Source organism: Culex quinquefasciatus, chromosome 1 (assembly GCF_015732765.1).
Source record: "Culex quinquefasciatus strain JHB chromosome 1, VPISU_Cqui_1.0_pri_paternal, whole genome shotgun sequence".
Classification (NCBI taxonomy): Eukaryota; Metazoa; Arthropoda; class Insecta; order Diptera; family Culicidae; genus Culex; species Culex quinquefasciatus.
In genome coordinates this window covers 108,880,379-108,952,467 of record NC_051861.1, presented here as the reverse complement: position 1 = coordinate 108,952,467, position 72,089 = coordinate 108,880,379, and the positions used below count along the sequence as shown (strand labels likewise).

The 72,089-nt window shown below is 35.8% G+C and overlaps 3 protein-coding genes and 1 long non-coding RNA gene across 4 annotated transcripts; 3 read left to right on the top strand and 1 right to left on the bottom strand.

Moving 5' to 3' along the window:
- Positions 1 to 29,133: 29,133 nt before the first annotated feature.
- On the bottom strand, positions 29,134 to 29,852 carry LOC6052396 (B9 domain-containing protein 2). Its single transcript, XM_001868642.2, has one exon. The coding sequence runs from the start codon at positions 29,762 to 29,764 to the stop codon at positions 29,327 to 29,329; it is 438 nt and encodes a 145-aa protein (XP_001868677.2). The 5' UTR covers positions 29,765 to 29,852; the 3' UTR covers positions 29,134 to 29,326.
- A 4,310-nt stretch (positions 29,853 to 34,162) lies between these two features.
- Positions 34,163 to 52,796, top strand: LOC119765101. Its single transcript, XR_005276501.1, has 3 exons — positions 34,163 to 34,376; positions 47,767 to 47,808; positions 52,550 to 52,796. It is a non-coding gene; the product is annotated as an uncharacterized LOC119765101 (long non-coding RNA).
- Positions 52,797 to 55,744: 2,948 nt separating this feature from the next.
- LOC119771266 lies at positions 55,745 to 56,389 on the top strand. Its single transcript, XM_038267101.1, has 2 exons — positions 55,745 to 56,023; positions 56,159 to 56,389. The coding sequence occupies exons 1-2, from the start codon at positions 55,886 to 55,888 to the stop codon at positions 56,378 to 56,380; spliced, it is 360 nt and encodes a 119-aa protein (XP_038123029.1). The 5' UTR covers positions 55,745 to 55,885; the 3' UTR covers positions 56,381 to 56,389.
- LOC6052395 (transcription factor btd) lies at positions 56,131 to 64,522 on the top strand. The gene is given in 4 exon segments (XM_038267099.1): positions 56,131 to 56,770; positions 60,740 to 61,080; positions 61,508 to 62,181; positions 62,184 to 64,522. Coding segments are annotated over 4 exon segments (1,887 nt in total). The 5' UTR covers positions 56,131 to 56,692; the 3' UTR covers positions 62,978 to 64,522.
- Positions 64,523 to 72,089: the final 7,567 nt, after the last annotated feature.

The following is a 72,089-nucleotide window of genomic DNA, read 5'->3' as shown; positions in this document are numbered from 1 at the left end:
TAACAGAATCGAATAGCAACACTTTTCAAAATAAATGCTGAAAAGTTCTACTTTTCAGCACTCAAATGGGTGCTGAAAAGTTGAACTTTTCAGCACTTGTTTTGAAAAGTAACACTTTTCAACATTTTTTTGATTTAAATGATTTATTGACATAATACATGAAAATTTGACATAAAATTTCACTCAGTTTGTGTTTTTTTGGAATTGCAAAAAATGTTGTATGGAACTCGTTGCAAAACTTGATTTTTTCAGCACTCTTCGTATTTATCCAACTCGGTGAACCTCGTTGGATAAATGTACGACTCGTGCTGAAAAAATCCCCTTTTTGCAACTTGTTGCATAAACTACTATTTTACAATGCTTAATTTTCAGCACACGTTGTACACTTCTTTTATTTGTACTATTTTTAATATTTAAATAGTTTATGACAAAGTTTTTTAAACCATTTTTTGCAATATGGGTGTCAAACAAAAGAAAATTTCGCAAGTTTTATGTAATTTTAGTAAAATTCCGGTTTCAATTCAATTCAATTAGTGTTTTATTAAAATTTAACAGTTGCAATTCAGAGATTTGGAAAACCATTCAACTTAGATCAATCCATAAGCCTTTGCAGGTAGGGTACATATTTCTAAGTTTAGAGTTTTATTGAACCATGTACCCTCCCTGCAAAGGCTTATGAATTGATATCAGTGAATTGCATTTGGAGAACCTGAGAACTGAGAACCTGGGGAACCGAGATCAATAATTGACATTTTATGGATTATTCATAAAATGTCGGATTAATTGTAAAAAAATGTATTTTTATATCGAACTTTACTATTGCTAAAATCCAAAACCACAAATAAGATAAAATTTGCCTTTAATTTTTGGCATTTGAGCTATACTTTAGCATCCCTTAAACAAATATTTTCTCAAGATTGGATCAATAATGTTCAAAAAAGACAAATTGTAGATAATTTTCAAAATAATTAGAGTAGTACATGGCAAAGGTCTTTTGGAAACTCATTTTTTACCTAAAAAGCTCATATTCGGGGTTTCGACTTGTAAATAAAGTGAAAAAATTAAGTTTGTGTAAGTTATTGAGAAAAGTCATGTTTTTGGCAAATTTGATATAATATAACAAAAAATGAAACACATTGGATAACTTTACTGAATTGATTCAGAATCACAGAAAAATAGTATTTCTACCAAAATCGGCCCAAAAAATAAAACTTATGAGCAACCTCTACCAATTATTTGTATTTTTTTATTTGGCTCAAACTTTGTGAGGGCCTTCCCTATGACCAAAGAAACTATTTTGTGTGATTGGTTCATCCATAGAAGTCTCCAAAAATGGTATGTAAATATTCAAACAACTGTTGCTTTTGAGTGAATTTTCTGATCAATTTGGTGTCTTCGGCAAAGTTGTAGGTAATGTTGAGGACTTTTGAGAAAAAAATAGGTACACGGAAAAAAATTGCAGATTTTTTAATTAACTTTTTTTTTTCACAAAAACTCAATTTTCCAGTTTTTTTATTTTCGAGATTTTTCGATATGTTTTAGGGGATAAAAATCCGCAACTTTTGAGCCATAGAGAAACATGGTCAAAAAATCTGCCGCCGAGTTATGAATTTTTGAAAAAATAGTGATTTTTGGAAAAAAAAATCGAAGTTTCATGCAAAAACAAGTTTGACATTATCTTTTAATGCAAAATTGAATTTACAATCGAAAACTACTTTACATATTTTTTGATAAAGGGCTCCGTTTTCTAGATATAGCCACCGAAAGTTTGATTTTAGCGAAATATTTGCAGTTTTCCAATTTTTAAAAATAGTGACCATGAGTGACCGTTTCTAAATTTTTTTTTTAAATTTTCAGAAAATTTGCTATAAAATTGTCCAAGAGACATTGAAGATTGGACCTCGGGTTGCTGAGATAGAGCCAATTTTAATACATGAAAAATTCGTGAAATTTCCCGATCTTTTCGAAAAAAATATTTTGAATTTTTTTAAATCAAGACTAGCATTTTAAATGGGCGTAATATTCAATGTTTGGCCCTTTTAAAAAGTTAGTCTTGATCTTGAAGCAAATTTCAAAATATTTTTTTCGAAAAGATCGGAAAATTTCACGAATTTTTCATGTATTAAAATTGGCTCTATCTCAGCAACCCGAGGTCCAATCTTCAATGTATCTTGGAAAATTTTATAGCAAATTTTCTGAACATCTAAAAAAATAAAAAAAAAATTAGAAATGGTCACTTATGGTCACTTTTTTTAAAAAAATTGAAAGACTGCAAATATTTCGCTAAAATCAAACTTTCGGTGGCTATATCTTGAAAACGGAGCCCTTTATCAAAAAATCCGTAATGTACTTTTCGATTGCAAATTAATTTTTGCATTAAAAAATAATTTCAAACTTGTTTTTGCATGAAACTTCGATTTTTTTCTAAAAATCGCTGTTTTTTTTTTAAAATTCATAACTCGGCGGCAGATTTTTTGACCATGTTTCTCTATGGCTCAAAAGTTGCGGTTTTTTGTCCCCTAAAACATATCAAAAAATCTCGAAAATCAAAAAATATGTGTTTTGGGACATTGAGTTTTAGTGAAAAAAAGTTGCTAAAAAAAATCGGCAATTTTTTTTCCGTGTACCTATTTTTTGTCAAAAGTCCTCAACAATACCTACAACTTTGCCGAAGACACCAAATTGATCAGGAAATTCACTCAAAAGTTACAGCTGTTTGAATATTTACATACCATTTTTGTATGGACAGCAGCCAAAATTGTATGGAGAATCAATGACGCAAAATAGCTTATTTGGTCATTGGGAAGGCCCCCACAATGTTTAAGTCAAATAAAAAAATACAAAAAATAAAAATAGTCGAAATCGGCCGATTTCGTAGAGAGTTGCTCTTATGCAAAAATAAAATGGGTTTTAACCCTAAAAATATAACTTTAGTTATATGAGTACTACTTTGCTTAAGTGTAACTGAATGTACCATAAAATTATCTCAATTTGAGGTACAAAACTACCTTTATTGATAACTAGATGCAAAATTACTTTTTACACATAAAGCCAATGCAATTTTTTTTCCAAATTTTCAAAAATTCAGAAGATTTTTGAATCAACCTAAACATGCTAAAAATTATTCTAAACACAGGGGAATGCATTTTAAATTGGTTTCAGGTAATTGCACATAAATTTCCATTGAAATTTGAAAGTTTTTTGAAAAAATATTTTTTTGCCCCTCGATTTATCGAGCCATTTTTGAAGGGGGGAGGGGGAATTTAGAGTAGTTTCGACAGCAATTTTAATATTTGAATCAAAATGTACATTTTTCCGATAGCTTCCAAAAACACAACTTAAAATTATGTAATTATGTAGTTTTGGTTTGATCTAGTTTTTCTCATCACACTTTATGGGATTTAAAAATTAAATATTCCAAAGTATTTTTCAAGAGAAACAAAGACTTCAATTAGAATGAAAGGTTTCAAATTATTATTTTTGATGTTAGTTAGCACTTATTACAAAAACGTTGATAAATGGATCTGCAAGTGTCCTGATTTTCTTGATCAAAACTATTTTTGAATCGGAAAACGGAATGCATTTTCAGATTATTTGAACAGTTTTCCACACCTAGCTATAAAATTGTAATTGTTTTTTTAAAAAGAATTTTAAAAATCTTCTAATTAGTCCGCATTTTCCTAAGAACAAATTTCTTAGATTTATTTTTGACTCATGCTTCAAAATTGTTTTTTAGACAATAACATTATTTGTTTTATAAAAAATATGTTTGATGAGTTTTCAGCAAAATAGTATTTTGGAAATGGAACATAACATTAAATTTAATATTTTTTTGAAACAAAGTGAGTTTTAATGTCACTCCAAATTTCAAATTATAATTTTTGAACATTTTTTCTAAATTTCAAGTTCCTTAAAAAAATATTCCTAAATATGGAATGAAGAAAACATATTTTATCGAAAATTTCGAAAATTCTGGGGCGAATCGGGACTACAGTCTGAATTGGGACAGCAATTTTTCGTGCACTTAAATGCAACAAATTTGTAAACAAAAGACACATTTTGTAGCTCAGAATCTGGTCTTAAAACCATTTAAAAATATCCCAATTTACCCCATGTGTCCAGAAACAAAATAAATGCATTAAAAATATTAAAAATTAATGAAGAAAATATTGAACAGAAGAAGTTAAGATTTTCTAAAACAAAAATTGTTCAAAATGACCACCTGATCATGAAAAATTAGAGCTGTAGAAGAGGGTTAGTAGTATTCATACCTTTGAAGTTAAAAAAAAGAATTTGGTTTGTTTAAATAAGTTTGTATTGTCTTGAGCAAAAAATAAATTAAATTTTACAAAACATTGTCAAATTCGAATAATAATTTATTTCGCTGTGCCAACTTAACGGTACCTCTGATGCCCTTTTCCACTGTTTAGTATTAAAATTTTTATCCCACGATAGAAAGTGAATCCACCTGTTCCGGTTCAAAAACACAAAATTCCCACTCGCATGAAAAAATCCCGAAACGAACTCTTTAATCTCAAATCGCGTGTGACAGTTATCTTGCCCTGCCCACACGTCCTAAAAGGACCCGCCCGAAAAAAAACCGTGACAACTGTTGTTTTTGCACTCCAAAAAATGTACGGTTATCTTAAAAAAAAACTCAGTTTCCCATGTGAAACTTCAAACGATCAAGGCGCCACCACCAAAGTTTCCAATTTTTGTCCCCGAATGTCACCTGGCGAATCCGGAGATCCCGTAACGCCAGCAACTTTTGCGGTCGGTAACGCCCTCCAAAAAGGCCCGCGCGATACCTGACGGATTTTCCGAGAATCCTGCGGTTGTCCCTTGCATCTTAAGGACCGGACCTTATCTCGGAACGGACACACCTTTCGAGGTTCGACCTGTAAAATTTATCGATAGCGGGATCCTTTGAGAGTCGAAACGGTGAAGGGACGAATCGGCTCCTAAATTATTGTGTTAAACAAGAGTTTTGGTAGGTTTTTTGTGTTTGGTCCTTTTTTGTAGCGCCAGGACATTAAGGTTTGTAGGTCGAAAAAGGCTAGCGCAAATTCTTTGTGCCGCTTATCTGATGCAATTTAGTTGATTTATCTCGCAATATAAACTATAAAGCGGCTTCTTTTTCGAGGTACAGAAAAACAAATCTTTGTAGAATTTGAGAAAAGCCGGAGAAAGAGCTAGAAAAGCTATAAATTTAGTCCTTTGCTAGATCCTCTGAAAAATCTTGAAATGATTAGCTACATTTGAGAGATTCTGTTTTGGTGTGATTGCAATAAGCTGAATCTTAGGAATTTTTACTAAATATCGGGTCCATCAAAACTTTCACTTCTTTGGATCAATTACCACCTACATCGATGTTTTCAATCTGATAAACATGGACGTGTCAATAATGACACCACTGATAAGATCTAAACCCAATGACAATTAACAGAGCGAATCAAACAACAAAATACAACCAAAATCTTCCGAAAACCAAAATGAATAATGATGATTCTAGAGGGCCACACAATAAAACCACTTTACACAATACCCGCAAGTGGAGTGTGCTGTTTGTGTGTGTACACAATCCATTAATTAATTCGAGTCAACAAATCATTAATCAACCGAAAATCACTCGTTTTTTTTATCTCAACTCGATTCTCAAGTGGTCACGTTGCCACGAAGAAATCCCATAAAACCCGCCAAGCAGAAAAAAAAAATCGAAAAAAAGACGAGCAACAATCTTCCTCAACATGAAAATAGAAAACTCATTGTGCTCGGTGCTGTGGCACACGCGCTAACTTTTATTCGTTTTTATTCCATCAACAATCAATTTTTCACTCATGATTCCTCTTTTTCTTTCCATCGGCGAAGAGGCCGTTTCTAATTGAACAATAGCTTCCCGCGCGAGCCTTTTAAGACGATCCCGCGGCTTTTTTTCTTCTCTCTTTTCTTGTAAGCATTTATTTATTTGGGGTGGTAAATTCAATTTTGAGAATTCCCGCCGCGCGAATCGACGACTTTTATGACTTTTCTTTAACCGCTCTCAGCTGGTGTGATAGCAGCATGAATGAATTTTTGTGCTGAGGAAGTTTGGTTTGCACAGTGGAGCAATTTCATATTTGAAGAAAATTAATTTATACTGGTCTTTAAGAAAGTGTACTCTAACGTTTTCCCATAACCGAAAACATTTTGTTTTGCTTTTCTGATGTTTTTGAATACCCCTGGCTCTAGGCGATTCAAAAAACACCCAACAAGCGAAATTATGTTTATTCGACCTTTTCAAAAACTTTTCTAGATTTCATCATTTGAGTAATTAGTTTTTTTAAAGGTCCAATAAGAAAAAAAATCAATTCAAAAACACCCAAAAAACAAAAAAAAACTCCAAGTACAGTTATCCCACATATTCGGAACGGTTTCCAGATCGGCCAATGTTCAAAACATCATAGCAAATCGATAATTGAACTTAATGATTCGCTTTTACCTTCATTTGAAAGCTTTTCTTGCGATCTTTTGAATGCTGTATCGAACATCTGAAAATTTTAACTGTTATATGAAGTTTTTGAAGAATTACTTTGTCCCTTGAAATCCACAAATTCGGAACACTTTTTTCTTACGAATGTAAAAAAACTTTGGATCTCTCCAGGAGTACATATTTATTACCAAATAATGACTTCACACACTGAAACCAATAAAATTCAAGCTTAGTGATGTTTTATACATGGTTTGATAACTTTTTTTTGTGAAAATATCAGTTAAATTCAGGTGTTCCACAATTGTGGGAGGCACAATAACATCCCACAATTATGAAACAGGCCATTTGGAGTAGAGCTGGGACTTCGGATCGGATATTTTCGGACTCCGGATATCTGGATTTCCAAATCCGGATAATTATCCGCATAGTATCCGGAGCTCCGAAAAAACGGATACTATCCGAAATTTACGGATATCCGGATATTTTTCCATGTAATGCAGCAAGAAGGAAGCATTATTTTCCCCATTTTTTGGTACAAGTGATGATGTTTGGAGCATTATCAATAGGGACAGAATAGTTCAGAAATTGGAGGGGGCAGGGGAGATTTGAATCAAATGGATTATTTTACTTCTGATAGCTTCATAAATCACGTATAATGCTACATTAGTGAACTGTTTGATTATTCTGATAATTATTTGTAAAATAGACGAGGGCCTCGTGGCGCGGTAGTTAGAGGCTTCGGCTGCCGATCCCTAAGTTGCTATGGAGCGCGGGTTCGATTCCCGCCTTATCCTCCTGGCTATCTATTGGATGGGGAAGTAAAACGTCGGTCCATTTGCGTAAAAAAGGTTTTGGGTGACTCACCATTAGGGTGCCCAGAAAAAATAACCCCCTGCTCCACAAGCGGAAATCGGTTTTCAGGGTTATTTTAAGCATCTGTGTAAATTTTGAGCATTATATTGGCAGCAGGTGAAGTGTCGTGCTCCGATCGGTCCGTCGAATTTTTCGCGAAAATCGTAGTACACCGGTACATCGCGGCGTGAAATTCCGTCGAGATACTCCGGAACCTGCAGTGAATCGGTGGCCACTAAAAACCGTGCGCGACGATCGTGAGATTGGCCAAAATCGTTGCAAATTTATTGGTCGACCCGCAGATCAAATCGGGCCATAACAAAGAACCAAAAAAGTCCCCGCGTGGCAAGTACAATACCGTCGTCGTCGTCGTCTTCGTTCTTTTGCACGGCGTTTGTGTTGTGTGCGGGTATCGTCGTCGTCGTCAACGTGCTGGATGTAGTGCTGCTTGGGAGTGTATACAGAAGAAATTCTCGATAGTGCACAGTGGGTCGGAGTGGAAGATTTAGTGCGAGGAAAAACAACAAAAAGTTTTGAAAATTAAAAGAAAAATAATTTCAAACGAGAGTGCATTCAAAAACCCAAATCGTGCGTGCGCCCCCCCCCACACCTCCCTCCATCACCCGTTTTTGGGCGGCTGTACCCCAGGTTAGGGGCGGCCCAAAACAACCTGGTGTTCGATTCCTTCTACTTGTGAGCGGCTGTTCCCCACGTTAGGGGCGGCTCCAAAGAAGAGGTTGACCCCCCCCCCTCTTTGAGCGTCTGTTCTCCAGGTTAGGGGCGGCTCAAAGAAACCGGTGTCCTGCTCCATCGTCGAGGTAAGCGTCTGTTCTCCATGTTAGGGGCGGCTTACTGCAGGTAGAGTTAGGACCCCCGAGCGTCTGTTCCCCAGGTTAGGGGCGGCTCGAATCAGCGTCTGTACCCCAGGTTAGGGGCGGCTGACTAACAGTCCCAGTGCCAGGGTGGGACTCTAAACAGTCCTGGTACGACGGTCCTCCGGCGAGACAGGGGGTTGGTGATGGCTACACGCACCCGCCGTAAAACTCAAGTGCAGAGAGCTCCAAATGCGAGCCGATCCAATCGCCGACCCGATTTTCGGGGATCCAGGGATTGGAAACTCGGGACGTGGAACTGCAGGTCTCTCAACTTCGATGGGAGCGACCGCATTCTTCACAATGAATTGCGGGTCCGCGGTCTCGAAGTCGTGGCGCTGCAGGAGGTGTGCTGGACGGGAAGGACCACCGAGAATTCGGTGGGTATACTATGTATTGGAGCGGCGGCGATACACACGAGCTGGGGACAGCTTTTATCGTGCTGGGTGAAATGGCGAAGCGCGTGATTGGGTGGTGGCCAGTCAACGACAGAATGTGCCGGTTGAGAATCAAGGGCCGATTCTTCAACCTGAGCATCATCAACGTGCACAGCCCGCACATGGGAAGCGACGCCGATGACAAGGACGCTTTCTACGAGCTTCTTGACCGCGAGTACAGGAAGTGTCCAAAACACGATGTCAAGATTGTCATCGGCGACTTGAACGCTCAAGTTGGCCAGGAGGAGGAGTTTAGACCGGTTATTGGGAGGTTCAGCGCTCACCAGCAGACGAACGAGAACGGCCTACGACTCATCGATTTCGCTACCTCCCGAAACATGGCCATACGTAGTACCTTCTTCCAGCACACCTCCTATACAAGTACACCTGGAGATCACCAAACGACACGGAGACGCAAATCGACCATGTTCTCATCGATGGTCGGCACTTCTCGGACATAATCGACGTCAGAACCTACCGTGGCGCGGACATCGACTCGGACCACTACCTGGTGGTGGCCAAGCTGCGCCAACGCCTGTCTGAGGTCAACAAGATCCGGTACCGTCGCCCGCAGCGGTATAATCTGGAGCGGCTCAAGGATCCTGAGGTCGCTACCCAGTACGCGCGGGAACTCGAAGCTGCGTTGCCTGACGAGGGTGAGCTTGCCGAAGCCCCTCTGGAGGCCTGCTGGAGCCATATGGAAGCAGCCATCAACGCAGCGGCATCGAGCGCCATCGGGTACGTGGACCGAGTTCGACGGAACGGCTGGTTTGACGAGGAATGTCAGGCGATTTGGGACGAGAAGAAAGCAGCGCGGGACAAGTGGCTGCTGCGCAACACCCGTGGGAACAAGGAGTCGTACAAACAGTTGCGAAGACAGCAAACCCATCTCTTTCGGGACAAGAAGCGCCGCCTGGAAGAGTTGGAGTTCCAGGATATGGAGCAGCTGTATCGCTCCAACGAAACGCGTAAGTTCTACAAGAAACTCAGTCAATCCCGGACTGGCTTCATGCCGCGAGCCGAAATGTGCCGGGATAAGGACGGAGGAATCTTGACGGACGAGCGTGAGGTGATCGAAAGGTGGAAGCAGCACTTCGACGAGCACCTGAACGGCCCAGAGGCGGAGTACCAGGGCGACGGGAGAAACGACGTCAGCGGTATGGTGGACGGCGAGGACGAGCCAGCACCCACGATGAGGGAAGTTAAGGATGCCATCAAGAAGCTGAAGAACAACAAAGCAGCGGGTAAGGATGGTATCGGTGCTGAACTCATCAAGATGGGCCCGGACAAGCTGGCGGCCTGTCTACACCGGCTGATTGTCAAGGTCTGGGACACAGAACAGCTACCGGAGGAGTGGAAAGAGGGAGTAATATGCCCGATCTACAAGAAGGGGGACAAGTTGGAATGTGAGAACTATCGAGCCATCACTATTCTCAACGCGGCCTACAAAGTGCTGTCTCAGATCATCTTCTGTCGTCTGTCGGAGCGAGCAAAGGATTTCGTTGGGCCGTACCAAGCCGGTTTTGTGGAGGAAATCGACGACGGACCAAATCTTTTGCTACGCCAAATCCTCCAAAATGTCGCGAGTACCAGATCCCGACGCACCACCTGTTCATCGATTTCAAAGCCGCGTACGACTCGGTCGATCGCGAAGAGCTATGGAAGATCATGTACGAGAACGGCTTTCCCGGGAAGCTGATCAGACTGGTGAAATCAACGATGGACGGGGCACGGTGCAGCGTGAAGATTTCGGGGGCGATGTCCGACCCGATCGAATCGCGCAAGGGACTGCGACAAGGCGACGGTATCTCCGGCCTCTGTTTCAACATTGGGCTTGAAGGTGTAATGAGGCGGGCGGGCTTCAACATGCGGGGCACGATTATCAACCGATCCAGCCAGTTCATCTGCTACGCCGACGACATGGACATTGTCGGCAGGACGTTCGAGGAGGTGGCCAGGCGGTACACCGAATCGAAGCGGGAAGCAGAGAAGGTTGGATTGAAGGTGAATGTGGCGAAGACGAAATATCTGCTGGCAGGAGGAACCGAGTCCCTTAGGGCTCGCATAGGACCGAACGTGACGATCGACGGCGACGAGTTCGAGGTCGTGGAGGAGTTTGTGTACCTCGGATCGTTGGTTACGTCGGACAACAACTGCAGCAGAGAAATTCGGAGGCGCATCATCACCGGTAGTCGTGCCTACTATGGACTCCACAAGACCCTACGGTCTGGTCATCTTTCCCGGCGTACAAAGTGCACCATGTACGAAACGCTGATAAGACCGGTCGTTCTCTACGGGCACGAGACGTGGACGATGCTCGAGGAGGACCTGCAAGCGCTTGAAGTTTTCGAACGGCGAGTGCTTAGGACGATCTTTGGCGGCGTGCGTGAGAACACGGTATGGAGGAGAAGGATGAACCACGAGCTGGCGCAACTCTACGGCAAGCCAAACATTCGGAAAGTCGCCAAAGCTGGCCGAATCAGGTGGGCCGGACACGTCGCGAGAATGCCGGACGCGCTGGATGCGCGCCAACCGAACCAGACTATCAATCCGGTGAAGTTGGTGTTTAATTCGGAGCCGTCTGGAACGCGGCGGAGGGGCGCAACGTGCAAGGTGGTTAGACCAAGTGGAGGAAGATCTTCGAAGTGTGGGAGTCCCGAGTCGGAATTGGAGAGTAGCAGCCCAAGACCGAGTTCAGTGGCAGCGCATCTGGAGACAGCTCATGACCCGGGGGTTGTCTGAGCAGTAAAAGTAAAGTAAAGTAAGTAAGTAAATTTTGAGCGAAATTGGTTGAGATTAACCCATTGATACCCGAGCCTAAAGTTGGTGAAAAAATGATTTTCATACAAAAATGACTTTTTTAACTCGTTGATAACTTTTCAGGATCGAGTTTTATAGCGTTGGTATGTTCTACAAAGTTGTAGAGCATTAAATTTCCAATGAGAATCTCACTTTTGGGAATATTTGAAAAGAAGTAGCCCGCCGTGCAGACCAAGCCGTGAGAAAATTGGGTTTTCCATACATTTTTTTCGATTTTTTCCATACAAACTTCACCTGCGAGTATCAATGGGTAAATGATGACCGATTTGGCTCATATTTGGCCTAGAGTCCTAAAATAGCTCAAGGAACAATATTCAGCTTGTGGAGCGAGGTTTTGAGAAAAAGTCCCATATTCTGGGCACCCTACTCACCATACATAACTTTCGGACGCCTAGAAATGAGCAAAGACCACAAAAGACCCGGGGGTCGTTAAAGTGGATTGCTTTTTTTTTTGTAAAAAAAGTCTTATTTCAACATAAAGCAATTCCATTAAAAAAAAAGAATTAACCGATAAAGAAGTTCCCCAAACGGGCTCAAAATTTTCTGGAGGTTCCTTGGCCAAAATACCTTTATTTTTTTGTTTGGCCATTAGGGTGACCTGCACCGTGCTAGGGTGGTCTGAAAAATTGCAAATTTCGTAAATTCCGCAAAAACCCATAATTTTCAAAAAATCGTTACTCTACGCCATTTTAACCGATCTTATACGCAAATGAAAGTGATGAGTTGACCTTTCAAGGAAAAATAATTTGAGGACTGAAAAAACAGCCAAACATTTGACAAAGTCGTTGAAAACTGTTATATCCGAGAGTGGCGGAGGCAAGGCGGGATGGATGTGAAACTAGGCGTAGTAATTAACTATACTAAAAGTACTTGTATTTAACGAATAAGTACACTGCAATAACGAGCACGATCTTTCTCTGTGTACTGTTGTGAGTAGACAAACAGTAATTGACTAATGGGTTGGTGTCAAATGGACTTTTGTGTAACATTTGATGCTCGATTTGATGATGTACTCAAAATCCCAAAAAACGTATTTTTCAACAAAAAAGTAAAACAAAAAAAATGCGCTTCCATTTTATGGGGAATTTAATGTAGGTACTTCTCGAATCTTCAATAACCCATGTAGAAAAAAAATCATTTTCAAATTATGTGTTTTATAAATTAATCAAGGTTATTTTTTAGAGTGTACCAATTTTCTACATAGTCACTAGCTTGCACCGCCCCACCGTCACGAAATATCGAAATATGGACCTCGGATTCGTGAGAAGGGTCCAAAGTTACCCCATAGAGTAAAATTTCGTAAAGTTAGGAAATCAAAAAGGGTCGGGCCCACTTTTCTAATGATTTTAATAGGGGTTTTGAGAAAAAATATCCGGATACCAACGGATATCGGATAATTATCCGTCTATCCGGAGCTCCGGATTTTGGATATCCGTTCGGATATCCGAACGGATATCCGGATATCTGGATACATTCAAAGTCCCAGCTCAAATTTGGAGGCAGTGTTTTGCTGCTCTGGACAAAATAGTCTTGAAATGAAGTTTTTTGTTCAAAAAGTATTACTTTTACTAGTGAAATAGCAAGATAATGTCCAAATGAAGGTTCTAAAAATAGTAGGGTCGACAGAAAAGCTACTTTTGGCATGCTATTGACAAATTATCATAAATTTGTTCCGAATTTGTGGGGGTTCCGAATATGTGGGATGACTGTAACATTTTTTTTGAATTAGACCGTTGCAAATATTTTTCAAAGTTTGTGTCGCCCCCCCCCCCCTCCCTTCAAAATTGGTCTGAAAAATCAGGGGGCAAAAAAACTTTTTTTTCAAAAAACTTCAAAATTTCCATGAAAATAGAAGTCTAAATGCATTTTTCTGCATTGATAATCATATTTAGCATGTTTGGGCTTGTCTAAAAATGTTTTGCATTTTTATGAAATTCCAATGTACAACACCGCAAAAAAATATTTTTCGCAAAATATACAATTTTCGCTAATAATTAGATATTTTGGAAACTAATGATGGCAAAACAACTGGACAAGTGTATAATGCATTTTATAACACTTTTTTCCATTAAAATGTTGAAACCATGGCTAGTAATTTCAATTTTTACCCTTTTTTTATTTTTTTGCCTTCGACTTTGGTCAGAGTCGAGGGACATTAACTTCGAAAAATATTTGCAACGGCCTTATCGAAAAAAAAACAATTTTGTCTCAATTTTAGACCAAAGTGAAGAGAATTGGTCGAAAAGCTTAAGAGTACAAATTAAATACGTATGGAATGCTATGGTAGAGGAGATTTCAAAGTACCTATAGAAGAAGTTTTCATAAAATTTTGAAACGTTTAAATAGTTAGATAACTATAATTAAGAAAATTTTGATGAATAGCATTATTTTAATCTCAATGTGTCATGATTTTCTCAATGAACATAATTTCAAAATGAAAAACGGAACGCATTTTTGGATTCTTTAGATAATAAATATTATGTGTTTTTGAAACACAATTAAAAAAACTCGAAATATATGGGCCTTTTCAGTAGACTTAATTTCCTATAAAGTTTTCAAAGAAAACTTTCCTATGAAAACTTTGATTCACAATATGAACTATTTTTTTTATAAACAAAACAAGTTTTAACTAATTTCAGGAAAAATTCTGAACTTTTAGCAATTTTACCTAAAATCCTTATGTATTTTTTTAACAAAGCTTATAAACTTAGTTAACTAAACATAAACTTTTAAATTTTAATTTTTTTTCTTAAAACCTATACCAGCAACCTTATTGATGGTACATCTGATGTAGAAATAAAATTTGAAAGTCTTAAATCTGATTTTAACAAGTAAAAAACAACAGAATAAGAATTGAAAAAACTTTTTTCAAAAAAAGAGCATGAAGTTTGTGTGGTACAGTACAGTACATGTTTTAAAATTGATAGTCTTGAGAAAAACCTTACAAGTTGGAAAATATTTTAAAAATTAAATTGAAATCCTATTGATGTCACCCCGGTTTACGGTATATAATTTACAAATATTGAAATCATACATTTTTCCCAGTAAAATTTTGAACTAAAATTTTTGAGTAGTTGACGTCCTCCTCAAACAAAATTTCTTAAGGAACTTATGGTTATGATTCCTTATACTTAAAATTAAAAAAAAAACGTTTAGACAGGGCTAAATGGGTTTACCAAACTTTGTGTGGAAAATTAGTGTGGTTCGCTCCTTGTACATATTGCATGCAATTTTTGGATTGTATGCAAGAGTGACGAACCACCCTAATTCTTCATACAAACATTGAAAAACCCCATTTTTTCCAGTCTATGTATTTTAAATTTAAAATTTCATTCAATTTTTTTTTATTTCATCCTAAGCAAATTTTTTTGGAGCAGTTTAATTAAACTTAAAGAAGCAGATCTTTAAGGCTGGTACAAATTTCATTTAATGTTTGTAAAGTGCAATCAACATAAAATGCATTTCCCTACGTTTAGAATTATTTTAGCATGTTTGGGTTAGTTCAAAAATATTTGTTTTTATAAATTTAGTGAATTTATGTTGTACTAAAACGCAACAAGTTTTTTGTATCAAATTCGATTTTAATCCCGAGATATTCCATAAAAACCAAAAAAAAAAAAACTCCGTGCATTTATGTCACTTTTCATATGCAAGAAGTTTTAAATTTGTCGTGCTTTCTTGACACAGCCTGAAAATTGATGTAAGTGCGACAATTGGTCAAAGGGATTTTAGGTCGGAACGCGTTTGACACAGATATACGACAAACTTCAAATGCGTTTTTCTCAGTTTGCTGTTTTTGCATATGGGACATTTATGCGAACATGGGCAGTGTAGTGATGTATAAACCATTTTGTGATAAATAAATTATTTATTTTTTTAAATCAGCCTTGAAATATAGTTTTATTTATTTTATATAAACGTTCTGAAAATTTACGAAAAAATATTTTCTATTTGATTACAATTTCTCAACAGAACTTTTTTGCCGTACAAAAATTCAAAATATTTTAAAACGAGCCCAATCGTTCCAAATATGATTATAAATTTAGGAAATGCTTTGAGGGGGGAGGGTGCCACATAAATTTTAAAAATTATATGCAACGTTACAGAAAATTTTCTGAACTGTTCGGAAAAAAATACTTTTAGATTTGGGTATGATGGAAACCAATGAATAACAAATTTAAAATTGCAATATTTTAGCAAAACCAATCATAAGGCTAAATTTCCTGTGAAGTTCTTTTTGATATAAAATTCAATTTGGATCTACATCTGATGTTAATTTATCAGTCGATCAGCTTTTTTAAATTTTCTTAAAATATGTTCTTTTTTCTATAAAAAATGGCAACACTGCCAAATATTCTTTGCCCTTGCTGGGTGTCGTGGCTGGAGCGGGATTTTTCTCAGATTTTCCGAATATTTGGGATTATTTTCGGAGACACAGAAACACGCGTTGTTCAGGCCCAAAACATAACACAAGACTGTTTATTCTTTTCTCTCTCTCGCGTCAGCCAAGCACACGCACACACTCAACATCAATGTATATCCGAAGCAAGGTGTGGCATTTCCAATTACTAGCTTGTATGAGTATCTTATTTATTCTTCGCCTACCAATCTCATCCACTACATCCTCCTCCTCTTCTACTCTTTAATTAATGAAATTACAACAAATACATCAATGATAACCTAATCTATACAATATTTAAATTTCGTTCAATGGCCTTTATTTTTTTTTCTTTTTTTTTTTTTTGCCAGGAAAAGCCTTATAACATCCGGCGTAAAAACCTGAATCTTTTCAAAACTTTTTACAATATATATCTAATCTCGTATACAATAGTTTCTTTGAAGATAGATAACAGCGAACGATGTCGTCTAATCGATGCCCGAGCTAGATAACAGTGAGTGATGTCCTCTATCCGAAACCCTTCAACGTTCTTGGCAGTTTGCTGCTACCGGTTGTTCCGTCTCTAAGGCCCAATGTGGTCCACAAATTTATCCTGTAAATAAACCTAAAAAAAAGAAAACAAAAAAAAACAAAAATCTAACCGAAAGAGGCTAGATGCAATGATTAAATAAGCATGATATTGCGTATTTCAGCCAATCTTCCAAAATCATGATCTTAGCCTAATTCGTGTTGATCAAAAGTCTATAGCTCTTCTTAAGTCCAGCCTGGAAAACATAAATCCCGTCCCGTTATTTTAAATCAACAATTTACTTATCTCTTACAATTTCATTAATCATATCCAGTTTCAGAAGTTCAATCATTACCTCAATTTTAAGTCATCGAAGTAATAAGCTTATCGATCCTTAAACCCATCACTTTTAATTCTTGCATTTAACCCATTTTCAGACGATCAATCAGAAGCTTAAATTTAAGTCGTCAAGGTTATGAGCCTTTCGATTTTTAAACCATCACTTCAAAAAGACTGAAATTCTTTTAAAAATATCTATTTTTTTGTTACAATCACTTTTACATTCTAACATTTTATCCATTTTCAGAAGTTCAATCAGAAGCTCAAATTTAAGTCTTTAAGGTTAAAAGCCTATTGATCCTTAAACCATCACTTCAAAAAGATTGAAATTCTTTTAAAAATATCTATTTTATTTTACCAATCACTTTTAATTTCTTACACTTTATCCATTTTCAGAAGTTCAATCAGGAGCTCAAATTTAAGTCGTCAAGGTTACAAGCCTTTCGATCCTTAAACCATCACTTCAAAAAGACTGAAATTCTTTTAAAAATTATCTATTTTATTTTACCAATCTCTTTAACTTTCTTACATTTTATCCATTTTCAGAAGTTCAATCAGGAGCTCAAATTTAAGTCGTCAAGGTTACAAGCCTTTCGATCCTTAAACCATCACTTCAAAAAGACTGAAATTCTTTTAAAAATCATCTATTTTATTTTACTAATCTCTTTCAATTTTTTTTTACATTTTATCCATTTTCAGAAGTTCGATCAGGAGCTCAAATTTAAGTCGTCAAGGTTACAAGCCTATCGATCCTCAAACCATCACTTCAAAAAGACTGAAATTCTTTTAAAAATATCTATTTTATTTTACCAATCTCTTTAACATTCTTACATTTTATCCATTTTCAGAAGTTCAATCAGGAGCTCAAATTTAAGTCGTCAAGGTTACAAGCCTTTCGATCCTTAAACCATCACTTCAAAAAGACTGAAATTCTTTTAAAAATCATCTATTTTATTTTACTAATCTCTTTCAATTTTTTTTTACATTTTATCCATTTTCAGAAGTAATCAGGAGCTCAAATTTAAGTCGTCAAGGTTACAAGCCTTCGATCCTTAAACCATCACTTCAAAAAGACTGAAATTCTTTTTAAAATATCTATTTTATTTTACCAATCTCTTAAACTTTCTTACATTTTATCCATTTTCAGAAGTTCAATCAGAAGCTCAAATTTAAGTCTTTAAGGTTAAAAGCCTATTGATCCTTAAACCATCACTTCAAAAAGATTGAAATTCTTTTAAAAATATCTATTTTATTTTACCAATCACTTTTAATTTCTTACACTTTATCCATTTTCAGAAGTTCAATCAGGAGCTCAAATTTAAGTCGTCAAGGTTACAAGCCTTTCGATCCTTAAACCATCACTTCAAAAAGACTGAAATTCTTTTAAAAGTTATCTATTTTATTTTACCAATCTCTTTAACTTTCTTACATTTTTATCCATTTTAAGAAGTTCGATCAGGAGCTCAAATTTAAGTCGTCAAGGTTACAAGCCTTTCGATTCTTAAACCATCACTTCAGAAAGACTGAAATTCTTTTAAAATTATCTATTTTATTTTACCAATCTCTTTAACTTTCTTACATTTTATCCATTTTCAGAAGTTCAATCAGGAGCTCAAATTTAAGTCGTCAAGGTTACAAGCCTTTCGATCCTTAAACCATCACTTCAAAAAGACTGAAATTCTTTTAAAAATATCTATTTTATTTTACCAATCTCTTTAACATTCTTACATTTTATCCATTTTCAGAAGTTCAATCAGGAGCTCAAATTTAAGTCGTCAAGGTTACAAGCCTTTCGATCCTTAAACCATCACTTCAAAAAGACTGAAATTCTTTTAAAAATATCTATTTTATTTTACCAATCTCTTAAACTTTCTTACATTTTATCCATTTTCAGAAGTTCAATCAGAAGCTCAAATTTAAGTCTTTAAGGTTAAAAGCCTATTGATCCTTAAACCATCACTTCAAAAGATTGAAATTCTTTTAAAAATATCTATTTTATTTTACCAATCACTTTTAATTTCTTACACTTTATCCATTTTCAGAAGTTCAATCAGGAGCTCAAATTTAAGTCGTCAAGGTTACAAGCCTTTCGATCCTTAAACCATCACTTCAAAAAGACTGAAATTCTTTTAAAAATTATCTATTTTATTTTACCAATCTCTTTAACATTCTTACATTTTATCCATTTTCAGAAGTTCAATCAGGAGCTCAAATTTAAGTCGTCAAGGTTACAAGCCTTTCGATCCTTAAACCATCACTTCAAAAAGACTGAAATTGTTTTAAAAATATCTATTTTTTGTTACAATCACTTTTACATTCTTACATTTTATCCATTTTCAGAAGTTCAATCAGAAGCTCAAATTTAAGTCTTCAAGGTTACAAGCCTTTCGATCCTTAAACCATCACTTCAAAAAGATTGAAATTCTTTTAAAAATATCTATTTTATTTTACCAATCACTTTTAATTTCTTACACTTTATCCATTTTCAGAAGTTCAATCAGGAGCTCAAATTTAAGTCGTCAAGGTTACAAGCCTTTCGATCCTTAAACCATCACTTCAAAAAGACTGAAATTCTTTTAAAAATTATCTATTTTATTTTACCAATCTCTTTAACTTTCTTACATTTTATCCATTTTCAGAAGTTCAATCAGGAGCTCAAATTTAAGTCGTCAAGGTTACAAGCCTTTCGATCCTTAAACCATCACTTCAAAAGACTGAAATTCTTTTAAAAATATCTATTTTATTTTACCAATCTCTTTAACATTCTTACATTTTATCCATTTTCAGAAGTTCAATCAGGAGCTCAAATTTAAGTCGTCAAGGTTACAAGCCTTTCGATCCTTAAACCATCACTTCAAAAGACTGAAATTCTTTTAAAAATATCTATTTTATTTTACCAATCTCTTAAACTTTCTTACATTTTATCCATTTTCAGAAGTTCAATCAGAAGCTCAAATTTAAGTCTTTAAGGTTAAAAGCCTATTGATCCTTAAACCATCACTTCAAAAAGATTGAAATTCTTTTAAAAATATCTATTTTATTTTACCAATCACTTTTAATTTCTTACACTTTATCCATTTTCAGAAGTTCAATCAGGAGCTCAAATTTAAGTCGTCAAGGTTACAAGCCTTTCGATCCTTAAACCATCACTTCAAAAAGACTGAAATTCTTTTAAAAATTATCTATTTTATTTTACCAATCTCTTAAACTTTCTTACATTTTATCCATTTTCAGAAGTTCAATCAGGAGCTCAAATTTAAGTCGTCAAGGTTACAAGCCTTTCGATCCTTAAACCATCACTTCAAAAAGACTGAAATTCTTTTAAAAATATCTATTTTATTTTACCAATCTCTTTAACATTCTTACATTTTATCCATTTTCAGAAGTTCAATCAGGAGCTCAAATTTAAGTCGTCAAGGTTACAAGCCTTTCGATCCTTAAACCATCACTTCAAAAAGACTGAAATTGTTTTAAAAATATCTATTTTATTTTACCAATCTCTTTAACATTCTTACATTTTATCCATTTTCAGAAGTTCAATCAGGAGCTCAAATTTAAGTCGTCAAGGTTACAAGCCTTTCGATCCTTAAACCATCACTTCAAAAAGACTGAAATTCTTTTAAAAATATCTATTTTATTTTACCAATCTCTTTAACATTCTTACATTTTATCCATTTTCAGAAGTTCAATCAGGAGCTCAAATTTAAGTCGTCAAGGTTACAAGCCTTTCGATCCTTAAACCATCACTTCAAAAAGACTGAAATTCTTTTAAAAATATCTATTTTATTTTACCAATCTCTTAAACTTTCTTACATTTTATCCATTTTCAGAAGTTCAATCAGAAGCTCAAATTTAAGTCTTTAAGGTTAAAAGCCTATTGATCCTTAAACCATCACTTCAAAAAGATTGAAATTCTTTTAAAAATATCTATTTTATTTTACCAATCACTTTTAATTTCTTACACTTTATCCATTTTCAGAAGTTCAATCAGGAGCTCAAATTTAAGTCGTCAAGGTTACAAGCCTTTCGATCCTTAAACCATCACTTCAAAAAGACTGAAATTCTTTTAAAAATTATCTATTTTATTTTACCAATCTCTTTAACTTTCTTACATTTTATCCATTTTCAGAAGTTCAATCAGGAGCTCAAATTTAAGTCGTCAAGGTTACAAGCCTTTCGATCCTTAAACCATCACTTCAAAAAGACTGAAATTGTTTTAAAAATATCTATTTTATTTTACCAATCTCTTTAACATTCTTACATTTTATCCATTTTCAGAAGTTCAATCAGGAGCTCAAATTTAAGTCGTCAAGGTTACAAGCCTTTCGATCCTTAAACCATCACTTCAAAAAGACTGAAATTCTTTTAAAAATATCTATTTTATTTTACCAATCTCTTTAACATTCTTACATTTTATCCATTTTCAGAAGTTCAATCAGGAGCTCAAATTTAAGTCGTCAAGGTTACAAGCCTTTCGATCCTTAAACCATCACTTCAAAAGACTGAAATTCTTTTAAAAATATCTATTTTATTTTACCAATCTCTTAAACTTTCTTACATTTTATCCATTTTCAGAAGTTCAATCAGAAGCTCAAATTTAAGTCTTTAAGGTTAAAAGCCTATTGATCCTTAAACCATCACTTCAAAAAGATTGAAATTCTTTTAAAAATATCTATTTTATTTTACCAATCACTTTTAATTTCTTACACTTTATCCATTTTCAGAAGTTCAATCAGGAGCTCAAATTTAAGTCGTCAAGGTTACAAGCCTTTCGATCCTTAAACCATCACTTCAAAAAGACTGAAATTCTTTTAAAAATTATCTATTTTATTTTACCAATCTCTTTAACTTTCTTACATTTTATCCATTTTCAGAAGTTCAATCAGGAGCTCAAATTTAAGTCGTCAAGGTTACAAGCCTTTCGATCCTTAAACCATCACTTCAAAAAGACTGAAATTCTTTTAAAAATTATCTATTTTATTTTACCAATCTCTTTAACTTTCTTACATTTTATCCATTTTCAGAAGTTCAATCAGGAGCTCAAATTTAAGTCGTCAAGGTTACAAGCCTTTCGATCCTTAAACCATCACTTCAAAAGACTGAAATTGTTTTAAAAATATCTATTTTATTTTACCAATCTCTTTAACATTCTTACATTTTATCCATTTTCAGAAGTTCAATCAGGAGCTCAAATTTAAGTCGTCAAGGTTACAAGCCTTTCGATCCTTAAACCATCACTTCAAAAAGACTGAAATTCTTTTAAAAATATCTATTTTATTTTACCAATCTCTTTAACATTCTTACATTTTATCCATTTTCAGAAGTTCAATCAGGAGCTCAAATTTAAGTCGTCAAGGTTACAAGCCTTTCGATCCTTAAACCATCACTTCAAAAAGACTGAAATTCTTTTAAAAATATCTATTTTATTTTACCAATCTCTTAAACTTTCTTACATTTTATCCATTTTCAGAAGTTCAATCAGAAGCTCAAATTTAAGTCTTTAAGGTTAAAAGCCTATTGATCCTTAAACCATCACTTCAAAAGATTGAAATTCTTTTAAAAATATCTATTTTATTTTACCAATCACTTTTAATTTCTTACACTTTATCCATTTTCAGAAGTTCAATCAGGAGCTCAAATTTAAGTCGTCAAGGTTACAAGCCTTTCGATCCTTAAACCATCACTTCAAAAAGACTGAAATTCTTTTAAAAATTATCTATTTTATTTTACCAATCTCTTTAACTTTCTTACATTTTATCCATTTTCAGAAGTTCAATCAGGAGCTCAAATTTAAGTCGTCAAGGTTACAAGCCTTTCGATCCTTAAACCATCACTTCAAAAAGACTGAAATTCTTTTAAAAATTATCTATTTTATTTTACCAATCTCTTTAACTTTCTTACATTTTATCCATTTTCAGAAGTTCAATCAGGAGCTCAAATTTAAGTCGTCAAGGTTACAAGCCTTTCGATCCTTAAACCATCACTTCAAAAAGACTGAAATTCTTTTAAAAATATCTATTTTATTTTACCAATCTCTTAAACTTTCTTACATTTTATCCATTTTCAGAAGTTCAATCAGAAGCTCAAATTTAAGTCTTTAAGGTTAAAAGCCTATTGATCCTTAAACCATCACTTCAAAAAGATTGAAATTCTTTTAAAAATATCTATTTTATTTTACCAATCACTTTTAATTTCTTACACTTTATCCATTTTCAGAAGTTCAATCAGGAGCTCAAATTTAAGTCGTCAAGGTTACAAGCCTTTCGATCCTTAAACCATCACTTCAAAAAGACTGAAATTCTTTTAAAAATTATCTATTTTATTTTACCAATCTCTTTAACTTTCTTACATTTTATCCATTTTAAGAAGTTCAATCAGGAGCTCAAATTTAAGTCGTCAAGGTTACAAGCCTTTCGATCCTTAAACCATCACTTCAAAAAGACTGAAATTGTTTTAAAAATATCTATTTTTTGTTACAATCACTTTTACATTCTTACATTTTATCCATTTTCAGAAGTTCAATCAGAAGCTCAAATTTAAGTCGTCAAGGTTACAAGCCTTTCGATCCTTAAACCATCACTTCAAAAAGACTGAAATTCTTTTAAAAATATCTATTTTATTTTACCAATCTCTTAAACTTTCTTACATTTTATCCATTTTCAGAAGTTCAATCAGAAGCTCAAATTTAAGTCTTTAAGGTTAAAAGCCTATTGATCCTTAAACCATCACTTCAAAAGATTGAAATTCTTTTAAAAATATCTATTTTATTTTACCAATCACTTTTAATTTCTTACACTTTATCCATTTTCAGAAGTTCAATCAGGAGCTCAAATTTAAGTCGTCAAGGTTACAAGCCTTTCGATCCTTAAACCATCACTTCAAAAAGACTGAAATTCTTTTAAAAGTTATCTATTTTATTTTACCAATCTCTTTAACTTTCTTACATTTTTATCCATTTTAAGAAGTTCGATCAGGAGCTCAAATTTAAGTCGTCAAGGTTACAAGCCTTTCGATTCTTAAACCATCACTTCAGAAAGACTGAAATTCTTTTAAAAATTATCTATTTTATTTTACCAATCTCTTTAACTTTCTTACATTTTATCCATTTTCAGAAGTTCAATCAGGAGCTCAAATTTAAGTCGTCAAGGTTACAAGCCTTTCGATCCTTAAACCATCACTTCAAAAAGACTGAAATTCTTTTAAAAATATCTATTTTATTTTACCAATCTCTTTAACATTCTTACATTTTATCCATTTTCAGAAGTTCAATCAGGAGCTCAAATTTAAGTCGTCAAGGTTACAAGCCTTTCGATCCTTAAACCATCACTTCAAAAAGACTGAAATTCTTTTAAAAATTATCTATTTTATTTTACCAATCTCTTTAACATTCTTACATTTTATCCATTTTCAGAAGTTCAATCAGGAGCTCAAATTTAAGTCGTCAAGGTTACAAGCCTTTCGATCCTTAAACCATCACTTCAAAAGACTGAAATTGTTTTAAAAATATCTATTTTTGTTACAATCACTTTTACATTCTTACATTTTATCCATTTTCAGAAGTTCAATCAGAAGCTCAAATTTAAGTCTTCAAGGTTACAAGCCTTTCGATCCTTAAACCATCACTTCAAAAGATTGAAATTCTTTTAAAAATATCTATTTTATTTTACCAATCACTTTTAATTTCTTACACTTTATCCATTTTCAGAAGTTCAATCAGGAGCTCAAATTTAAGTCGTCAAGGTTACAAGCCTTTCGATCCTTAAACCATCACTTCAAAAAGACTGAAATTCTTTTAAAAATTATCTATTTTATTTTACCAATCTCTTTAACTTTCTTACATTTTATCCATTTTCAGAAGTTCAATCAGGAGCTCAAATTTAAGTCGTCAAGGTTACAAGCCTTTCGATCCTTAAACCATCACTTCAAAAAGACTGAAATTCTTTTAAAAATATCTATTTTATTTTACCAATCTCTTTAACATTCTTACATTTTATCCATTTTCAGAAGTTCAATCAGGAGCTCAAATTTAAGTCGTCAAGGTTACAAGCCTTTCGATCCTTAAACCATCACTTCAAAAAGACTGAAATTCTTTTAAAAATATCTATTTTATTTTACCAATCTCTTAAACTTTCTTACATTTTATCCATTTTCAGAAGTTCAATCAGAAGCTCAAATTTAAGTCTTTAAGGTTAAAAGCCTATTGATCCTTAAACCATCACTTCAAAAAGATTGAAATTCTTTTAAAAATATCTATTTTATTTTACCAATCACTTTTAATTTCTTACACTTTATCCATTTTCAGAAGTTCAATCAGGAGCTCAAATTTAAGTCGTCAAGGTTACAAGCCTTTCGATCCTTAAACCATCACTTCAAAAAGACTGAAATTCTTTTAAAAATTATCTATTTTATTTTACCAATCTCTTTAACATTCTTACATTTTATCCATTTTCAGAAGTTCAATCAGGAGCTCAAATTTAAGTCGTCAAGGTTACAAGCCTTTCGATCCTTAAACCATCACTTCAAAAAGACTGAAATTGTTTTAAAAATATCTATTTTTTGTTACAATCACTTTTAATTTCTTACACTTTATCCATTTTCAGAAGTTCAATCAGGAGCTCAAATTTAAGTCGTCAAGGTTACAAGCCTTTCGATCCTTAAACCATCACTTCAAAAAGACTGAAATTCTTTTAAAAATTATCTATTTTATTTTACCAATCTCTTTAACTTTCTTACATTTTATCCATTTTCAGAAGTTCAATCAGGAGCTCAAATTTAAGTCGTCAAGGTTACAAGCCTTTCGATTCTTAAACCATCACTTCAGAAAGACTGAAATTCTTAAAAAAATATCTATTTTATTTTACCAATCACTTTTAATCTTCTTACATCACTTCAAAAAGACTGAAATTCTTTCAAAAATTATCTTTTTTGTTTTACCAATCACTTTTAAATTATTACATTTTACCCATTTTCAGAAGCTCAATCGGAGCTCATATTTAAGTCGTCAAGGTTATCAGTTTTTTTGATACTTTAAACATAACATCGAAAGGACTGAAATTCTTTGTTTTTAATATCAATCTTTCTAGAATTTCAATCATTAGTGCAAATTAATATCGTCAAGGTTGTGAGCCTAATGATCTTTAATCAAGTCTTGTAGTTGCTCAATAATCAATAAGATTTTTAAGTTCATATAAAATTAATTATAAGTTCGCTTTATTTAAAGATGGTTTCAAGCCTATAGTTATTACAATCTTCTCTTCTTCTCGACTAGTACAATAAGTATTGAAGATTCTTTGAGTGTAAGTCTAGAGCATTTTTCTCGATCATTTGCGTTCTACCCTCACGGGGGACTCAAACTCCAATTCATTCCCGTTCATGCTCTACCCCTCCCAGGGGACTCAAGCTCAAATTTTCAACAATCACGCTCTACCCTCTCAGGGGACTCAAGCTCAAAAAATTCAACATTTGCGTTCTACTCTCACGGGGGACTCAAACTGCAATTTATCCATGTCCATGCTCTACCCTCCCAGGGGACTCAAGCTCAAATTTTCAACAATCACGCTCTACCCTCTCAGGGGACTCAAGCTCAAAAAATCCAACATTTGCGTTCTACCCTCACGGGGGACTCAAACTCTAATTCATTCACGTTCATGCTCTACCCTCCCAGGGGACTCAAGCTCAAATTTTCAACAATCACGATCTACTTCCGCTCTACCCTCTCAGGGGACTCAAGCTCAAAAACTCCAACATTTGCGTTCTACCCTCACGGGGGACTCAAACTCTAATTTATCCATGTCCATGCTCTACCCTCCCAGGGGACTCAAGCTCAAATTTCCAACAATCACGCTCTACCCTCTCAGGGGACTCAAGCTCGAAAACTCCAACATTTGCGTTCTACCCTCACGGGGGACTCAAACTCTAATTCATTCACGTTCATGCTCTACCCTCCCAGGGGACTCAAGCTCAATTTTTTAACAATCACGCTCTACTTCCGCTCTACCCTCTCAGGGGACTCAAGCAATGCTACCATGCTCTACTCTCCCAGGGGACTCAAGCTCAATTTTTAGCAATCACGCTCTACCCTCTCAGGGGACATAAGCATACATTTTACAAACGTTCTTCAATACCATCAAGAATTCATTATAATTTCTAAATTATAAAACATCTGCATTTATTTTCGTTCCATGGTAATTAAGTGTTCAGCGCCAAGAAAATCATTTTTTTTTAACGTTTAGACAACCAATGGTTTAACACAGTTTTTCAACGTTGTCCCACAAAAACTAGAATTTTGATCAAACATCAACTATTTATCGGACCGACAGTAGATCATCCACCATATGCTAATTTTTAAAGATTCGGTCCTAAATCGTGGTAATGTTTAGACGCTTTCTCTTACAGGGTAAACACTTGTCAGGTATTTCGTCTCTGTTCATGCATTTTTTTTGCCGCAAAAACTTACCGAACCTGGTTTTTTAATCGCAATCTTCATGTAATTTCGTTTCCATCGTCCAAGACCTCCTCCTGCAATAACTTGGTCACGATTTACTTGGCAAAATTAACGGCGCAGTTCAAAAAAAAAATTAGGAAGTAAAACCCGTAATATATTTCGGACATTCACCGAATTTTGTTTATGTTGCAATTGCAGTTCACTAAAACCACTATTTGAATATAACAACACTGTTACTCACGTTTTTATTAGTGATAAACAACTGTTCCGTCGTTCGGAACAAAACATTTCAGCTCAATCATGCAGTCGTTAAACGCCCGACGTTTGTCGAGCCATGTCAGTCGCTTGGCCTAATATCCAACCTTGTATGTTTTTTACCGGGCAGCTCCATCATGGCTTCCCAAGCGTCACAGAACAGCACCCGAACCAGGCGGAAAAATGCACTAAACTTTTCACATTTTCACTGTAAAAACAAGTTTCTTCACTATTAAACAATCGCGGGAGCGCTGTTTGCGCCATTGTCGTGGCTGGAGCGGGATTTTTCTCAGATTTTCCGAATATTTGGGATTATTTTCGGAGACACAGAAACACGCGTTGTTCAGGCCCAAAACATAACACAAGACTGTTTATTCTTTTCTCTCTCTCGCGTCAGCCAAGCACACGCACACACTCAACATCAATGTATATCCGAAGCAAGGTGTGGCATTTCCAATTACTAGCTTGTATGAGTATCTTATTTATTCTTCGCCTACCAATCTCATCCACTACACTGGGTTAATGCTTAAATGTTGTCTTTTTTAATTTTCTATGGAAACTTGTATGGCCGAACCAATGACGTGAAATGGCTTTTTTTGGCATAAGGAAGGGCCCTACAAAGTCTAAGGCAAATGAAAAAACACAAAAAGTCGATTGTCGAAATTTAGGAGATCAATTAAATTATTTGTTTATCACCTGTATTATTTGTTTAAATATTCGGAAGTTTGATTTACAATAAGGTGCATAACGTTTTTGAATTTGAAAAGTTTTTCCAAGCAAATCGTGCATTTAAATGAAATATTTTGATAAAAATGGTGCTTTTAACGCTTACACAAATAAAGCAAAATATCTCTTAAAGATTCTTTGGAGCACAACATATCTTTTAAGAACATAGCATATTTTTTACTCATAATGATCCATCTTTTGCAAATTTCCATACTGTTCAGTCCATACTGTAACACGAAAAAGTTACTTATTTAAATTTATTTATTTAGCAAATCGAACAACAGTATAAATTCAACGTTTTCCACGCTTGCCGTGGGCTTTCTTCTTAGCTCTCGGCTTAGACTGACGAGTCTTCACACGTCCCACAAAGACCAGCCCCGGCGTTGCATGATCTTCATCGGTAGTGGTGTTGATCTCCGAACCCTTGACCTCGAAAAGATCGTTGTTGTTGTGACCTTCAGCAGCCTCGTTACAATACATATATATTCAATGGAAAAAACTGATCGAAAATTAACAGCCTGATTATAAAATGTTGAAGCTAAATTTGTGAAAAAAAAAAATGTTTTTAAAGCAAAAAAGAAAGCATAAGCTAAAACAATAATGAAAACCCTCAAATTGATTGTAAAAACACCTCTCCTTAAACAACAAAAACTTGTTATTAACTATTAAAATTAAATAATTTTTTCTCCCTCTTTAACCCACTGTGCGCGTATCAAACTCGTCAAACACGAGTCAAATGCAAGATTGCGCTTTCCGATCGACCTTTCTGACACACAATCAAAGATCCATCACCTCACAATCCATCGTCATCGTCGTACTCTTTCGTCATCATCGGAATCCCCGCGTCGAGGACAACTCAAATCGTCGAGAAGGAATAAAAAAAATGTTCAAAATCACCAGCAGCTTTCTTTGCACAACCCTTTCACAAGCACACCATTTATTATGCCTCTACACGCAAAACGGACATTAGGTATAAATTCCTAATTTTTAGTATTTTTTGAACTTATGTTCTAGCTTGTCAAATTATACCTAAAAATTAGTAATTTTTTCTTCCTAAAATTTAGGATTTTTTTAGAACATTGAAGTACTTCTTAAAAATTCCTAAATTTTAGTATTTTTTTAGTTCAAGAATTGTGATTCACGTTTTGACATGTCAATGTCAAAATAATTTCGCGGCTGTGAGTTTGTGTTCCGGGGTGCTGCTGTTAATTTTTAAATTGTGGGAAGTGGCAAGGTAAGTTTTGTGCCGGGAACCGATCGGAAATTGATTTCGAGTTGGCCGACGAAACTTTCCACGTGGCCATCCGGATCCAGTGCAGCCCCGGTTGGGTCGGCAGAAACGCAAAGCCGTACCCGACTGGCCAAAAGTTGTCGAACGAGTTCAGCGCAATCAGTTCCACGTGCAGCTTTGGCCAAACCTGGATTCCGCGGCAGGCCAGGTGCAAATCGAGCGGAGTTCCAAAGTTGGACCGCCGAGGATCGACGCGGGCCGTGTTGGCGACACTCTGTCCCTCGCAGTGACCCTCAATCACTTTCCAACTGGACCCGAACTGGACGCTCAATTTGCAGAACAGGTTCGGCTCTTCAAAATCCGACGCGTGGCACAGTTCTCCCAGGATGGGACAGAGGTTCCGCCGGGGCATCGCTGGATTTAGTTACGTAGCCTTATTTTTTTTAAGGGAACCGCTTTTTGAGTGCCAAGGAGGAGGACGGAACCTTCAACTCCCGGCGGGATTAAAAGCCGCGTCTTCCTCTCGTGCCCTTGAGGACGGATGTTTGCGGAAGAGCTGGAAAGGGGAGTATAAAGGAACCCCAACCGGGGGATTGTGCGATCCACTGAGAAAGGTGCTGGAGGCGAATGAAAGGTTTGAGGTTGGTGAACCAAAGTTTATCTTGTTGTGATTTGGTTGGGAGTTGCGGGTGTGTGTATGTGTGTGTGTATGTATGCGTGTGTGAAAGTGCGTTTGTGCTCGTGTGTGTATGAGAGACTGAGAGTGAGAGGGCGAGGGTAGAGGAAGAGAAAGTGGGAGAGAGAAGAGGAGAGGGAGAGAAAAAGGAGGTAAAGAGAGAGAAAGTGGGAAAGGGAGAGAGGGAGAGAGAAAGTGGGAGGGAAGAGGGACAGAAAATGTGGGAGAGAGAGAGAGCGCTAGGATGAGGGTAGATGAAAGAGAGAAACTAAGAGAGAAGGAGAGAGAGAAAGAGAGAGAGAGACAGAGAGAGAGAGAGAGAGTGAGAGAGAGAGAATGAAGGGGGGGGGGGGGTAAAATGTGTGTATAAGAGAGAAAGATAAAAATAGTGCTAGATAGAGTAAGAGAAAGAGAGGACAGAGAAAGAGTGAGAAGGAGAGACAAGAGAGGGGGAGAAATAGAGAAATAGTGGTAGATAGAGTAACAGGTAGGAGAGAGCAAGTGGGAGTAAAGGGGCAAAGTGGGAGGAAGAAAGAGAGAGATGAGAGAGAAAGTGGGAGAGAAAGTAGGAGAGGGAGAGAAAGTGTGAAAGAGAGAAGGGGAGAAAATGTGGTAGAGGGGGAGAGGAAGAGAGAAGGTGGGAAAAATAGAGCGGATGGGAGAGCGAGAAAAAGTAGGATAGAGAAGAGAAGAGAAAGCAAGCTCGAAATAGAGAGAAAGAGAGAGAGAGAGAAAAATTTAAAACCCTAAATTTCAAACATCCTCAAACTCCAAAAATCAAATATTCTAAAATTCAAAATATTAAAAGATTTTTATATTGAAGTTGTAAAAATATTCAAATATTACAATAATAAAATATCACAAATAAATAATTATTAAAATATTAAAAAACTAAAGCAGTAAATTATTCCAACAATAAAATATTAAAATACTTAAATTTAAAATAACAAAATATTAAAATATTAAAAAATTTAAAATATTAAAAAATTTAAAATATAAAAAAAATTAAAATATTAAAAAATATTAAAATATTTAAAAAATTAAAATATTAAAATATTAAAATATTAAAATATTAAAATATTAAAATATTAAAATAATAAAATATTAAAATATAAAAGTATTAAAATATTAAAAATTTAAAATATTAAAATATCAAAACATCAAAATATTAAAATAATAAAACATCAAAATATTAAAATATTTAACTGTTAAAATATTCAAATCATCATTAATGTATTTTAAAATATTAAAATATTAAAATATAAAAATATTAAAATATTACAATATTAAAATATTAAACTATTAAAATATGAAATATCAAAATATTAAAACATTAAAATATAAAAATATAAAAATATTAAAATATTAAAGTATTAAAATATTAAAATATTAAAAATTCAAAATATTTAAACATCAAAATATTAAAATAATAAAATATCAAAATATTAAAATATTAAAATATTAAAATATTCAAATATTCAAATATTAAAATATTAAAATATTAAAATATTAAAATATTAAAATATTAAAGTATTAAAATATTAAAAATTTAAAATATTAAAATATTAAAACATCAAAATATTAAAATAATAAAATATCAAAATATTAAAATATTAAAATATTCAAATATTCAAATCATCATAAATGTATTTTAAAATATTAAAATATTAAAATATGAAATATTAAAATATTAAAATATTAAAATATTATAATATTATAATATTAAAATATTAATATATTAATATATTAAAATTTTAAAATATTAAAATAATAAAATATTAAAGTATTAAAATATTAAAAATTTAAAATATTAAAATATAAAAATATTAAAACATCAAAATATTAAAATAATAAAATATTCAAATCATCATAAATGTATTTTTAGGTAAAAACATTTATAAAAAAGTTGTTTTTTATGTAAATAAAAATATAAATATCATTTAGACCATTGTTTTCTTCTGCCTGCATATCTCTTGGATAATACCTAATTTTATCTTTGATTATTCCTAAATATAAGTTAATTTGGTTACCTTACTTTTCTAGAAAATACCCAAAATTTAGATATTTATGCCTAGAAATTAGGAATAATCGTGGTCCGACATCTTGAATTATACCTTGAGCGCTTACTTTTCCAGAAAATATCTCAAATTCAGGCATTTATGCCTAGAATTTAGTAATAATCATGGTCCGCCATCTTGAATTATACCTGAATATCAGTTATTTTGGATCCCTTACTTTTCCAGAAAATATCTCAAATTTAGGTTTTTACAATTAAAATAAAGAATAATCGTGGTCCGCCATCATGGATTATACCTAAATAAAAGTTATTTTGGATCCCTGACTCTTCCAGAAAATACCAAAATTTTAGGTTTTTATGCCTAGAATTTAGTAATAATCATGGTCTGCCATCTTAGATTATACCTAAATATTATTAATTTTGGTTCTCTCACATTTCCAGAAAATACCTAAATTTTAGGTCTTTATGCCTAGAATTCAGTCATAATCATGGTCCGCCATCTTGGATTATTCCTAAATATAAGTTATTTTGGATCCCTGACTTTTCAAGAAAATACCAAAATTTTAGGTTTTTATGCCTAGAATTTAGTAATAATCATGGTCCGCCATCTTGGATTATACCTAAATATTAGTAATTTTGGTTCCCTCGCTTTTCCAGAAAATACCTCAAATTTAGGTATTTATTCCTAAAAATTAGGAATAATAATGGTCCGCCATCTTGGATTATACCTGAATATCAGTAATTTTGGATCCCTCACTTTTCCAGAAAATACCTCAAATTTAGGTATTTATACCTAAAAATAAGGAATAATCATGGTCCGCCATCTTGGATTATACCTAAATATTAGTAATTTTGGTTCCCTCGCTTTTCCAGAAAATACCTCAAATTTAGGTATTTATACCTAAAAATTAGGAATAATAATGGTCCGCCATCTTGGATTATACCTGAATATCAGTAATTTTGGATTCCACACTTTTCCAGAAAATACCTAAATTTTAGGTTTTTATACCTAGAATTTAGTAATAATCATGGTCCGCCATCTTGGATTATACCTAAATATTAGTAATTTTGGTTCCCTCACTTTTCCAGAAAATACCTAAAATTTAGGTATATTGTTTCTTCAATTATACCTAAAATTCAGGAATTCTCGTACTAAAACGCGACTAGTAATTTTATTACTAATAGCCGATTAGTAATAAAATACCTTATTGCAGTCAGGTTCGATTATACCTAAAAATTAGGAATTTATACCTAATGTCCGTTTTGCGTGTATTCCTGCAGCATTTTTTTCGGGGTAGGACCAACCAACCAACCTACCCCTTTTTCCGAACTTGCCCCGGGAATGTCAAGAGTCGCCTCTGACATTGAGCAATATTAATTCGACAATAGAGTTATCTAAGCCCGCTCTCACGCACACTAGCACGCCATTTGTTTTGCTGGACGGTACAAAATTTAACCTCACTTTTTTTTGTGTACGTACACGCAATACATGCGCACGTAGATAACTCTATTAGGAAGTTGGAGAAGAGAAAAAAAAAACCGGGCTGGCAAAGTGCCAAACCCCACTCGATTGTTTGTCAATAAAGCAGTGTGTGGTCGTCTGGTGGAACTTTTTAGTTTTTTTTTTTCAACGGAAATTTTGAATGGGATTTGGAGAGGGGGTTACGGTTTGAGTTTACCTTATACGTTATCGGAACTCAATTTATTTTATGATATTTTGGTTTAGAATGTCTAAAAAAGTGTCCACATGGTTTATGGATGACCCCTTACAAAAGAAAAACTCCATAAAATGTGTTTTTTTTTAATTTGTTTTAAAATCATTTAGCTCTTTTAAAAAAAATTACAAGCAAATTTTTACTCAACCCAGATTTACCAATTTTCAAGTACTTAACAGAATATAAAACTGTAACGACAGCACAAATCCCAAATGGTCACTTTTGGCGGCATCCTTAAAAAGAATCCCGTTCCTTAATTTTTTTGCCGCCGCATATTTTATGACTTGTTGACAGTGTTGCTTTGTTCCAGAAAAAGGACACAATTTGCTGCCGTCGCCGAACAAATTTTTCCCATGACCCCGAAAATTATCTCCGATTTCAGTGTAAAAACCAGCACAAGAGGGCCGAAAATAAATGGGTCACAAAGTGACAGGTTGCCAAAAGGGCCGCCGATAAGGGACCGACAAAACTAGTGTTTCATTTCGCAGAATCGACTACGACGACGACGACGGAAAGTGTGTGCGTGTGCGTGAAAATGATTGTCGCAAAGTGTCCTCTCCCCTGGGTTAAGGAGCAGTGTCGGAATTTTGGACCGGGATCAAAGGAAAGAAATCAGGTAAGACTGCCAGGTTGGACCCTTTTGGGCTTCCGCAGGGAGTGGAGAAGGACAGTTTTTATTGTCGCTTATTGTGTAACTAAACATTGGACGGCATGGGATCCTTTGAAAAGAAAAACAATAAAATAGTTGGACAATTGCGCCATAGTTTTCTGTCCAAGGCAGCAAAAGGTCAGCGGGGTGTGCTCCGGGTTATTGGTTTTGGGAATTCAGTAGCTAATCGTTGGTCAGGTTAGACCATTGGTCGGTCTCCTTTGGCGGGCCGGAACGTTTTGAAGTTGGACAATTGCTGACTACAAAGCGCCACAATTAAACAAGTTTGGGTATACTATAGGTAATTGTAATATTTAGTCAGATTGAAATTATTTTTTTTTTGTAAAATATTTGCAGAATATGATAGAGTCATTTTCAATATGCACTTTAAAAAATTTTAAATTTCAAAAATGTTTTCTATGACTGTAACTGTCAAGTAAATTTAGATCAAACTTGTTTTTTTTTTAAACAAGGTCTAATTATCAAAATTTGGAGATTTTGCTTTTTTGGTGTTTTAGAATACCCCGGACCAGGGGTTGTGATGGATCGACATTTTTTCTGACAGTTGATTGAGTTCTTCTCTCATTTTCGCTACGTCTGCCTGACCTAGACATTCTGCTTTCGCTCAAACACACACGAAAGAATGAGCGCCTCACAAAGTCACTCAAATGCTCAATTGACTCTCTCCCGAAATTCATTCGCGTATCACTAGTTCGTTTGACATTTGATCGGAATTTCGATCAATTTTGCAATGATAGCTATCAATCGACAGCTCTTTTTCTCTATCACTGACTGTTGCTAGTCGAGTGCCCGGCGGATAATCGAAGGCAGATTTTTTTGAATTTTGAGCTTGGTTTTGAGTTTGATTTTTTTTGCTCGAATTGGAAATTGTCCGCGCGCCTAGGGACTATCCATAAACCACGTGGACAGTTTTTTTAAATGTCAGACCCTCCCCTCCCCTCGAGGAAAAACAAAAAAAATCCAAGGACTCCCTGAAGTTAAGATCTGTGGGTCTACCGCCGTAACAAGCCAGAGGTCGACGGATTTTGACCCCGGAACATATCCGCATAGCTACAGTGAGTATGGTTGACTACTTTTCTGGGTCATCCAAGGACTCACTAAAGTTAAGATCTGTGGGTCTACCGCCGTAACAAGCCAGAGGTCGACGGTTTTTGACCCCGGAACATATCCACATAGCTTCAGTGAGTGTTGTAGACTACTTTTCTGATGAGTTGGGATGTCCTGGGTCATCCAAGGACTCACTGAAGTTAAGATCTGTGGGTCTATCGCCGTAACAAGCCAGAGGTCGATGGTTTTTGCCCCCGGAACATATCCGCATAGCTTCAGTGAGTATTGTAGACTACTTTTCTGATGAGTTGGGATGTCCTGGGTTATTCAAGGACTCACTGAAGTTAAGATCTGTGGGTCTACCGCTGTAACAAGCCAGAGGTCGACGGTTTTTACCCGGAACATACCCGCATAGCTCCAGTGAGTATGGTAGACTACTTTTCTGATGAGTAGGGATGTCCTGGGTTATCCAAGGACTCACTGAAGTTAAGAGCTGTGGGTCTACCGCTGTAACAAGCCAGAGGTCGACGGCTTTTTACCCCGGAACATACCCGCATAGCTCCAGTGAGTATGGTAGACTACTTTGCTGATGTGTTGGGCTGACTTGGGTCATCCAAGGACTCCTTGGAGTTAAGATCTGGTGGTCTATCATATCTCCAGAAGAGTCCTTGGATGACCCAGACCATCTCAACATATCAGCAAATTAGTCTACAATACTCACTGAAGCTATGCGGGTACGTTCCAGGGTAAAAAACTGTCGACCTCTGGCTTGTTACGGTGGTAGACCCACAGATTTTAACTCCAGGGAGTCTTTAGATGACCCAGGACATCACAACACATCAGCAAAGTAGTCTACCATACTTACTGAAGCTATGCGGATATGTTCCGGGGTCAAAAACCGTCGACCACTGGCTAGTTACGGTGGTAGACCCATAGATCTTAACTCCAGGGAGTCCTTGGATGACCCAAGACAGCCCAACAGATCAGCAAAGTAGTCAACCATACTCACTGAAGTTATGCGGGTATATTCCAGGGCCAAAATCCGTCGACCTCTGGCTTGTTACGGCGGTAGACACACAGATCTTAACTCCAGTGAGTCCTTGGATGACCCAGATCATCCCAATAAGTTGTTACAACAATGCACTGTAGCCTACCGCACTCTTGAAGCAGTCTGGGTAGGATCCGTTGACAAAATTTTGAAGTTTCAACTTGTTTCTTTGGTTAGCCTGTTGCACAAAATTTCCGGATGTTTCGGATGGACTAGAACATCCCAGGTGTTCCAAAACCATGCAAAATGTTTTTATATCATAACTAAACAAAATACTATTGATACATTTTGAAAATTCTCCGACAAATTACGAATTCCCAAAGATTCTTAATTTAAATCATATTCTCAATTTAAGTCACGGACATTCTTTTTTTAAACGATTCTCGATTTAAACACCCCCATTTCGTTGTGTAAATCAAGAATATGGTGTATTATAATAATATAATATAATTGATAATAATATTATTTGCAAAATCTGGATGGGTTTGTTTTTGTTTATCTCATCCAAGTAAGCAATGAAAATTAAAGAGAGCAGTGAGCAGCAGAGAGAGAAGGCAAACCGTCAAGTCAGAGTAACCCTTTGAGAGTCAAAATCGGCAATCTCTCGGTTTAAATACATGTGAGCTCACTGAGTGTAACGTTCATGCGACCGGCCCTCTTTTGAGCGATCACTTAGCACTGAATTCATGATAGGCGTTCTGAGTTCTCTATCAACGATCAAATGGAAAATGACAGCTGATAGGCTAGCTGTGTCAAATATCGTGCGATCACTATCAGTGATCGATCCCTTTTAGAGCCCTGCCCTGGACTTTGAAACTTGCGTCAGAGGTATTCTTAAACAAAAAGCAAAAAATAAAAGAAATTGTTTAGGCCGTTGAATTTTTTTTACGTTTTGTCACTCGACTCTGACCAAAGTCGAAGGTCGGGCAAACCAAATAAAATATAAAAATTGTGGCAATTCTGAAAAAACACACGCATTTTTCGGTACATGAAAATTTCCTAAAAATAATTCAAAATATTTTTAAACGAGGCCAAGCATGCTGAACATGATTATGTAGGGGAGAGTGGGGAGACTTGATCCCAAGCCTGTATCTCGTCAGCATGTGGGTAAAACAATCAGTTTTGTTCTAGAAAGTTGTGCGAAATTGAGTAAGACTCATTGTAGAATACAAGAAAAAAAAAATTAAAAAATGTTTAGATTGAGTTACACACATTTTTCTAAAAAGTTCTACAAAAAACTTCCAAGAGATCTTTTTTCTTTGTTTTGATAAGTATAGAAAACACTCAAAAATGATTCAAAAAAAATATTTTTTATTTATGAATTGTTTGATAAACAAATCAACTCTAAAACCCTTACGCATATGACGTTAAATTTATCGTCATACTATTTTTACAATACAATGCGTTTGGGGAGACTTGACCCCTGCATTTTTACAGTCACTAGAATCAGCCTCAAGATTAAATAATTGGGCTGGGTTTTCGTACATAGTTTCTTTTAGTATAGTTGTACATAACTCACTGCAGTTTGAACCATTTTTCAAAAGTTTTGTAAACAAAAATTACCAGCTTTTGTAAACAGGCCCAATTTTTGTCTAAAACAGAAATTTTCAAGTTTTTGAATATTTTGCATGCTAAACTTGATATATTTTGAACACAAACGTACATGTTTAATGTGAAATTGCTGTAACTTATAGAAAATTAAAAGTTTGGATGAATAAGAAACATTTTGCTTAAGATTTTTTCAAAATGTTGAAAGGGGGATCAAGTTCCCCCAACATTTTGAAAATGCCGGGTTTTTTTTAAACGCTTGGCATGATTCGAAGAGTTTTTCTGATGAAATACCCTTATCACCCAAACATAGTTGAATGTTTAAGCTTTAAATTTATGCAAAAAGTTCATAGTTTTGTGAGAAATTGACAGAGTTATGTGCGAGACAAAAAAAGGGATCAAGTCTCCCCACTCTCCACATAAAATTTAATGCTGAATCGATAAGATCTTTTGTAAAATTTTATAAAAAAAACTTTTTTAATTTAAGTAACAAAAATTTCATTTTTGAAATTTTGATGATGGTGTCCATTTATTTACATCTTTGAAAAAATCAATTGCATCTAAACATGATTTATTTTTTTCTGCGTGCAATTTTGATACTTTCCGAAAACGCTATTCAAGAATATCATAACTAAGCTATCACGTCCATCAAATCATATAGCCTAACAGTTGGAATGTTTAGTATACTAAAATATATTAAAAAAGAAATAAAAACTTGTGTTTCAATCGATTTTTTTAGATAAAAAGTTATTTAAAAAAATTGATAAATGTTTGCAGAATGTAACTATTATTGAATAATTCCATAATGACCTACAACCACCGACACCGACGTAACACTCAAGTAAAAAAGATGACCTTTCTTTGCATCACCCCTCCGGTAAGTCCGGTGAGCTGTCAAACGGTTTTTCGAAAAATGTATTAGCAAGGCAACACTGATTCTATTTTGTTTGTAAACACAAATCAGCTGATTCATTCATAAACTACGTTTTGTTTGCAAACAATGGGTCGAGCAGTGTTGCGAAATATATTTTTATCGGCAAGGGGTGATTCCAATGAAGTAATTGGGGTGAGTCGTGCTGGGATACATTTCAGCAGATTTTTTACATGTAGTGTTACGTCGGTGTCGGTGCTACAACTATCCAGGACCGGGACCGTGGTGTAGGGGTAAGCGTGATTGCCTCTCACCCAGTCGGCTTGGGTTCGATCCCAGACGGTCCCGGTGGCATTTTTCGAGACGAGATTTGTCGGACCACGCCTTCCGTCGGATGGGGAAGTAAATGTTGGCCCTGGTCTAACCTAAAGGGTTAGGTCGACAGCTCAGTCCAGGTGTAGGAGTCGTCTCCCTGGGTCCTGTCTCGGTGGAGTCGCTGGTAGGCAGTTGGACTAACAATCCAAAGGTCGTCAGTTCGAATGCCGGGGTGGATGGAAGCTAAGAAGTCTAAAGGAGTTTGCCAATGCCTCAACAATCAAGCTTTCGGAATCTCGCAATCGAGAACGCCAAGGCAATGCTGTAGAGCGAATAATTTGATTTGATGTTTGACCTACAACTTTTACATCAAATCGAGCAAAAAAATCCTTCTCTAGTCGTCGTTGTCGTGCTATCTCGACGCACATGCCTTTTTGGCCAAATTGAGTTGAGAACGCAATTTTCTGCAGCTCACAGTGCCTCACCTTGTGATCTTCACAGGTCCCCAAAATTCGATTTCAATCCTGCGATATTCAATAAAAACCGAAAAACTCTGTGCGTTGTTGTCACTCACGCTTTGACATACGTACATGCCCGACTACCGTAAAAAATTGTTATAACTCGGGACTCCGGCAACCATTTTCAACTCAAAATTCAATCGACATCGACAAGATAGCATGACAACGTCGAAGTTCTAAAATGTGTTTATATACAGTCGACCCTTCGGTTGCCAATATCCAAGGGACCGTCGTGGAAGAGAAGCATCAGTTTGCAGAACGATGCTAAATGAAGACTCGATTGATTGAAAATAATTTTTTTTCCTGATATCCTGCTATCGGAGAGAACGATGGCAACGTCACTTAACAAAAACAAAGAAATTACAAACTTTACTGATTTTAAAGCAAACAGAATACAAACAGTACCGTCTAGGAAGAGATCCTTCAAGCAAGAGAAAATATCGAGGAATGAAGAGAATCGTAGTGTGCAATTTCATCGGTAGATGGAGGAATATTGAAATCAGGAAGATCGACAGCAAGAGAGTCGACTGTATGTACCATTTTATATGAACAGCACAAAGCATTGTTTGGTAGTTTGGTATTCCAAAACTTTTGACAAACTTTTGATTTTTTCACATATCAACAGCATAAATATCGATTTTAAATATTAACGAAAATTATTTCAATGATTTAAATTACGTTAATTCGAATTTCGCTACTTCAAATATCCGCAGATTCGAACGTATTCGAATTAAAAAGCACTCAAACGTAAAAATTGAGCTGTCAAACTAATGTTTATATCACGGACGAACGGATATGACACCAGGAACACATTTTTCTTAAAATTTCTGAAACAAACTATCACTTGCGCCAGCTACATTCAAGTTGTCGAAGTAGCATTAAGCATGATTTCTCAAAATATCTTATGCAATAAATAATTAAAACATTTTGCATTAGTATGGTGCTAGAAACAGTTTTTTTGGCACAAAGTTTGTCTTTAAGAATCTATGTAATTTATCATATACTCTACAATTGCCGAAAAATTTATAGAAATGGTATTTTCAATATAATTCATACGATCATTTCAAAAAATGCTCATGAGTCTGCATCATCAGCTGGATTTTGACACAAGCGATGCAAATGATTTTGTACTTTTGACTGCTGTCAGTCTAGAGAGCCTATATGGAGAGGCGAAATGTCACTCTCAGGGTTACAATCGAACTGTCAAATCGGGGTTCCAATCGAGCATCAAGATCATGCAAGAACAAGGTTGGAATCAATTTAAAATAATTTTGGCAATAAAACGAGACTTATAACAATCACACACCCAAAATTCAGAGTCGAGATAATCGTTCTCTCAAAATTTATTGAGGGCTCAGTGCCAAAATCGATAGAATAATGGTACCAACTCACACCATCATAACAAATGAGTTCATTCGTTAGTTGAATCAATAAATCTCCAACAAGTGTCATACATCGACTTCTGACTTCTCCTTGGTCACCAAGCTGTGGTGGCCGAGGCAGCTAAGTCATTGGATTGGCGTCCGTGAATGGTACCACTATTCTCTCGACTCGAGACCATCATTCTCTCGGACTAGCGCTGCCAGTTTTGGGTGCAAGTATTGTAAAACCTTTGTTGATAATAATCTGGTAGTTTTTGTTATTTTTGTGCTTGTTCGGTACAAGAAAAGTGCCAGCATCAAAGAAAAACTACAAGTTTTTCAACCTTAAATTTGAATAACTTTGGGTGTTTGAAATTTCTCCCAGAACATTTCATTTCCCTATGTAGGTCCCTACTGTCAGTCGTTCTAATTAGCAAATTCGGATTCGATAATTCTAATATTTACAGTTCGATCAAAATCATCGAATCCTTTTTGCATATAAGATGAGTCAGATTTTGCTTCTAATCCCAAAAAAAAAACCGTTGGCATGCGACAGTGGCAATAAATCAATGAAACAAGAGGCGACAGAAAGGTAATTGATTGTTTATGTTTTTATTACTTTGCGACACGACCCTACCTCCAAACAAACCAATCGTTGACAGCTGATGGCCTATCTACAATCACTTAGCTTAGAACATCTAAGTAAAGTAGTTACTTAGGAAAGTCTGCAACTTACGTTCATCATCCACAATCAACTTAGAAAACTTGCTGGGCTGATATACGTTGCTATGCAGTTGTTTGTTTACCTTTGATATGGAAACGTCAACTTACCGTAGATTTTGAAATTTTCCAAACAAAACGTCAATTTCTAATTTGATTACTTTTCCATTGTAGAAACTCAGATTCATTTCCATTGATTCAAATTTCTAAGCTAAGTGAAATTTTCTAAGCTAAGTGATTGTAGATAGGCCATGACTGATTTGAGCCTCCCCGGTGAAATTGTGCCGTGTTCGGCCCTATAGAGGGTGCCAGTCTACTTCGATTACGACTGCGGCGTTTATGATCTGCAAGATTTTTTGCAAAATTATTTTTTGCCTTAGTGCAAAATGTCCAATTGACATCTACTCGTCTACCCGTGGCACCGACTGCCGTCTTGGCAGAATGCCGATTTTATGGCCCCAACAATCACAAAAGGAAACCCGGTAGTGGTCCGCGTAAATTGGCTCCATTGTTCGACGAAAAAATCCGTTACTCCTGGCAAATGTCAAACTGGCGAGACACTTGCCTAACAGGTAACTGTCATATTTCTCCGTTTGAGTTTGGTTTTTGCACCGCTAGGTGGCTCCCTCGAGTTGAAGGAATATTCCCATGGAAGATTCATTTTTTGGCTTTACCTCCTCCGACTTTTTTCGCCCGGCTGGGGTCGGACCGAAGATATTACGGGGGAGTGCCCCGTGGGCTGTGCCCGATTACTGATGGAGTTGTCATAATACCCGGGACAAATATTGGCCGTCCCCGGGTCAGGAAGTCTCGCAAGCGAGTCTCTCTCCGGTTGTCACCACACCCCAAAATTCCGACCCTCGCGTGTGCAAACGTTTTATTTATGCCGAAATGCCAGAAATGAGATAAAATATGCGACTTTGGTCCGCAATTTGCCGTGTGTAATGTTTTGACGGAGCGGACCATATGGTTCCTTTGGTGATAATCATAGATCTTAGGCAAGCAGACTTTGTTTCAATAAATTAAAAAAAAAACGTAACGTCCCCTTGTCTGTGGTGTAAGGATTCAGTCACGTTTTTGCGTGGGTGATCGCGCGCGTGAATTATTTATAGCGCGGGAGACGTTTCTTGCCCGTCGTTCAGTCATCCTGGGGATCGTCGGTCATAAACCATACGGCCGAGTGGATAATGTGGTCCCAACACAACCCGGAGGGGGTGACGACACATGATTTAATACATTTACGGGGAGTGTCTAAATACCGCGGCGAGAGAATTTTGCAGCAATTTGTTTGGGGCTTGTTAGACGGCAGGTTGGCATTTGGAATGTTAGATAAGCTACCCTCTGATGTTCACATCATTCGAAATAAAATTTAATTTTTATTATGATGAATATTTCTGAAGCTTTCCAAAGTTTTCAATTGCTTTTGGATCATTATATTTTAAAATTGTTTTTACTGTTCAATTTAGTGCTAATTGCTGGTGGATTTTTTATCAACTAAATTTTTTTGTAGGGCTTTCTAGTCGTAAATTTCCAACAAATTTATATCATCTAGAGCGTCAAATTTCCCGTTCCGGGAAAAAAATCCCCGGGATTTCCCGAAAAAATATGTTTCCCGTTTCCCGAAATTCTACCGGAAGTATATTTTTTTATTTTTTTTTAACTTTTTAGTACATTTTTTATTTACAAAATAAAATGAAAGAACTCAATTTTATTTTATAAAATTTAATTTAATGTGCATATCAGATTATTTGGAAATTTCATGTCAAGGTTTATATCGTATGATATTAGTTTCTGAAACATTCACAACTGAGAAAAGATCTTGTTCAAACACTACGACATTATGAAATGAAATTAAAATCAATAAATTATAATTTTGGTAAGCTTTTTGACCGAAAATGTTTGATCAAAATTGAGTTTTTATATTATGTTTCTGTATATCATGTCCAAATTGGATAAAAAATTTATTCGTATGATTATATTTTTGAAAGAGGGATGTGCATTAATAACTAGGTTAATTTGTTAAAAATGTGCGATAAATTACAGTTTAAAGTTGAAAAGTTATAGATTTTTTTGCGTTGAATTTTTTTTCAGAAGATGTCACTAAAAACAATTAAAAACCTACTTCGTATTTTATAAAGGTGCCCGAAGAAAGCAATCATATTTCAAATATTCCCTACCATTATTTTCCAATTTTGAGTTTGAATCCGCTTTTTACTTGAAATACCATTTTTATGCAATCACAGAAATGGCATTTGAAGTAAAAAGCAGATTGCTACGGTAAATTCAATGCTTATCTATTTATTCATGAGCTCAAACCAGTAAGATTCTTCTGGAAAAAATATATGCCATTAAAAACATATTTTCTGCATTATATTTTTTTATCATTAAATTAATCATCAATATTAGTATTTATCATTCATAAAAAAAAAACAAAATTTAAAAAATATTTATTTTCTCGATGTTGATGCGCGATAGCCGAGATGGTTGGGGCGCGGACTTGGTAATCTGAATGTGACGCTCACCAGATTGATGTTATTTTTGAGGTGTGCAAAATTTATATATTTTTCTTTTGTGCATGTTTTTTGTGCACCCGTTTTTTTCATACAATATTACATGCTTTTTCTCACAAAGGTGATGTGTAGGCTTGGTGATTTTTCACGCTCAAAAATTGCAAATTTCACGGGGACCTTAATTTCAAAACACCAAATTTCACGGAAATTTCGCGGAACGTGAAAAATATTAAAATAACTATGAAAATTTTATGTTAGACTTACAGAAAGTACTTTTTATGCTTTTTTACATATTATTTTTCAATAAACTTTAAAAATCTTAACTTAATTTGAACGTGACACAAAAATAATTTGATTAATTAAAAATCCACTTGGTTTATGGATGGGCTCTATAAATATTTTGAAAAAAAAAAATGCGTATTGTCATTTATTGACCTGCTTTTTTAATGTTCGAATAAAATAGCTAAACAGTTTTCGCTGATTTGCTACTAATTTAACATTTTACAATTTATTGAATTTCATATAAAAACCAAATTTAACAAAACAATCTAACAATTAAAATAACTTTTTTGCGACATTTGCCCAGTAAAAATAATTTAAAGGTTTTCATCTCACTTTTCAAAAACTAAAATAAAAATCACTAGTCAAAAATAATTTAATCTGTTACGAAATTTTTAAAATAAAAAAAAAAACTATTTTTTTAATCTCGAATAAACCAAGCTTGAATCTTTCAGCATATTTCAAAATTATATCTTTCAAAATTCAAATTAAATTAAAGTAAAATTGTTATAAAGGCGAAAGAAAAAAATGTAAAATTCAGCTGGTTTCCTAAGAATAACTGATAAACTATTGTGTATAGTACCACGAAAATTGCAATCTATTTTCTCAATATTTTTCTTTCCCTTCTCTGATGGAATCAATTTTTTCAATCTTTTTTTTTGCTCCTCCTGGACCGGAAGAAATGGGAAAGACAACTATTTTCACGAAATGTTACTTTTAAATGAATGTTTGCTTCTAATTGATTTCTAAAAGTAAATCCATACAACTCAAAAAATCTGTACAATCTTTAAAAAAAATTACAATATATTTGTTAATTCAATTTTAACAAGTATTGGTTGAAAGAGACAAAATTTATAAAAAAAATCGAGAATAATTTTTCTTCTTTGACTGATTTTTGTTAACATCATTTAAGTATTCGCAGCAATCACTTCTCAGTAAATGTTTTATCAATTTCATGTTAATATTTGTTTGTTAACAATTCTTCAAATGGTTCATACGCTTTTCAATTCAAATCTAATAAAATTTACTTTAAAGATCTTTAAGAATGAAATATTTATTATGTTGTTATTTTTATGAATTGATTTGAGAAAATTGATAAATTTCACGGGATTTCACGGAAATCTTCAAATTTCGCGATTTTCACGCTATCCGCGAAATCGTGAAAATTCACTAACCCTAGTGATGTGCATGCACTGAAAGAAACCAACATAGCAAATTCAAATGCTTTTTCACGTGAGCCACTTCAAAAACCTACACGATAAATTCATATGCTTTTCCATTGACACTAACATTATTTTCAGGTCATATGGATGTGATAATCATTTGAAAACAGCTGATTGCTAGCGAAAACCATTTCATTCTCTTTTCGCATGGTGTTCACGTTGGAGTCAAGTGATTTTCTCTTGGATTGGCCCCATCCGTCTTTTCCCTTAATAATTAAGTGGAAACCACGTTAAAATTGTATGTTTTGAATTTGAAAGTCAAGTGTCTTATTTTTTCGGAAATTCATTGAGCAAGATGGCGAGAAGGAGAACGACACGTTCAGAGCTCGTCCCGAGCCCCAAGAGTTTTATTTTGTTAAATTTAGATTTTAACATTAAAATTCATTAAGAATCGGAGTTGATCACGGTAAGCATATTGATTATTAAAAAAATGCCTAACTAACAACTTTTTCTATATCATTTTTCTCAGATAATCCATTTCTGGAGTGTACAGTCCGCAGTTAACCGAGTTCGGACAAAGCTTTCAGAGTGCACAGTGTCCAAAAATGCCTCGAAGGAACATCCGGTGGCCAGTGACTGCAAGCGTGGACTTAACAATGCGGCAACGCAAGAGATTTATCTGTGTTTTTTATTTATTTGGTTGTGTTAGTGTGATCCAACTGGCTTTGCCAAGATGTGTATTTGTTTTGTTATTTATAATAAAATAAGATAAAATGTGATAAATAAAATAAATTTTTTGAAAATGAGTGTTGTCTTTATTCTTTTTTTACCTGCAGAAAAACAAACATTTTGGGGTGCTATCCATTTCATTTTCAAAAGAATTTCACGTGACATGCATGTGTGATTACATGTGAATCTCGCGTGTTTTTTTCATTTAATTTCGATGAGAATTTCACATGAATTTACCGGTGCACGCAATGAAAATTTTCTATGTGATTTACACATGATACTCACATGTTAAGTCGAATGGGGCAGATTCACGTGGAAAACATGTGACATTACTATGTGCCTTTCTTTCAGTGTGCTTTTGCATGCGATTTTACCATCGGACCTTTTGCTGTATATCGTGGCACCAGTGTTTTTCAAGTTTTTTTTATATATTTTGCTTAAAATTTCTTAATATTGGTCATTAAATTTGTTTTTTGTTTAATTTTTGTTTTGCCTTTCCCCTTTTTTCTTCTTACAAACTTAAACACTGCCAAGGAATCGTGTTATTTTTTGGATCAAAGATTTAAAAAAAGCGATAGCAAAAAAATTAAGAAGTTTCTGACTATCAATAAAGTTATTAAAAACAGTCGGGACCCGTGGTGTAGGGGTAAGCGTGACTGATCTCACCCAGTCGGCCTGGGTTCGGTCCCAGAAGGTCCCGGTGGCATTTTTCGAGACAAGATTTGTCTGATCACGCCATCCGTCGGACGGGAAAGCGTTAGCTCAGTCCGGGTCGTCTCCAAAGTCTCGGTGGAGTCGCCGGTAGGCAGTTGGACTAACAATCCAAAGGTCGTCAGTTCGAATCTCGGGGTGGATGGAAGCTTAGGTGTAAAAAGAGGCTTGAATTGCCTCAACAATCAAGCCTTCGGACACCTCTCGCAATCGAGAACGCCAAGGCAATGCTGTAGAGCGAATAATTTGATTAGATTTTAAACACAAAAATAATCTTAATTTAAAGCTAATTCTTGAGATAATTCGACGTTAAATTGGCAAACTAAGTAGAAATGATCACAAATATCTCAGCCCTCCTTACCAATTGGCCACGTGCCGTTTGGGTTGGAAACCGTTCAAAATCGGATTCGTAATTGTTATAGCTCGACCGCAAAGAATATTGTATTAAACATAACAAGTAAATTGATATCATTATGAACTTCTGGTTAATATAAGCCATCTCGAATCTCGTTTCAGATCTCAGTGCAGTTGAATGGCGACTGGGTAAGAAAAATAAAGGTAAAGAAAAAAGAAACAAAAACTGCATTTTTCTTGAATGATGATTTCACCTTTCGCCCCCAAAACTTCCCCTTTTCGTCGTGCATTTTCCCTACCAAAAATCACCGAAAAAAAATGTGCGAGAAAGAGAGCTCAAAAACCTGCGCGAGTGAAAAGAGAAAGAGGGGCGACTTTTTGTGGTGGTATTCGTTTCGTCAGTCACCCAGTGCGAAAAAAGAAGGCCGAAATAGTGGGCAGGTGGGGCGGGCAACGCCAGTCCCGGGACGGGGGCAGCACTTCATTCAGCCGAACGCTCGAAGAAGTTGGCAGCGCTGGGGTGGGGTAGCCATCGATTTGCCACACCATCGAGCCCGGGAGCCACCTCCGAGGTCCACCCCCGGTGTGTGCGAAAAATGTGGTGCGGCCAAACGCACTCCTCTGTGCGAGAAGGGAGGGAAGGGGTTGAACCGGCGAGATTGGACGAAGTCTCGCCCAAAGTCAACACTTCAGCATGGTGGGAGGGAGTTGGGTGGGTAGCAAAAAAATTACAGTACTTTGAGGAAACTAATTGTACACATATCGAGGCAATTGATTAGGGATTTCTTTTGGCGGTGATGAGGGAAAACTGATGGTTTGATTCTGTGAACTATAAACATTAGGAAAAATACAGTCATCCTTCATATGCGGAACATCTAGACAGAAAAAAAAATCATGGTAATATTACATTTGGGAAGGGGTACATCTTTTATGTTATTTTGTTATTTTTTCTTTATTCTTTATTGTCAGAAAAGAGGTGTAATTTCACCTCTGGAAATGTATAATTTTACCACTTTTCTGGTGTAATGTCACTTTTTCAGTTTCATAAAAGAGGTAATATTCAACCTTCCAAAATTACAGCTTCCAAATTTACATTATTTTTTTCTGTGTACCCACAATATTGGGACAAGCTAAAATTGTTTGCTTCATAAGAAGTGAAAATACACAATTTTAGAAAACAATTTTCCTCATTTCTTTGATAAAAGAGACTTACCCGATTATTTTCGGTTCAGACCTGGTAACCCTGCTTACATTTATGAAAAATCCAAATTCAATTGAATTTAACTTATCTGTCAATTCACAAAACCAAAATTGAGCTTCATTGGTTTTAGTCAGGGTCTGGCAACGATATGCGATACAGAACAATGTTTGTAAAATACTTTTTTTTTTAAATGACGATGTATTCAAATTGTTTCAAAACTTGCAGAAATTTATTCAAATTGTCTAATTATTACTTTTTTGAAATGTACTATCAGTATAAGAAACCCATGGGGCCTAGGACTTTTTGAAGAAGTGATTTAGAATTATTTCGCTTTTATCATTATTGAAAGATGTAAATTGTGGTTTGCAGGGGTAAATGTTGTTAAACCTAGTTTTAACATCAATGTTTTTTTTTAAAATAAAAATGAATTTGTGGGATGGTTACGTTAATAAAAAAAAGTCATATGAAAATCTTACGTTTATTTATAACATCCAGCTAAATTGTGTATACCTATTTCAGAAAGGATGCTTGATACTAACATTCATCAATGAATTGGTACAAGTTTACTATATCACTGCCTGAGCATTCCTCTTGTTAGCTCTAAATCATTTTTGAATTTTACAGCCATCACAAAACTTTGAAACAACTATAAAAACATTTTCACATTTTGGAAATTTTCAACTGCAGGCAGTCCTCTTTAACCCATTTCTGTCTCTGGACGCGAATGAAACTTTTGTAAAAGTTTTTGTAGATTTTTCAAACATAAGTTGATTACCAAATGTTGAAGACTCATTCCCCAGAAAAGTTTTTGTTTTATTGCGAATGTACTTTATTTCAAAAAGTGATCAGTTTTAAAGTGTGAAGTTTTGGATTTCGCATTTATAGTGATAACTTCTAACAAAAGTTGAATGTTTCCTTCTTTAAAGAAAGGAAAACTCTCTTGACTTGCGATAATTTCTGACAAAAGTTGAATTTTCCCATTAAAGTTGAGTTTTTTTTAAGAAGGGAAAAATCTCTTCTCTAACAGTAGGGGAAAATGGGGCAAGTGTAAAAAGCTAAGGAAATGCTCGTTATAAGCCATTAAAAACGTTAAAAAATCACTCGGATTTATTTTGATCATCTTATTCAAGGTCTTGACTAAGACTTTGATAGAACAAGTTTTAAAAAAATCCTGTTTTTTAATGCAAAAAATTTATTTTAAAATTTCTGATTTTCCGTACGTTCTACTCAACTAGTGGGGCAAGACGAAAAACCCGTTGGGGCAAGAGGAACAATGCATGAAACAACATGTTAATTTGCTAACAATTGAACTGTTATCACTTAGATACATCAGATTAGAATGTATTTGAAATGATTGTTTCATTTTTAGATTAAATTATAATATTTTACTTTAAATTTGATCGTTTTTACGAAAAAAATAATTACTTACACAGCAAAAAAACCGATGGTGAAATCGCATGCAAAAGCATGCACATCACCTTCGTCAAAATAAACACTCAATATTACACACTGCATGTACATTTTTTGCAAACACAAAAAAAAGTTGCAACCGACGGGATTCAAACCCAGCACCATCAGTAAGGACTGGCGCCTTAGCCCACTCGGCCATCAGACCGAAGGTCTTGGGTTCGAGTCTCGGTACCGGGTACCCTTTTTTTTTGATAGATTAACTTTTTTTGAAGATGAACCCATGAGTAAAGTACTCTCGGTAGTTTAGGGATTTATCCTCTTAGTCCGCACACAGTATCATTTTACTACCGAATCGTGCTCTTTATCCTCTCGTATACCGATGTCCAGTTCTGGGTGTAAATTTTCATGATATCGCTATATTTTGTGTGGACATTTTGTTTATCAACTGTTTGTCAGTTTTTAAGTACTTTTATTTATTTATTTCCCAATAAAATATCTTGTTACAGCAATTCGTAATATTTTTCATACTAAAAATCCATATGGTATACTTGCCCCACCTGAACACGATTTTTTAAAAGCTCTCAACAAAAATAACCAAAAGTTAAATCATAGTTTATAATAGGTGCAAGTCATTGATAGGGACACTACTGGTCTAGGAAAAATAGCATTTTGATAAAATGAGTCTTAAAACGAACCCTAAGCCTTATTTTGTACTTTTCAAAATTATAAGAAAACTAAGGTTTTGACAAAAACTTCATTCAATCTTGTGCCGCTTGGCATTTACGTCATTTTGGCGGTCATGTGGTAGTAGAATCAGCTAATTGCATTGCATTGGAAATAATCAAAAGTTTAAAAATTACGGCCGTACGAGCGATGGTTCCTCTTGCCCCATATGGTCGTCTTATCCCACCTTCCCCTAATGCTGAAAAAAGTTTAATTTTCCCTTTAAAGTTGAGTTTTGCCTTCTTTAAAGAAGGGACAACCCTCTTGACTGCAGACAAAAGTTGAATTTTTCCTTTAAAGTTGAGTTTTTTTTCTTTGAAAAAGGAACATTTCTCTTGTCTTGTGACAACTGCAGCATGCTGACACAATGAATTTTTCTTTAGCAGTTATCTCTAGTAAAAAGAGTTTTCCCTTCTTAAAGAATGAAAAAAAAAATCTTATCTAAAGTCACGATGACTTTTTTTAAAGCGATTCTTATATTGAATTAATGTTGAAAATTTTATATCATTATGCCAATTGACCATCATGCCTCATTATGCCAAATTATGTAATGCCAAACGGCGATATGCTTAATGGCATTATGTCAAATGGGAAACATAACATGTTTGTCAAGGACCAGCATATTTCTGGGGAATGGGTAGATCCCAAGTGAAGTATCCTATACATAAATCAAAAAAGAAATATTAAAAAAGTGTTCAAACCATTACCCACAACAAAATATTTTTATAAATTTAAGCACTTCAAAATATTAAACACATCATTATAAAATTAAAAACTAATTATTTTACAAACCGGTTAAATTAAAAAAAAAGAAATCAGTATGTATAAAGTTGTTACGTGGTTTACAGATAAAAAATAGGCAAAAGAATGTTTTAATTTATAAGATTTGCAGTTATGGCATCAGATTCCAATTCTTTATATACCATATTTAAAATTTTATTTAAAAAAAAATTGCATCAGAAATTCCATATTTTTCAAACAGTTTATGTTTTTTAAATAGCGCGAAGTTTTCATTTTGATTCTTTCCTTGAAGTCTCTTCATTTACAACGAATCCAGACTATTTTTAACCTTATTTTTTCAGAACGTTGGCGTTGCCTCAATCCTATTCGATTCCATTTGAAGAAGAACAATTATTTGAATATTTATTTTAAAGTGATTTTAGCGGATAGCAGACTGGATTTCGCCATGTATATGTGATGAGTTTCAATTTCAAGTGCCCTGGGAACGGTTATTGGGAATGAAACCAACCTGATCCGATCCTCAAAACCGTGACAGCCGTGTTTTGCCGGCCGCTCCAATCTCCACCGCACACCGAGGGTAACAAAAAGAATTTGGAAGCCGATGCTCCACTTTTTTAAGGGGATAAGGAAAATTCTCCACTGTATCCTAAAAAGAGTTTCGCTTGGAGTTAGACAGTTTTGGCGAGGTAAAAGGACTTGGACTAGGCTTAATGTTTTATTCTCAAGCCAGCAATCGGAATCATATCGGAATTTTGGTAACAATGGAAAAGTGCTTTAGAAATCAAATATGTAAGAAACAACGGAATTTTCTTAAATTATTGATATTTTATCAATTTCATCTAACAATAAATTTAACATTTCTATTTTTAGATTTATCAGCAAGCTTAATGGACTCAAACCGGCACTTACCTCATCACATATTCTACAAATTAGTCACGGTTGTCGTTTTCCATTCACAAGAGCGAGCCCCCACAGGAGGAGGAGGACATCCTGGGCGAAAGTAAAACAAGCCGGCCTTAAAAAACGGCCCACAAACCATGAAAGGCAAAAGGAGAGAAACAAAAAAAAGGACGAACTCCTCAGAGAGGACCCACAGAAAGTCTTAAGTCGACGACGGAGGGCGCGCGTGCATAATGAATTTCTTAATGATAGTTATAAAAATCCTAGTAATGATAATAATAAAAGTGCCGTGGCCGTCGACGCCGCCGCGAGCGCGCCCTTAACGAAACATGTTTATCTTGTACACTTCTTCCTTCGTGTCTCCCCCTTAAGAGTGAGTTTTTAAGAAGGTGGTCCTCACTTAATTTTCCACCATTGAGAGCATCGTCGTCGCCCGTGACAAGTGGGGGGCTGCAAATGCCCTCTCTCTCTGATTTTATTAGGCCCCTTTTTAACTGTTTGGAGATGAGAGTCCAGGGGAGTCGAGATAAGCCGTATCTGAAAGTGAAGAGAGTGAGCAGCGAAACAGGGCGAAAATTAGTGGCTGACGCGCGGGCTGTGAAATTAGAAATGAGAAGAGATAAAAAAATGTTAAGGCCAAACTGCTACTGTTGCTGGTACACTACGTTGGAAAGAGAGTTGAAATTATATCTATCTTTGTCTAATTGCTGAGCACTTTAAAAAAATAGCCCACTTGAGTTAAGCATGTTAACACTTGCGGCTTGGTTTGGTCCATTTAGTTTGAGTTTAGGTTCAATAACGGGACAATTAGCAAAAAAAGTAATATTTAATAAATTTTGGCAAAAAAAACTCTGTCATTGCATACAGCTTAGGCGCAATCAGATACATTATGTTGAAGAAAAAAAAAGTCAAGTCACATACTATTTTGTTATTTTTTCTTTCTTTTTTTATTTTGACAAAACAAGTCTCCTTATGATTTTACAGGATACAAAATGGGTAAGTAAATGTTTGGAAATCTATATCTTGAGAGGAAAATTTCAGATCACGAAAAAATCCTAATTTTTTATTTCTCCATTTAACACAAAAAACATTTTGCAGAAACGTCAACCTGCATACATTTTGCTTTGCTTCTGAGTTTGCCGCAAACTGTCAAACACGAAAAAGTGCGAGTTTGTTTGTTAAAGTCTAATAGCTGCTTAAGTATGAATAGAAAATTACTAGGAAATCTTCTAAGCTTTTATTCATTTTATTTGACAAAACCAAAGAAATTTTCAATTGAAAATTTAATTTTGCATTTAAAAATAAATGTTGCAATATTGAAAGGCCACATGCCCCATATTATTAGAAAATTCTTTTACAAAACTTGTTCTTGTGAAATGCATTTCTTCAGTACCACATTTGCACCATCTAAACTCAAGCAGAAAAAATGCCTTTTTGTCCTCTGAAAAATATCAAACAAATTAAAATCAAAAATATGCATTTTGGGAATGTGATGTGTCACTTGAATCACATTTCCCAAATACGTATTTTTAGTTGTATCTTGTGATAAAAAGTGAAACATAAAATTGAGATTTTTACATAACCTTTCACACCTCAACTAATATTTTGGCAAAAACTTTGAATGAAAAATTGTTTGCGCTTTCCTTACTGAGCTGTTTCAGTTGAAAACGTATTTGAAGGGTCATCCATAAACCACGTGGACAGTGGGTATACGAATCTCAGGATTTTATGACCGGATTTGGAATGGGAAAAATGTTACGAAAGGTGAGAAGATGGGGTTACGTATTTGCCAGTTCCCGACTTCAGTGGACACTTTAAGTCTCATTTGATTTGAATCCATAAATCTGTAGTTATCTTTCAAAAGGCCGTATCCTTAAATGTAAACAAATAGTGTACCCCACTGGATCTACTGACAATTCACGTTGTCTGTTATTTTTTTTTGTTTCTGTCATACGACTGCTGAGACCATAGTTGGTCCATCTCGCAACGTTGTCTGTTAGTATAATAGGCCCATTGTTTACATCCAATCCGCCCTTTTGAAAATTTAGAGATATGAAGCAGTCTGATTTTAGAGCATCCTTCTAATACGGACGCAAGATTTCTGTACTCAGCGCAAATGCCTTTATTCATTACAGAAGAAATATTGCTGTTTCCTCCAGAAATTGAAGCAGAGTAAGAACAGGCACTCAAATACCTTAATTTTAACTTTGAATGCTCCAGAATTGTCTAGACCAGTCCAGTTGTAGCCTTGTTTATCATGGAAACCATTTCTGCCGCATTTTGTATTATTTTTAACGGATGGATTGGCGTGGGTCTTTGATTTGCCATTCAAAATTCCAGAACAAAGGATTCTAGTCCGTAATGTGATATTCTGAGTGCATTTTCCAAATATGTCGCATTCCAAGCCCGAACATTCCATTCCTCGGGGGAGCACGTGGTTTGTTTTTGATAAAGCCCTTAGCTCTGACGTCGGTGTTTGGGAAGTAACCTTCTGACAGCACGCGTACCGCGTTTGATATCTTGATTGCCAACCTTGCGAAGGAGTAGCAACAACAACAACAACAAATTAAGCTTTCATTGACTGTTCGCAGATATTTCCCCGGCACAAATCGGCGAGACAATTGTGCGTCACAAAACGTCAACAAAAACACTCAGCACTGTCGTCAACGGGCAAACTCGAACACCCGTCTCGCTTCCTCCTTCAGCACTCCACTTCAAATTTGCTGGTGTGCGTGCCGACTTGCTCGCTCGCTCCCTCGCGCGGTGTGCGTGCGCCTAATAAATTGTTTGGGTGTCGACTCCGCCCTCTTAAATACAGCCTGCCGCGATTGGACCCTACTATTAACACACGCACACCAGCGGAAGGTCCTTCCTTACAGTAGGGTGGTGTTGGTGTCACGTACACACCGTCGCGGAAGGTAGAAGAAACTCCGAATCATCGTCACCTCGCCGTCCCGCAGGGGTAATCCGGTCCCCTGGAAGGTTAGAGGGAGAGGGAGGGATTTGTGGTGTGAAGGGGTGCGAGCGAGAGAGGACGATGCCGACGCGACTGTGTGTGTGCGGTGCGGTGCCTTTTTTTAGGAAAATAAAATAAAATCAAAAATTGATCTCAGTTGAAATTCGTCTGCCGGATGAGTAGGGAAAAACGTACAATCTGTGTAACCTATAATTATAAGTTTTTGCTCCGCTTCGCGCTCAGTTGTACTTTCGAAGGAGGCCGAGCGCGTGTGTTCGGCGAGTTGGGTTAAAGCAGCAGCAGCATCGTAGAAGGCGACGACGACGACGACGTGTTGAAACGCGCGTTGCATGTGTTGTTCGGGTGCACTTCGGCTTTCGCGAGAGAGAACGGAGAGCGCGTCGTGGATCGTTTTTTTTTCGGGGGCTTGCGTCGCACCCAACGCCTACTTCGTCCCTCTACTGCCCAAGGGGGGTGCGTTTAGCGGTGTATGTGATTGCTTGGCTGTGTGTGCGTGTAGGCACTGTGTAGAGCGTGTAGAGCCGCTCGGGCCCTAATGAACGCCAGTGAGAAGAGGACTTAATAATAGTGTTTAGAGTTTAATTTCTGCTTCTCTCATCAAGAGCATCTCGTCGAAGCTAGGCAGCGGCAGCAGCAGTTACAACAACTCTTGGATATTACTGGTGGATGCTGAATCCGCCGCCACCGCCGTCGCCGACGTAATTTCTCGCGCGCGCCGTGTTCCCGTTGGATCTCCTGAAGAAGGGGCCTTGAACAGCAAGAATTGGTATCGCCCGCGCGCGAGCCGCAGATTATCCGCGGGCCCCTCGGGTCGTTGTGTGTAGAATTACATGGTGTGTACGGCTGCAAGGCCTGCTATTTTCGGGGAGCTCCCTTTTGTTTCAACAAACGGCCCCACACGTGTGCGTGTGTGTGAGTGTGTGTAATCCGTCCAGAAAAAGGAAACCTGTGAAGAACCCCCCAAATGTGAGGAATTCAGTGTTCAACCCTAATTATCGTGATCAAAACAAACCCAAGTGTTGCAAGTGAAGCGAGCGCGCACGTGGATTAAGTCAGTGAAGACACGGACGGACGGAGAGAGAGAGTGATTAATCCGGAGTTCCGGGACAGCGGCAGCGGCAGGCCCCGGTGACAAGATGATGGCCTCACCGAGCTTTATGACCCAGTATCACAACCATCATCACCACCAGTGGAACAATAGCAGTCAGACGCAGGTTAGTACGGATGAACAGGTGCGCTGGAAGGGATCCAAGTTGGCCAACAAATTTGTCAATGGGACCCCGGCAATGTTTATTGGGGGTGGGTGTTTGTTGTGTTGCCCACCTGGACGAAAAGCGAGTTGAAAAGATCGGGGCCGGGTTTGGGGGTTGGCCACTGTACTGAAAAGAAGGTCAATAAAAGAGGGGATTACGAGATTAGGGGGTTTGCCTGGAAGCAAAATTTGTCAACGAAAGTGACCGTTACAAAAAATAGGTAGAACTTGGCGTTGACTTCTTCAAGGGAAAACAAAAGCAACGTTTGAACAATTCTAGAACTAATTGAAATGTATTCTTAATTTCGACATTGTAAAGAGTATTTATAGATTAATTTTTCAAAACAACTAATGCGTCATGGGTTTCCCATAGGACTTTTTGAAAAAGTTTTTTCATCATTTACTGAAAATGAAAAAAATATGTGTCAATTATTGGTGTTAAACAATAAAAGACACAGTTTTAGAACTTTCATGAAAAATTCTTCATATTCTTCTTTAAGAATAATCAATAACTACTCATTTAAAGCTAAACGAGTAACGTAGTTAAAGGAATTAATTTTTTTCTAGAATCCTGACATATCTAATCCAACATTTAGAATTGCTGATTTAACCAAATAAAAGTTTATTTGGGAAGCGCATCTAGATCATAATAACTGTTTTGGTATTTCTCTGGTCAATGAAACTCTATTAAAATATCGATAAACCTAGTAAAAAAAATTATAAAAAATTGGAGTTGTTAGGAAACAGTGAATCTTCGCAGCTACCTTAGAAGAATGCGGATTTTTCGTTAAATAGTGACATTTTGTCCCGGAAGTTGCGAAATAGTCCCGCTGTCAAAATGCTTAAGCGCCCTTTTCAAATGTTGCCACAAAAATGAGCCATTTAGTTGAAAATGTGCAGTTTTCAAATCAACTGATATTTCTTCACAGTTTAATTCAATTTTCTGTCAAATAAAAGGGCTTATTGGCCTAAATATAAATCGATACATTTTTTAAATTGTTATTCGAATTGTTCATAAACTTTTGCGGGATTTAATCTGGTCCGGGGATAGTAAAAAAATGGCCCATGGGCCAAATGGGGTCTTGATTGAAATTTAATTTTGTTTTCAAGCTTTTATGTTAATAAATACATGATTCTTTTGTAGAAGTAGAGAGTTGATACAGCATCTCACGCAATAAAAATACAATCTCATTTTATTACTGAAATCAAAATGTTGGCTTAAAAAATAATTCTGCTTATTTTTTTATTTTTTATTTTTTAATGTGTTTATTATCATAATTAGAGCATCAAATGTTCGTTGTATGCATTAATTGACAAGACAAATAAATTGGATAAACAATATTTAACTCTATTCTCTAAAAAAAACACGAGAATTTGCTGAACCCTAATTAAATTAATTAATAACAGTTGCAATAAATAATAGTTTCAATTTTGCTCAAAATTTACCAAAAAAACTAAACAAACAAAACATGATGCCGATGTACATGGCTAGAAATCCTGTCAGCAAATCCGGTAACTCTAAGTTGTCGAAATTGTAAATATTTATGCTTTTTTTCCAAAATCGTCGATATATTTAATTGATTACTCTGTAGTTGATTCTAAAATAGACAACGTTGTTTGCAAAACCGCTAAAGTATAGTTGGAGATTTTGGAAACATTGAGGAAGAAATCAAAATAATGATAGAAAATTTCAATCAAAATTAAGCAAAATGTATTGAAAATTTCTCTATATTAGTTGTGCTCTTTTTAAAAATTGTTAAAATATCAATGAGTTCATCAGCTATTTTGATCCAAAAGTGTTAAGCCTTTTTTTGATTTGTGGTCTCAAAAATCACGTTTTAGTGCTTTACAGAAAAAAAGCATAAATGGAAGAATAGTAGTTTATGCAATAAGTTGCAGAAAAAAGATGTTTTTAGCACGAGTCTTACATTTATCAGAGGTTCACTTAGTTTGATAAATACGAGAAGTGCTGAAAAATTCATGTTTTGCAATGTCTTGCAAACAACATTTTTTGCAATTTCCAAAAACACATTTTGAATGCAATTTTAGGTCAAAAAATGTTAAAATGTGTTTTGATTAGTGCTTATTATTGTACACGCAAATTCAAAATCATTCAGTTTTCGTCAAACCCGAACCTAATCAGAATTGAATAAACGGGGCATCTGTCAGATTTGAGTGGTTTTCACTCGGAATCCAACGTATATTAAGTAAAACTCATCCAGATCTAAAGGAAATTCACTTAAATCTGACAGATGCCTCATTTTCTCAGCTATGGGTAGGTTTGGTTTTGACATAATTTTAGCAATTTTAAGTGACTTATTTTTTCTCCGTTTTAATAAGGCTGAAAGTACCTTAGTTAAGTATTTTTTCCATTAAACGAGAAATAATTATTTCTGTTAAACTTCTATTCCAAATAAACTTAGAAAATTCTAAATATTTGGTAGAAAATGCCGCAGTCAAATTTATTTGCTTCATCTTTTTTTCACGATCAAAACTGTTGAAACTTCAAGTAAAGAAAAGTTGTATTAAACACGGCATTTTTCACTATTTAAATAATATATTTGTCAAAACTTTTGAGAGAAGTCTTGCTGACTCACATTCAATTACACTGAAAAAAAAATAAAAGTACTAATTCCTAAATTTTAGGAATTTTGGCTCCTTTTCTTATTAAAAAAAAATTTAAAAAAAATTAAGTTATCCAAGAAACCCGATTACTAAATTAGGAAAAGAGGCAAAATACCTAGAATAAAGGAACTTGGTACTATTTTTTTATTTCAGTGTAAGCTATTTGTGAAATGATTTCAGAATAAGAAGTAAACACTTTTGAAAAGCGGTAATTGAAATGCTTAGCTCTGCAAGGGTTCGATTAATTTTTTTTTTACCCTTTTTTGTCGGCGAAATTCCGATCTAATCTAAACATTCAAGCATCCGAAAATTGAATTTTCACGTGCTTCACGATCACAACTTTTTCCGTTTGCAATTGAATTGCGGCGGCACGTTCTAATGAAGGATGATTACGTTTTTTTTTTCTCAAATTTTCTTCTTGAACTTCAGTTCAAGAGATGTCTCCCAGGGATCGGTTCTCGACTCGACTCGGACCGCCAATACACCGCCGTTAATGGACCGTAATTATTTCCTCATTAACTTGCCTCCAAAAGGTGCCAATTGCCGGCAAGACGATCGATCAGATTAGAATGAGGGCTTGGGGGACACGAAATTGTGCGGTTTGAAATTCAATTTGAACCTTTGTTGATTTGTTTTGTCAAATTTTATCAGCTTTTCGTAAGCGTGATTCACTTGCTATCTTTGACTGATTTTGACACTGTGTTACCTTCTAATTGTAAAACCTTGTTATCGGCGTGATTGATTTGACAGTTTGCGAGTGGATCTTTACGTTACCTTAACAATAAATTTCGTTGAACTGCCTTGAGTCAAGTCATATCTGACTAGCAAAACAATGCAAATAGGCCAAAGACAATTTGTAAACAAACGTTTCGTCCTGCCTACGTCGACGGATGTTTACATTAGTAGCAGGTAGGATTTAATGTTTGTTTACATTCGTCTTTGGTCCAATTTGTTGCCGAATCTTTTCCGGAAGAGATCCGGAAAAAAGATCCGGCATCAACTTTGTACTGGTTTGACATTTGCGGAGGTTGCAGAAAAGTTTTGTTATGTCACTTCTTGCAAAAACAATTGTTTCGCTACAAATATGCATTGAATCAAGGTATCTCAACGAAATCCATTATGAAGGTAACGTAAAGATCTTTTTTAAAACTGTCAACTCAAACTAAGGTCAATCAACATTAAGGTGCAAAATTGTCAAAATTAAGCGCGTAAAGTAACGCGTAATTTGAGTGATATTGCTGTGAATATGACAAATTTCATGACTTCAACCAATCTAACTCTCTTTTCTTCTCTCCCTCCCTTCCAGCTCTCCCCCCTCAACATCCTCCCGTACCAGTACCCGCCGCAGCCCCCCTCCGTCAGCAGTCTCGGCTCGGTGGCGTCCCTCGGCTCGGCCGGCCTCTCCCCCACCCAGTCGATCGCGTCCTCAACCGGCAACGCCGGAGGCGCCAGCACGGCCAGCAGCAGCTTCAGCACGAACGGCGGCGGGGGCGGCTCGAACGCCGCCAGCCCGGACGTCACGGCTTCGGTTAACGCGACCGCCGCGGCCGTCGCCGCAGCCAGTACGGCTGCGTACGGCTTCGGTGCGATGGTCCAGCAGAGCCCGGCCGCGGCCACCGCAGCCGCCGCGTTGGAGATGAGCGCGAGGTGAGTTACTGGGCTGCTATGGTTATGAAGGGATTTGACGGCGTGTTTCACGTGATTTTTGATAGTTGGTTATCAAATAACATTGAGGAAGCTTCATATTTGGAATTTTCGTTAGAAATCACTCTGATTTCGTCAAATTAAAAAAAAATGGAATTTGTAAAGGCATGTTGTCGGAATGTTTCACATGCTTTTATTGACAGATGTTTGTTGACGTTGATGTTTAAAAGCTAATTTGAAAGATAGCAAGTGAATCATGCCGACAAATTCTAGAAATTGTCGAAATATTTCACGTGCTTCGTATGACAGATGTCAACGATTAAGTTTTTAAGCTATTCTGAAGGAAAGCAAGTGAATCACGCCGACAAAAGGGCTAACTCGCTGTCTTGACTACATCAATGCTGGATTCTAACAGACTTTCCCCTTCTAGAACCCAACAGATGCACTACCCGTCCTACCAGTACCCGGCGGCCAGCTACTACAACAACATGGCGGGTAACCCGTGGTTCGCGCAGGAGTCCATGTACCAGGGCTGGCACGGCGAGGCGTACGGGCTGAAGCTGGAGGAGGCGTACTCGCACCAGACGCAGGCCCAACGTCGGTGCGCCCGCTGTACCTGCCCGAACTGCATCAACGAGCTGTCGGGGCTGCCGCCGGTGGTGGGGCCGGACGAGAAGGGCAAGCGGCAGCACATCTGTCACATTCCGGGCTGCGAGAAGATCTACGGTAAGACGAGTCATTTGAAGGCGCATCTGAGGTGGCATACGGGAGAGCGACCGTTTCTGTGCAAGTGGTTGTTCTGCGGGAAGAGGTTCACGCGGTCGGACGAGCTGCAGCGGCACTTCCGGACGCACACGGGGGAGAAGCGGTTCACGTGCGCTATCTGCAGCAAGAAGTTTATGCGGAGTGACCACCTGGCGAAGCACGTGAAGACGCACGAGAACAAGGCGAAGAAGATTGCGAAGAAGAGCGAGCGGGCGGAGGAGGCGAAGCTGAAGAAGGAGGACGGGAAGGGTGGGCGGGGGATGGAGGGTAGCGGGAAGCGGGGGCTTGAGGTGGCGGACAAGACCGGGCAGTTGACGGTGCCGAAGGTGAAGAAGATGAAGGGGGTGAGCAGCAGGAGGATATCAACGCGAACATCCGGATGCCGCAGATCAAGCAGGAGAAGGGCTACGAGAGCGCCACCACGGGGAAGTCGTCGATGTTCGGGACGACGGAGTACGGGCAGAACGTTGGGAGTGGGTACCAGAACTACCACCACCCGACGTCGTACTTCCAGAGTGCGTTCCTGCCGGACACGACGAACGCCAGCAAGAACCTGTTCCACAACCCGTACTGCTCCGCCGACAGCGGCTTCCAGAGCCGGAGCAACCTGTTCTCTACCTCGGCCAACACCAGCGCCAGCAGCGGCTGCGAATCGCTGGACCGACGAAGCAATAGCAGTAGCAACAACAACAACAACAACGCGAGTAGTGAAGTTAGCAATAGTCTGGTGAAGCTGGAGGAGTACACCAACAGTCACAGCCTACTGAACAACGACAACAACAACCATCAGCGAAGTACTAGCGCCAGCAATCTACTACCTCAGTCGCAAGCTCAAGTGTACCACATCAACGCGGAGCTGGCGTCCAACTACGCCGCGGCGTACTCCAACGTCAAGGGCTACCATCACCACCATTCGCACCCGCATCACAACCATCACAGCAGTTACAGTGACGGGACGTCAAATGTCAACGAAGCAAACAACAACAACAGCAACTCCTCTCCGGCGGCTGCCGCCGCCGCCGCCTCCTCCTACAGCATGATGATGAACAATTACACGATCCATCACCATCACCACCACCACCAGCAGCAGCAGCAGCAGCAACAACAACAGCAAGAAATCGAACTGTTCAAATAACCTGCCTTTGTTCTGCCGCGCAGCGGCGCGACGCTCGCAGCAACCTGTCAAATTTCTGTTTGAGATTTTCGTGACGTTCCTTTTGTTGTGTGCGCTTCGCGCACGGCATGCTTTGTTTTCTTTTTTCCGCGTAAGTTTTTGTTTCGCGCTTAGGTAAGCGAGTCGAGAAGAAAGGGTGAAATGTGTTTTAGTCGATTAAGAAACAAAAATAACTCCTCGTTTTGTCCCCTCCTCTCCCCCTTCTCCCGAGTGCCAATACAAAAGCTTTAGGGTTTTCCTAACCTCACTCTCGCGCATTCGCGCGAGCGGGAAGCAAACTGAAAACTATTAAATTATGTCATGATTTATTTATGTTCCTATACAATTGTCAGCGCGAAACGCGCCGCGTTGCGGCAGCGAAAAAAGAGATAATAAAAAGAGACAAAACAAAAATGGACGCGACCAACAAAAGAGAGTGAAAGAGAAAAACGGTGGCGTGCACAAAAGGCCGTTAGCGCGCTTTGCGCGCGGTGAAATTAGCAATTGTAAAATATAATTAAATTTATTTATATTTTCATTAATCATCCGCGCTTCGCGCGGTGAACGTCTTAAGCCGGCTTTCTAACTCCGCCGCACGTAAAAACAACAACAAAAAAACAGTACCCTTAAAACTAAATTAAGGTCCAGTGAGCGTTAAGCTGTTTTTGTTAGGGCCCCTTATTAGGGCATCACCACCGCGGAGCGGCTAAACGCGTAGCTAATTAATTTGCTCTCCCAATTCTCTTTGCGTTCGTTTTTTTTTGCGTTTTCGTCTCGTCAATTGACAGTTCTATTTTGCGAGGCATCGGCGTGTTGATGTATAGTAATTTATAAATTTTACAATTAAGTAGCCAAGTTGTCGCCCCAAGTCAGCAAATTTTACACGGGGGAAGTAACGAACAAAAAGTCATCCACAATCGCAAAAAACGTGTACATTTCTGTGTAGAGTCTTAATTATTACCTGGTCGAGAAACCTCCTCAAAAGAAGCAATAGTTTTTTTTAATTTATCGCGCAAAAACAATAAAGAAAAGCACAAAACAAAACGAAATGACAGTTCCATCCATCAGCGAAAGACGAAGCAAGCAACAATAAATCAGAGTCCTCACCTTATACATAAACAGCACAAAGCGAAGCGAAAAGGCGGTTTTGCTCCCCCTCCTCAGAAGCCATCTGTATTTTATAAATACTGTACATATAGGATAAGTCTCCCCCTTTTTCGTCACTTTCTAGCACAAACAAGCAAAAGTTTTTGATAGAAAGAAAAAAAATCTGAGCAAAAATTTTAACTTTATCGAATTAAATAATACAAAACAAATAGAATGCAAAGTTATTATATATTAATTAAGATGGAAATCAATAAATATTAAAACAGAGAAAGAGAGAGCGTGCATGTGTCAGTTTCGTACCTTTTAAAAAATATCGCTGCTCGAGACAACAAAGATGGATAAGAAAGTATAAGTTAATAAAAGAAAGAATAAACTGTTTTATGAAAACCTCACAGCGCAACAAAACTAAGCAAAAAAAAATACAAACTAAATCTTCGATGTTTTATATATTTATGAATTCCCCATTTGAAAATAAAATCAATTCCAAATGTCCTTTGAAAAATTAATGATTTGCGGTTGTTGTTATTTTTTTTTACGAGAATATGATGACATTTTCCCCTTTTTTTAATTTCGTGTCAAACTGAAGAAATCTCAATTTTTGATGACAGGATTGTTGGATCAATCAACTGACTATTCGTAAGTTTCTATCAATTATCTCTGAAGTGTCTAAATTTACAGCATGCAGCACTGGAAATTTCACTAAAATTAACTTATGAGTAGTGCTATCCGTAAATTGTTGCCAGTTTTTCAAATTTATCCAACAATGCATCGAAAGGCACTTCTAGAATTGATTTTTGACCAAATTTACTGTACCTTGAAAAAACTTTAATGTTACGATTAAAGATCATGCATAAACTACGTAGTCTATAAATTGGAACCATATAATTTTTCAAAAACTTTTTTGTAAGATAAGTGCGGTCTTGAGCCCTTAAATTAGAACAGTTCTGCCAAATAGAGAATACTTGTGGCTTATCGAAAAAGTTCAGCAAATATCAATCTTGATTTACGTGGTTTCATCATAAACACGCCCATTTTTTTCTCCAAAAAAGTATAATTTGTGAACCGTGTGCACCGCATCGGCTCACCCCTCGACTTGACAGATTTGTTTGGCAGCACCTCGATTTTGTTTTCGATTTGGCTTTGTGCTGGTGTGCGAGCGCAACGAATTTGAACGTGTCCGAATTGAAAAGCACTCAAACGTCAAAATTGAGTTGTCAAACTAATGTTTACATTTTGACCCCATTGTTCATCGATTCACGAGCACGAGCCGTGCATTTGACAGCTGTCATTCGTTCCAATTAGCGAATTTGGATTCCGCTCTGTTTGCTACAGAAATTTAAAATTTTATTCAATGATTTCACTGAAAAATATCTCTCGTTTAGTTTGAAACAGTGGAAATTGTGGTAAGTAAATATTCAAAAGTACAGTGCGAATACGCTAATCCGAATGGAACTGTATTCGAACTAGCGAAACCAAATTCTTTAATCGGAACTACTTACAGCTATCAAAAGCATGAAACCACGTGCTCGGAATTGAAATGTCAAAATCCGATTGACACCTGGTTTTGACATTTGAGTGCTACTTGGATTGTTTTTCACTGTTTAAAATGGAATTAAATTTGACAATATTGCGTTCAAAGTTAGTTCAGGCTAGACAAATTTTATTCATAATTCAAAAAACTATTTTTTTAAAAGCGTTAGCGGCTTCGGCTGCCGATCCCTAAGTTGCTGTGGGGCGTGGGTTCGGTCGTGGGTGGGTCCCAAAATTGTAAACAAATTAAAACTGATTAAAAATGAAATTCCCGGTATCCCGGGAAATTTTTGAAATGGTTAATGTTTTTATTATATTTGTTATGTTTTTCAAGCCAAAAATCATAGAATATGCTAAATAATATTAATTTATTATAATCTACACTTCAATCAAAACAAGGACGATAGTTTCTAAAAATGTTTTTTTTTGTTCTTTGTTGTGCTCTGTATTTTAAATGAAATACATATATTTTTTTTTTATTTATTTCTTTACAAAAAACTAGAAACCCGACATCCAACATCTTCGCCCAAATAAGAGCCTGCACATTTATCGAATGCATTTCAAACTTAATTTGCAACTTAATGGAAAAAAGGAATCTCACTTCCTTTTGGTTTCGGCTAACGTCATGATTCGAATTCCCGGACGCTTCGAAACCCGGACACTTCAACTTGTTTTATCAATTATCTGGATATAAGTTCGCATTATGAATGTCAAAACTGTGTTATTTGATGAATTCAAACATCAACTTTCATTTAAAGTTTGTTTGAACGCTGTAGTTAATGCCAAAACAATAAAATAAAATAAAATAATTAGTTTACCAAAAATGCGAAACATTTCAACGGAAATATTTCATAGGCGTCCGAAGCACCGGGAAAGCAAAGCAGAAATTTATGTTTTTGATTTTCTTAAATTCTAGCCATTTTTTATATAGACTATCGATTGTTTTGATGTTAACAGCTTATTTGAGACTTAAAGAATGCCATTGACTAACATTTCAGTCCAAATTTGTGCGATTCATAAGCAAAATCGAGTGTCCGGAATTCGAAGCAAAAGTGTCCGGATTTCGAATCAGCTTTTAACAGTGTCCGGGATTCGAAGCACAACAAGTCATTTTAATTTTCAAATTCTGATGAAAAATTGTTAGAAAAGACATATTTTGCATGCATTCTCTTAAAACTGACTGTTTATACTAAATCCTGATGATATTTCTACATTTCAAACGTATTACATGTTTTTGTGCCAGCTATCACAAAAATAATATGGTACTAAGTGTCCGGATTTCGAATCATGACGTTACCTCACTCTACTTTTGCATGACTTTCTCCGCACGTACTTTTTTGTGCTTCTCCTATTATGGCAAAATTTTACAGAAACAATTTGTAATGTGCAAAAAAAAGCTCGTACCATCAGTGCAAATTCGCGAGCAGAACTCTCCTAATACCCACTTTAAGGGGGCCGCGCACGTCTAGTAATTATGATACTTCCACCACCTTGCCATTTTGTAACGATTACGATTATTGTTATTATTAGGTTATGTTGGATGTTCTCCCCTTTACTTTGTTGCTCCTGCATTAAATGTATATGCTCGCAATTTTTCGGCATGTTTGCTTCCTTCATCAAAATTCGACTCTATTAAGGCCTTTTAGGCAGTGGGCGCGAGCGCGGGCATTTTCTTTTAGTGTATAGTAATAATAATGATGAGTTACCTCCCGTAACAAAAAAGAAAAGAAAAAAAAGTGCAATCCAAACAGTAATCAGCGAGGGCGGAAAATCAGGCCGAAGCGGTTCGATCAAAGAAGGTGCGAAATGGCTGGCGCTGGAGAGGAAAGCAGAGCTAAAGGGTTTATGGTCATTAAAGAGTTGCCTCTAAAGGAAAGATCGATTGATTTGGCACGAAGCCTTCCCGGAAAAGCGTTTGCTAAAGCCCGGGAAGTGCTCCTAATGAGTGCACGCGGTCCGTAGTTAATCTAGATCCCGCACTAAGATAAGATGTGAGCGATGCTGGGCGGTAAGAGCATAAGGCTGAAACAAATCTTATTTAAAATTTTTGTTTCCCCCCTACAAAGTTGGCCCGAGAAATTGGGGTGCAAAAAATATTTTTGTTTTCAAAAAACTTCAAAATGTTAATGTAAATTAAAGTACAGTCATCTGAAATCAATTTAAAATGCATTCTCCTGCTTTTAGAATAACTTTTAGCATATTTGGGCTGGTTCAATTTTTTTTGATTTTTAGAAAATTTTCGATGTTTGATAACTCAAAAACTTTTTAATCAAATCTTACATTTTTTTAACTATGGACAACTGAAACTAGTCTAAATGCATTTTAATACACTTTTTCTATGAAAATGTTGAAACTATGGCTTGTTATTTCAGTATTTATATTTTTTATCCCCCCCCCCCTCGATCCGGCCGAGGGACAAAAACTTTGAAAAATATTTGAGCAGTTCTCTCAGATTTCGGTCATTTGATTTTTAATCCGACTGAAACTTGCCCAAAGAAGCCATTTTGCATCATTAGTTTGTCTATATAATTTTCCATAAAAATTTGACAGCTGTCCATACAAAAATGATGTATGAAAATTCAAAAATCTGTATCTTTTAAAGGAATTTTTTGATCGATTTGGTGTCTTGGGCAGATTTGTAGTTATGGATAAGGAATACACTGAATTTTTTTTATTTATTTTACTTTTTGTCACTAAAACTTGATTTGCAAAAAAAAACACTATTTTTATTTTTTGATATGTTTTAGAGGACATAAACTGCCAACATTTTAGAAATTTCCAGATTGTGCAAAAATCTTTGACCGAGTTATGAATATTCGAATCAATACTGTTTTTTCAAAAAATCGAAAAATTGGTCGCATAAATTTTTCAACTTCATTTTTCGATGTAAAATCAAATCTGCAATCAAAAAGTACTTACGTGAAATTTTCATAAAGTGCGCCGTTTTCAAGTTATAGCAATTTTTACTTGTTTTTTTTTTAAATAGTCGCAGTTTTCCATTTTTTTGAATTAGTGCACATGTTTGCCCACTACTGAAAAAATAGTTTTGAAAGGCTGAGAAAATTATCTATATTTTGCTTTTTTGTACTTTGTTGATACGACCTTTAGTTGCTGAGATATTGCCATGCAAAGGTCTAAAAACATGAAAATTGATGTTTTCTAAGTCCCACCCAAACAACCCACCATTTTCTAACGTCGATATCTCAGCAACTAATGGTCCGATTTTCAATGTTAAAATATGAGACATTTGTGAAATTTTTCGATCTTTCCGGAAAAAATATTTTCAAATGTTTTAAACCAAGACTAACATTTCAAAAGGGCCAAACATTCAATATTACGTCCTTTTAAAATGTTATTCTTGGTTTAAAAATTTTAAAAATATGTTTTTCGAAAAGATCGGTATTTTTCATGTTTTTAAACCTTTGCATGGCAATATCTCAGCAACTAAGGGTCGTATCAACAAAGTTCAAAAATGTAAAATATAGAAAATTTTCTCAGCTTTTCAAAAATATTTTTTCAGAAGTGGGCAAACATGTTCACTTATTTAAAAAAAATAAAAACTGCGACTATTTTCAAAAAAGTCACATGAAAATGGATTTAACTTGAAAACGGTGCTTTTTATGAAAATTTCACTATAGTACTTTTTGATTGCAAATTTGATTTTACATCGAAAAATGAAGTTGAAAAATTTTCGCGACCAATTTTTAGATTTTTTGAAAAATTCAGTATTGATTCAAAAATTCATAACTCGCTCAAAGATTTTTTGCACAACCTGGAAATTTCTGAAAAGTTGGCATTTGATGTCCTCTAAAACATATCAAAAATTTAAAAAAAATAAAAATTGTGTTTTTTTTTGCAAATCAAGTTTTAGTAACAAAAAAATAAAAAAAAAATCATACCTCCAACTTTGCCGATGACACCAAATCGATCAAAAAATTCCTTCAACATATCATTTTTGTATGGCCAGCTGCCAAATTTGTATGGAAAATTATATGGACAAACTAATGATGCAAAATGGCTTCTTTGGGCATACCAAAGGCACCAAAAAAGTTTCAGTCGGATTAAAAAAAAAATACAAAAATTTAAATTTAAGAAAAACGACCGATTTCGTAGAGAATTGCTCACTTATAAAAAAAATATTTTCATCGAATCGAATTATTTGTCAGGCTGAAACTATTTGTCCGATTTCTAAAGTTCCAGAGAGAAAATTGTAGAAAAACTTGTCATGTATTTCAAATATCAAAAGAAGCTACTTTGCATCATTAGTTTTTCCATTAAAGTCTCCATACAATTTTGCGGGAAATGATGGCTTGAAAGTTTCAGTTTTTTGCTGAATTCCATTTTAAATGGTGAAAAGGAATCACGAGAGAAATTTTCTATTCTTTTTAATAAAAAATAGTTTGAAATGATTGAAACAACCCTAACATTTTAAAATGACATAAACATGAATTTTTAGATCTTGCAAAATGTTTCTCATAATTATGTAATTTGAAATAATTTCTATGTAACATTTTGACAACTCAACTATTTGTGGTAAAATTTCAAATATCCGTTTTGTATGACATGCCCGCAAAATTGTATGAAGCCTTACAAGGAAAAATTAATCATGCCATATTTTGACATATAGAATGCATGGACAAACTTTCATCCCAATAAACAAAAAAAAAAGCAAACTTCAAAAAAATATAGAAAATATGCAAAATTTACAAATAAAAGCAAAGAATCGTTAAAAGGCATTCATCCAAGCATTGATTTTTTGTATTGGTTATGGGTCATTCCAGCTCAATTGAGTACACTTTTGGACTCGACCTTCACCGATTTGGACCAAACATGGAGGGAATGTTCATCTATTGATAGTTAACAGAAATCCCAAGTTTGGTGCTGATTGGACCATCCCTCAATTTTCAGCAACTCCCTCTTTTTGACGATTTTCTGAAAAACTTTTTTTTTTCTTTTAATCATAACTTTGCAACTAACGTCATGATTCGATATCCGGACACTTAGTTCCATATTATTTTTGTTATAGCTGGCAAAAAAATCATTTAATAAGTTGGAAATGTAGAAATATCATCAAGATAAAGTATAAAAGTCAGTTTTAAGAGAATGCATGCAAAATATGTCTTTTCTAACAATTTTTCATCAGAATTTGAAAATTAACATGATTTGTTGTGCTTCGAATCCCGGACACTGATAAGAGCTGACTCGAAATCTGGACACTTTTGCTTCGAATTCCGGACACTCGATTTTACTTATGAATCGCACAAATTTGGACTGAAATGTTAGTGAATGGCATTCTTTAGGTCTCAAATAAGCTGTTAACATCAAAACAATCGATAGTTTATATGAAAATAAGCTAGAATTTAAGAAAATCGAAACCATAAATTTCTGCTTTGCCTTTCCGGTGCTTCGGACGCCTATGAAATATTTCCATTGAAATGTTTCGCATTTTTGGTAAACTTATAATTACTTATTGGTAAACTTATAATTTTATTATATTTAATTGTTTTGTCATTGACTACAGCGTTCAAACAAACTTTAAATGAAAGTTGATGTTAGAATTCATCAAATAACACAGTTTTGACATTCATAATGCGCACTTATATCCAAAAAAATGATAAAGCAAGTTGAATTGTCCGGGTTTCGAAGCGTCCGGGAATTCGAATCATGGCGTTATTTGAGCAAAAAATTTTCTACAGGTTGAATTTTATAGAAAATTGTTCAAGGAACTCGATAAAAATAAAATTTTAACCCTTAAATGCCAACTAATAATATATTATATAGTTTCAAGAATTAAAATTCAGTTTTGATCAATTCCTTATATTTTTATTTGTTTTATTTTATCACCATCGTGTTCCCCGGACAATTTTACAAAAAAATCAATGTAGACCTCAAACTAAAATGAACTATTGGCGAGATACAGCGGTTTTACTGAAAAAAGTATGGTTTTTCAAATCCGAAATAAGTTTTTCACACATAAAAACCGAACTATGTGGGATTCATCCCTTTTTGTTGAAAAGTACACCATGTACTTCCGAGTGCTTTTTATTCAGTAAAATCGCTGTATCTTGCCAATAGTTCATTTTAGTTTGAAGTCTACATTGATTTTTATGTAAAATTGTCCGGGGAACACGATGGTGATGAAAAAAAAAAACAAATAAAAGTATAAGGAATTGGTCGAAACTGAATTTTAATACTTAAAACGTTAAAATATAATATAAGTGGGCATTTAAAGGTTAAAATTTTATTTTTATCCAATTTCTTAGACAATTGTCTATAGAATGCAACCTGTAGAAAGTCTTTTGCTAAAGTATTTGCTAAGTTATGATTAAAAGAAAAAAAGTTTTTTTTAGAAAATCGTCAAAAAAGGGTGGTGCCAAAAATAGAGTGATGGTCCAATCAGCACCAAACTTGGGATTTCTGTTAACTTTCAATAGATGAACATTCCCTCCATGTTTGG

Coding starts and splice junctions, on each gene's coding strand:
- LOC6052396 (XM_001868642.2), bottom strand. CDS start 29,764: ATGCCCCGGCGGAACCTCTGTCCCATCCTGGGAGAACTGTGCCACGCG.
- LOC119771266 (XM_038267101.1), top strand. CDS start 55,886: ATGTGTTGTTCGGGTGCACTTCGGCTTTCGCGAGAGAGAACGGAGAGC. Junction 56,024..56,158: donor AGGGGGGTGCGTTTAGCGGT/GTATGTGATTGC, acceptor TCTCTCATCAAG/AGCATCTCGTCGAAGCTAGG.